This window comes from Hordeum vulgare, chromosome 7H (assembly GCF_904849725.1).
Source record: "Hordeum vulgare subsp. vulgare chromosome 7H, MorexV3_pseudomolecules_assembly, whole genome shotgun sequence".
NCBI lineage: Eukaryota > Viridiplantae > Streptophyta > Magnoliopsida > Poales > Poaceae > Hordeum > Hordeum vulgare.
Window position 1 is genome coordinate 626,837,130 of NC_058524.1, and position 72,089 is coordinate 626,909,218.

Consider the following 72,089-nt stretch of genomic DNA (forward strand, 5'->3'; position numbering starts at 1 on the left):
AAGGTGCCACGTGGCGCCCAGCTGTGCAACCTGGGCAGTAGCAGATGGCCATATAGTATCTTTGCCGTCTGCTTCCAGGGGGGCAAACGGCAAAGAAGATGGCACAGAGGAGGGGGGAGGGGGAGGCAGATGGCAAAGAGTGGAGGGGGGAGGAGGAGTACGTAGACGACAAAGAAGAGGGGGGGAGGAGGAGTACGCAGACGACAAAGAAGAGGGGGAAGGCAGACGACAAAGAAGAGGGGGGAGGCAGACGACAAAGAAGAGGGGAGGAGGCAGACAGCAAAGCCTCCGTTAGCACCTAACAGAGGCAACGCTTGTCGGCTGCCGTCTCGACCACTTTCCCGACTGCTCCTATGAAAAGTTGGCGACAAAGATCTTTGCCGTCCGCTTTGGGGAGACAGACGGCAAAGAAGCTACAATGTCGTCGTAGGCTGACGCATAAATTTTGCCGGCCGTGAGATTCTTTGCCGTCTGTGGTATTCTCTTTGCCGTCCGGGATTGACTCTTTGCCGTCTGTGATGGCAGACGACAAAGAAGCTAATTCATGTAGTGATGGTGCCCGTTTGACATGATAGCTCGCGTAGAATTTATCCTATTGGGTTATTTTGGACTTATATTTAGCCTCTTGGATAGTATAGAAGGACAAGCGAGAGGAGGTCGCGGCCGCGTGCGACGGGAGAGGGAGAGGGAGACCCGTCGCTGGCGTCGGACGGCGACGAGGCGCCAGAGATGGAGTCGGGGCTGCTGGCCTTCGCCTTGCGCTTGGGCTTGGCCCTGGCCCTAGGCTTGGGCTTGGGCTTGGTGGCGGCGGTCGCGGGCGCCTTCCTCATGGTTCCGAGTCCGCGTGGGTGGAGGAAGGTGGAGGAAATATGCCCTAGAGGCATTGGTTATTATTATATTTCCTTATACATGATATTTTTTATTATCCATGCTAGAATTGTATTGATTGGAAACTCAAATACATGTGTGGATACATAGACAACACACTGTCCCTAGTGAGTCTCTAGTTGACTAGCTCGTTGATCAAAGATGGTCAAGGTTTCCTGGCCATAAACAAGTGTTGTCACTTGATAACGGGATCACATCATTAGGATAATGATGTGATGGACAAGACCCAAACTATAAACGTAGCATATGATCGTGTCAGTTTATTGCTACTATTTTCTGCATGTCAATGTATATGTTCCTATGGCCATGAGATCATGCAACTCCCGGACACCAGAGGAATACCTTGTGTGTATCAAACGTCGCAACGTAACCGGGTGACTATAAAGGTGCTCTACAGGTATCTCCGAAGGTGTCTGTTGGGTTGGCATGGATCAAGACTAGGATTTGTCACTCCGTGTGACGGAGAGGTATCTCGGGGCCCACTCGGTAATACAACATCACAACAAGCCTTGCAAGCAATGTGACTAAGGAGTTAGTTACTGGATCTTGTATTATGGAACGAGTAAAAGAGGCTTGACGATAACGAGATTGAACTAGGTATGGAGATACCGACGATCGAATCTCGGGCGAGTAACATACCGAAGGACAAAGGGAATAACATATGGGATTAACTGAATCCTTGACATAGAGGTTCAACCGATAGATATCTTCGTAGAATATGTAGGAGCCAATATGGACATCCAAGTCCCGCTATTGGTTATTGACCGGGGAGTGTCTCAGGTCATGTCTGCATAGCTCTCGAACCCGCAGGGTCTGCACACTTAAGGTTCGGTGACATTTCAGTATAGTTGAGTTATAGGTGTTGGTGAACGAAGGTTGTTCGGAGTCCCGGATGAGATCCTGGACGTCGCGAGGAGATATGGAATGGTCCGGAGGTAAAGATTGATATATAAGGAGTCATGTTTTGGTCACCGGGAAAGTTTCGGCTCGTCGGTAGTGTACCGGGAGTGCCGGGAGGGTACCGGGGACCATCGGGAGAGGTGTCACGCCCCAAGGGGCCTTATGGGCTGTGGGAGGATACAAACCAGCCCCTAGTGGACTAACATAAGCTCCCACTAAGGCCCATAAGGTTTGAGAAGGAAAAAACACAAGGCGGAAAGAGTTTCCAAGTGGGCTAACATAAGCTCCCACTAAGGCCTACTAGGATTGAAGGAGGACTCCTCCTCTCCTCCTTGCGCCAAGGAAAGGAGCCAGACCTAGGGCGCAGCCTCCTCCCTCCCTCCTCCTATATATACTAGATGTTTTTGAGGGTTTTGAGACACAGAAAAACAGCCACGTGATGCCCTCTCTCTCTAGATATGTTTCTCCTCTAGTCTAGTTTCAGTGGTGCTTAGGCGAAGCCCTGCTGGAATAGTTTCACCACTACCACCACCACGCCGCCGTGCTGGAGAACTCATCTACCTCTCTGCCCCTCTTGCTAGATCAAGAAGGCGGAGATCGTCATCGAGCTGTACGTGTGTTGAACGCGGAGGTTTCGTTCGTTCGGCACTAGATCGGGATGGATCGTGATGGGATCGCAGGACAGATCGTGATGACATCGCGGGACGGGCTGCTATTTGGATCGCGAAGATGTTCCACTACATCAACCGCGTTATATACGCTTCCGCTTAGCCATCTACAAGGGTACGTAGATGCACTCCCCCCTCTCGTAGATGATCATCACCATGGATAGGTATTGCGTGTGCGTAGAATTTTTTTGTTTCCCATGCGACGTTCCCCAATAGAAGGAAGGAAGGAAGAAGAATAATTAGTCTGTTTCTGCTTGAGATTTGGAAATTTGAACCATGAAGTGGCACCCCTGTGGTAGGGGGTTGGGGGAATGGAGCTTTATAGCGTGACATCGAAGAGGGACTTGTTACATGTGAACATACGTGGCCAAACGGGTCGGGCCGGCCATAAATGGGCCCGACACGATACAGCCTGCCCAGGCTCGACTATTAATCGGGTCGTCTCGTGCCAGCCCATGTGCTCATGGTGACGGCCCAGGCCACGGATCGGGTTTTTCCGCTTCAGTGACCATTCCCTCATCACAGAAGTTGTCTCGGTTTTGGGTTCAACCTTGGGTTTCTTTACTAGAGCGGCAACAGGTTTGCCATTCATGAAGTATCCCTTCTTGCCCTTGCCCTTCTTGAAACTAGTGGTTATACTAACTATCAACAATTGATGCTCCTACTTGATTTCTACTTTCGCGGTGTCAAATATCGCGAATAACTCAGGGATCATCTTGTGTATCCCTGATATGCTATAGTTCATCACGAAGTTCCAGTAGCTTGGTGGCAGTGACTTTGAGGTGTACTTACAGTGTTTTGGCTTATTTTACATAATTTACAACTTTCCGGTGCCGAAACAGCAGACACAGGATTCAGCGGAGAAAATAGCACGAAGAGTTGCAATATCAAAACATCTCCAATTGCGCTGAATTTTTGAGGGAAGAAGTTTCCGAACAGATCCCAAAGACAGGCCAAAGAAGGGTCAGAGGGGGGCCACACGTCACCCATGCGACCTAGTGGTGCGGACCCCCCTAGGCCGCGCCAGGAGGCCGCCTGGGTGCTGGGCCCCGCCTCCGGTTATCTCCTTTGGCCTATATGTTCCACTTGACCTAAAAGTTACGGGGACAGAAGAGTTTTCGCGATTCCGCCGCTGCTCCGCAGCGGAAACCTACAAAGAAGAAAAGACCTTTCCGGCGGGCAGATTCCGCTAGGGAGAATTCCTCCCGGAAGGGGAGATAGTCCTCATCGTCATCACCATCATCACGGGCATCATCGAGATCATCATCTCCATCATCACCAACACCAGCACCATCTCCACCTTCATCCCATCTACTTCACCATTGCAATCGGAGTTGTACCTTGCACTATTCATTCACTCTACTCTACCGATGTTGATTACTCTTTTGTGGTGAATGCTATTGAGTTTTGTTGGAGGATTATTGTTATGACCAGATTTTAAATCATATTTTCATCACCTCTGATCATGATCTCTTTTATGTCTTGCGAGTAGTTCCATTAGTTCTTGAGGACACGGGAAAAGTCTAGATGCTAGTAGTCATATGACGTTGAAGTAATATGTGTTGATTGATATTTAAGTTATGGTGTTATTATTCTAGTGGTGTTATGTGAACGTCGACTACATAACACTTTGCCTTTTTAAGGACCTAGGGGAATGCATCGTGTATAAAGAATGCTTATGGTGGGTTGCCGGAGTGACAGAAACCTGAACCCCAGTTCGCACACTTTTACATGAGGGAGTATTGGATCCTAAAGCTTATTGTTATGGTTAGGCTTTGCCTTAATTTCTCTCTTGTATTTGCGGATGCTTGCAAGAGGTATTAATCATAAGTGTGTACTTTTCTTAGCCTAGACGGTGCACTAGTTAAGATCCACCCACATAACACTTATCAATACAAAACATAGTACTAGACAGAGTATGGCGAAAGCACTTGACTATCTCTCCCGTGTGTCCTCAGGAACGCCTTAGTCTTTATAAGTTTAGTGCCTCGGCTTATCCTTTGTCTTCAAAAGGATTGGGCCACTTGATGCACCTCGGCACCATTTACTTTACTTGCATTTATTTCCTTGTTGCTTATACTAGAAAACCCGTAAAAAGTTACCTTTTAGTACTTGCAGTTATTCCTTGCTCAAGATCACTTGTCAATACCTTTTGTTCCTCGTTGGGTTCGACACTCTTACTTATCAAAAAGGCTACGATAGATCCCATACACTTGTGGGTCATCACATGTCCATATTGGCTCCTACATATTCTACAAAGATCTTTATCGGTCGAACCACGATGTCAAGGATTCAATCAATCCCGTATACTATTCCCTTTGTCTATCGGTATGTTACTTGCCCGAGATTCGATCGTCGGTATCTCTATACCCAGTTTAATCTCGTTACAGGCAAGTCTCTTTACTCTTTCCGTAATACAAGATCTCGTGACTAACCCCTTAGTCACATTGCTTGCAAGGCTTATTGTGATGTTGTATTACCGAGTGGGCCCCGAGGTACCTCTCCGTCACACGGGACAAATCCCAGTCTTGATCCATGCCAACCCAACAGACACCTTCGGAGATACCCGTAGAGCACCTTTATAGTCACCCAGTTACGTTGTGACGTTTGATACACATAAGGTATTCCTCCGGTGTCCGGGAGTTGCATGATCTCATGGTCATAGGAACAGATACATTGACATGCAGAAAACAGTAGCAATAAACTGACACAATCATATACTACATTTATAGTTTGGGTCTTGTCCATCACATCATTCTCCTAATGATGTGATCTCGTTATCAAGTGACAACACTTGTCTATGGTCAGGAAACCTTGACCATCTTTGATCAACGAGCTAGTCAACTAGAGGCTCACTAGGGACAATGTGTTGTCAACTAGAGGCTCATAGTTTGGGTCTTCTCCATCACATCATTCTCCTAATGATGTGACCCCGTTATCAAATGACATCTCATGTCTATGGCCAGGAAACCTTGACCATCTTGGATCAATGAGTTAGTCCTTCAGAGGCTCACTAGGGACAATGTGTTGTCTATGTATCCACACATGTATTTAAGTTTTCAATCAATACAATTCTAGCATGGATAATAAACGATTATCATGAATAAGGAAATATAATAATAACCAATTTATTATTGCCTCTAGGGCATATTTCTAACATCTTTCGCATATGAGCTCCGAATTGAGCAAACTCAAGCTTGTTGAATAGCACACGACAAGTACTATCCAAACAACGACGTGAAACCCCTACGAATGAAGAACCAGCAAAAACTCTAACATCGAAAACCTCTATGAATGATATAGAGATGTGAAACCTCTATACATGAAGAACCGGCAAAAACTCCAACAGCGAAAACATCATAGAAGATGCATATGGACTCTGTTTTCGATGAACTCGAGCTTGTCATCAAGATGACCATAAGCTCTAAAACTCACGAAGAGAAACACCAAACAAGAACCAACAAAGATGATGCAAGGATGAAAATGGTTTGAGCTCTCAACAAACGATACGATCAAGCTACTCACTTGAGAGCACCCCCTGATAGTACGACAATCTACCCTATAATCGAGTCTCCCAACTACCACCGTGAGACCGGTAAAATAGAAAACGTATCAAGGGCAAACATATACCTTGCACATAGTCCACTTGATCTAGATGATGACGATCTTGACTTCCTCAAGATGGACCATCTTTCTTGATTGCGTTGGCTCGACGACGACTAGTTGATTGCTCCCCCATACTCCACAATGGGTGAGCCACTCTTCAGTAGATCTTCACAAGTCCATTGCCACCACAATGAACGACAAGCTTCAAGCATGATTTATTCGTGACGCTCCACTTGAACTTGAACAACACAATCTTCCATGGGTTGAATGAGATCTTCCTCTTGACGCAAGCCCATGGAAACACACCTAACCCCACACAGAACTCTCACGAAGACCATGGGTTAGTGCACAAAGCCTAATGGACAATGCTCACCATACCATGGGATCACTTGATCCCTCTCGGTACATCTTGTACGCTTTGTGTGTTGATCAACTTTATTCACTCTTTGACTTAGTCTTGTTCAACCTTGTGCCTTTATGACCAACCTTTGGATAAAACCTTGAATTGAATACCACCTTGGTCATCATATAAACTCCTTGAAACCAACAGATGGAGTTCAAGAAGTGCCTACGGACAAATCTTTCACATATAACTCAAGGAAATCATTAGTCCATAGGGATTGTCATCAATTACCAAAACCACATATGGAGAAATTGTTGGGGAACTTCGCATCGGAAACAAAAAAATTCCTACGCGCACGAAGACCTATCATGGTGATGTCCATCTACGAGAGGGGATGTGTGATCTACGTACCCTTGTAGACCGTACAGCAGAAGCGTTAGTGAACGTGGTTGATGTAGTGGAACGTCCTCACGTCCCTCGATCCGCCCCGCGAACCGTCCCGCGATCAGTCCCACGATCTAGTGCCGAACGGAAGGCACCTCCGCGTTCAGCACACGTACAGCTCGACGATGATCTCGGCCTTCTTGATCCAGCAAGAGAGATGGAGAGGTAGATGAGTTCTCCGGCAGCGTGACGGCGCTCCGGAGGTTGGTGATGATCTTGTCTCAGCAGGGCTCTGCCCGAGCTCCGCACAAACGCGGTCTAGAGGAAAAACCGTGGAGGTATGTGGTCGGGCTGTCGTGGAAAAGTCGTCTCAAATCATCCCTAAAACCTCTGTATATATAGGGGGAAGAGGGTGAGCCTTGCCTTGGGGTCCAAGGACCCCTAAGGGCTTCGGCCGAGCCAAGGGGGAAGGTCTCCCCTTCCAAACCGAATCCAACTTGGTTTGGAAGGTGGAGTCCTTCTCCCTTTTCCCACCTCCTCTTTTTTTTCTTTTCTCTTTGATTTTTCTTCCTATGGCGCATAGGGCTCTTTTGGGCTGTCCCACCAGCCCACTAAGGGCTGGTGTGCCACCCCAAGGCCTATGGGCTTCCCCCGGGTGGGTTGCCCCCCCCGGTGAACTCCCGGAACCCATTCGTCATTCCCGGTAACTCCGAAAACCTTCCGGTAATCAAATGAGGTCATCCTATATATCAATCTTCGTTTCTGGACCATTCCGGAAACCCTCATGACGTCTGTGATCTCATCCGGGACTCCGAACAACATTCGGTAACCAACCATATAACTCAAATACGCATAAAACAGCGTCGAACCTTAAGTGTGCAGACCGTGCGGGTTCGAAAACTATGTAGACATGACCCGAGAGACTCCTCGGTCAACATCAAATAGCGGGACATGGATGCCCATATTGGATCCTACATATTCTACGAAGATCTTATCGTTTGAACCTCAGTGCCAAGGATTCATATAATCCCGTATGTCATTCCCTTTGTCCTTCGGTATGTTACTTGCCCGAGATTCGATCGTCGGTATCCGCATACCTATTTCAATCTCGTTTACCGGCAAGTCTATTTACTCGTTCCGTAATACAAGACCCCACAACTTACACTAAGTCACATTGCTTGCAAGGCTTGTGTGTGATGTTGTATTACCGAGTGGGCCCCGAGATACCTCTCCGTCACACGGAGAAACAAATCCCAGTCTCGATCCATACTAACTCAACGAACACCTTCGGAGATACCTGTAGAGCATCTTTATAGTCACCCAGTTACGTTGCGACGTTTGATACACACAAAGTATTCCTCCGGTGTTAGTGAGTTATATGATCTCATGGTCATAGGAACAAATACTTGACACGCAGAAAAACAGTAGCAACAAAATGACACAATCAACATGCTATGTCTATTAGTTTGGGTCTAGTCCATCACGTGATTCTCCTAATGACGTGATCCAGTTATCAAGCATCAACACCTTGTTCATAATCAGAAGACACTGACTATCTTTGATCAACTGGCTAGCCAACTAGAGGCTTGCTAGGGACAGAGTTTTGTCTATGTATCCACACATGTAAATGAGTCTTCATTCAATACAATTATAGCATGGATAATAAACGATTATCTTGATACAAGAATTATAGTAATAACTATATTTATTATTGCCTCTAGGGCATAATTCCAACAGTCTCCCACTTGCACTAGAGTCAATAATCTAGCCCTCACATCATCATGCGAATTACATTGTAATAAATCTAACACCCATACATTTCTCGTGTTGATCATGCTTTGCCCGTGGAAGAGGTTTAGTCAGCGGGTCTGCTACATTCAGATCCGTGTGCACTTTGCATATATTTACGTCCTCCCCTTCGACGTAGTCGCGGATGAGGTTGAAGCGTCGTTTGATGTGTCTGGACTTCTTGTGAAACCGTGGTTCCTTTGCTAAGGCAATGGCACCCGTGTTGTCACAGAACAAGGTTATTGGATTCAATGCGCTTGGCACCACTCCAAGATCCGTCATGAATTGCTTCATCCAGACACCCTCCTTAGTCGCCTCTGAGGCAGCCATGTACTCCGCTTCACATGTAGAATCTGCTACGACGCTTTGCTTGGAACTGCACCAGCTTACCGCACCCCCATTAAGAATAAATACGTATCCGGTTTGCGACTTAGAGTCGTCCGGATCTATGTCAAAGCTTGCATCGACGTAACCTTTTACGGGGAGCTCTTCGTCACCTCCATACACGAGAAACATCTCCTTAGTCCTTTTCAGGTACTTCAGGATATTCTTGACCGCCGTCCAGTGATCCACTCCTGGATTACTCTGGAACCTACCTGCCATACTTATGGCCAGGCTAACGTCCGGTCTAGTTCACAACATTGCATACATGATAGAACCTATGGCTGAAGCATAGGGGACGGTGCGCATATGCTCTCTATCCTCATCAGTTGCTGGGCACTGAGTCTTACTTAATCTCGTACCTTGTAAAACTGGCAAGAACCCTTTCTTGGACTGTTCCATTTTGAACCTCTTCAAAACTTTATCAAGGTATGTGCTTTGTGAAAGTCCTATGAGGCGTTTTGATCTATCCATGTAGATCTTAATGCCTAGAATGTAAGCAGCTTCTCCTAGGTCCTTCATAGAGAAACTTTTATTCAAGTAATCCTTTATGCTCTCCAAAAACTCTACGTTGTTTCCAATCAGCAATATGTCATCCACATATAATATTAGAAACGCCACAGAGCTCCCACTCACTTTCTTGTAAATACAAGATTCTCCAACCACTTGTATAAACCCAAATGCTTTGATCACCTCATCAAAGCGTTTGTTCCAACTCCGAGATGCTTGCACCAGTCCATAAATGGATCGCTGGAGCTTGCACACCTTGTTAGCATTCTTAGGATCGACAAAACCTTCGGGTTGCATCATATACAACTCTTCCTTAAGGAAACCGTTAAGGAACGCCGTTTTGACATCCATCTGCCAGATTTCATAATCGAAAAATGCAGCTATTGCTAACATGATTCTGACGGACTTAAGCATCGCTACGGGTGAGAATGTCTCATCGTAGTCAACTCCTTGAACCTGTGAAAAACCCTTTGCCACAAGTCGAGCTTTATAAACGGTTACATTGCCGTCAGCGTCCGTCTTCCTCTTAAAGATCCATTTGTTCTGAATAGCCTTACGGCCCTCAGGTAGTACTTCCAAAGTCCACACTTTGTTCTCATACATGGATCCTATCTCGGACTTCATGGCTTCTAGCCATTAGTTGAAATCTGGGCCCACCATTGCTTCTTCATAATTTGCAGGTTCATTGTTGTCTAACAACATGATTGATAAGACGGGATTACCGTACCACTCTGGAGCAGCACGTGGTCTCGTCGACCTGCGTGGTTCGACAGAAACTTGAACCGGAGTTTCATGATCATCATCATTAACTTCCTCCTCAACCGGCGTCGCAACGACAGAGGTTTCCCCTTGCCCTGCGCCACCATCCAGAGGGATGAGAGGTTCGACAACCTCGTCAAGTTCTATCTTCCTCCCACTCAATTCTCTCGAGAGAAACTCCTTCTCGAGAAAAGCTCTGTTTTTAGAAACAAACACTTTGCCCTCGGATTTGAGATAGAAGGTGTACCCAACTGTCTCTTTTGGGTAACCTATGAAGATGCACGTTTCCGCTTTGGGTTCCAGCTTTTCAGGCTGAAGCTTTTTGACATAAGCATCACATCCCCAAACTTTAAGAAACGACAACTTTGGCCTTTTGCCATACCACAGTTCGTATGGTGTCGTCTCAACGGATTTTGATGGTGCCCTATTTAAAGTGAATGCAGCTGTTTCTAATGCATAACCCCAAAATGATAACGGCAAATCGGTAAGAGACATCATAGATCGCACCATCTCTAATAAAGTACGATTACGACGTTCGGACACACCATTACGCTGTGGTGTTCCAGGCGGTGTCAACTGTGAAACAATTCCACATTGTCTTAAGTGAGCACCAAACTCGAAACTCAGATATTCACCCCCACGATCAGACCGTAGGAACTTGATCTTCTTGTTACGATGATTTTCAACTTCACTCTGAAATTGCTTGAACTTTTCAAATGTTTCAGACTTGTGCTTCATTAAGTAGACATAACCATATCTACTCAAATCGTCAGTGAAGGTGAGAAAATAACGATATCCGCCGCGTGCCTCTACGCTCATCGGACCACACACATCGGTATGTATGATTTCCAACAAGTCACTTGCACGCTCCATTGTTCCGGAGAATGGAGTTTTAGTCATCTTGCCCATGAGGCATGGTTCGCACGTGTCAAGTGAATCAAAGTCAAGTGACTCCAAAAGTCCATCGGCATGGAGTTTCTTCATGCGCTTTACACCAATATGACCTAAGCGGCGGTGCCACAAAAATATGGCGCTATCATTGTTAACTCTAACTCTTTTGGTCTCAATGTTATGTATGTGTGTATCGCTATCAAGATTCAATATGAACAATCCTCTCACATTGGGTGCATGACCATAAAAGATGTCACTCATAGAAATAGAACAACCATTATTCTCTGACTTAAAAGAGTAACCGTCTCGCAATAAACAAGATCCAGATATAATGTTCATGCTCAACGCAGGCACTAAATAACAATGATTCAAGTTCATAACTAATCCTGATGGTAACTGAAGTGAAACTGTGCCGACGATGATTGCATCAACCTTGGAACCATTTCCTACGCGCATCGTCACTTCATCTTTCGCCAGCCTTCGTCTATTCCGCAGTTCCTGTTTCGAGTTGCAAATATGAGCAACAGAACCGGTATCGAATACCCAGGCACTACTACGAGAGCCGGTTAAGTACACATCAATAACATGTATATCGAATATACCTGATTTTTCTTTGGCCGCCTTCTTATCAGCCAGATACTTGGGGCAATTGCGCTTCCAGTGACCCATACCCTTGCAATAGTAACACTCTGTTTCAGGCTTAGGTCCAGCTTTGGGTTTCTTCATTGGATTGGCAACAGGCTTGCCGCTCTTATTTGATTTACCCTTCTTGCCTTTGCCGTTTCTCTTGAAACTAGTGGTCTTATTCACCATCAACACTTGATGTTCTTTACGGAGTTCAGACTCTATGACTTTCAGCATCGCAAACAACTCGCCGGGTGACTTGTTCATCCCTTGCATGTTGTAGTTCAACACAAAGCCTTTATAGCTTGGCGGCAGTGATTGAAGGATTCTGTCAGTGATAGCCTCTTGCGGGAGTTCAATCCCCAGCTCAGCTAGACGGTTTGAGTACCCAGACATTTTGAGCACATGTTCACTGACAGACGAGTTCTCCTCCATCTTGCAAGCATAGAATTTATCGGAGGTCTCATACCTCTCGATCCGGGCGTTCTTCTGAAAGATAAACTTCAACTCCTGGAACATCTCAAATGCTCCATGACGCTCAAAGCGACGTTGAAGTCCCGGTTCTAAGCCATACAAGACTGCACATTGAACTACTGAGTAGTCCTCCTTACGTGCTAACCAAACGTTCTTAACATCCTGATCAGCCGTAGCGTGTGGTTCATCTCCTAGCGCAGCATTAAGGACATAATCCTTCTTCCCAGCTTGTAAGATTAGCTTAAGATTACGAGCCTAGTCTACAAAGTTGCTTCCATCATCTTTCAACTTAGCTTTCTCTAGGAACGTATTAAAATTTAGGGTGACTGTCGCGTGAGCCATGATCTACAACACAAATATTTTCAAAGTGGACATAGACTATGTTCAAGATAATTAGAGTTTAACTTAATCAAATTATTCGCTAAACTCCCACTCAAAAAGTACATCTCTCTAGTCATTTGAGTGGTTCATGATCCACTTACACTAGCTCAAGTCCGATCATCACGTGAGTTGAGTATAGTTTCAGTGGTAAGCATCCCTATGCTAATCATATCATCTATATGATTCATGATCGACCTTTCGGTCTCATGTGTTCCGAGGCCATGTCTGCACATGCTAGGCTCGTCAAGCTTAACCCGAGTGTTCCGCGTGCGCAACTGTTTTGCACCCGTTGTATGTGAACGTTGAGTCTATCACACCCGATCATCACGTGGTGTCTCGAAACGACGGACTGTAGCAACGGTGCACAGTCGGGGAGAACACAATTTCGTCTTGAAATTTTAGTGAGAGATCACCTCATAATGCTACCGTCGTTCTAGGCAAAATAAGGTGCATAAAAGGATTAACATCACATGCAATTCATAAGTGACATGATATGGCCATCATCACGTGCTCCTTGATCTCCATCACCAAGCACCGGCACGATCTTCTTGTCACCGGCACCACACCATGATCTCCATCAACGTGTCGACATCGGGGTTGTCGTGCTACTCATGTATTACTACTAAAGCTACATCCTAGAAAAATAGTAAACGCATATGCAAGCACAAACGTTAGTATAAAGACAACCCTATGGCTCCTGCCGGTTGCCGTACCTGTTGGGGAACGTCGCATGGGAAACAAAAAATTTCCTACACGCACGAAGACCTATCATGGTGATGTCCATCTACGAGAGGGGATGTGTGATCTACGTACCCTTGTAGACCGTACAGCAGAAGCGTTAGTGAACGCGGTTGATGTAGTGGAACGTCCTCACGTCCCTCGATCCGCCCCGCGAACTATCCCGCGATCAGTCCCACGATCTAGTGCCGAACGGACGGCACCTCCGCGTTCAGCACACGTACAGCTCGACGATGATCTCGGCCTTCTTGATCCAGCAAGAGAGACGGAGAGGTAGAAGAGTTCTCCGGCAGCGTGACGGCACTCCGGAGGTTGGTGATGATCTCGTCTCAGCAGGGCTCCGCCTGAGCTCCGCAAAAACGCGATCTAGAGGTAAAACCGTGGAGATATGTGGTCGGGCTGCCGTGGCAAAAGTTGTCTCAAATCAGCCCTAAAACCCCACTATATAGAGGAGAGAGGGGGGAGCCTTGCCTTGGGGTCCAAGAACCCCCAAGGGGTCGGCCGAGCCAAGGGGGAAGGATTCCCCTCCCAAAACGAGTCCTACTTGGTTTGGAAGGTGGAGTCCTTCTTCCCTTTCCCACCTCCTCATTTTTTTTCCTTTTCTCTTTGATTTTCTTCCCAATGCGCATAGGCCTCTTTTGGGCTGCCCCACCAGCCCACTAAGGGCTGGTGCGGCACCCCCAACACCTATGTGCTTCCCCGCGATGGGTGGCCCCCCCGGTGAACTCCCGGAACCCATTCGTCATTCCCGGTACATTCCCAATAACTCCGAAAACCTTCCGGTAATCAAATGAGGTCATCCTATATATCAATCTTCGTTTCCGGACCATTCTGGAAACCCTTGTGACGTCCGTGATCTCATCCGGGACTCCGAACAACATTCAGTAACCAACCATATAACTCAAATACGCATAAAACAACGTCGAACCTTAAGTGTGCAGACCCTGCGGGTTCGAGAACTATGCAGACATGACCCGAGAGACTCCTCGGTCAATATCCAATAGCGGGACATGGATGCCCATATTGGATCCTACATATTCTACGAAGATCTTATCGTTTGAACCTTAATGCCAAGGATTCATATAATCTCGTATGTCATTCCCTTTGTCTTTCGGTATGTTACTTGCCCGAGATTCGATCGTCAGTATCTGTATACCTATTTCAATCTCGTTTACCGGCAAGTCTCTTTACTCGTTCCATAATACAAGATCCCGCAACTTACACTAAGTCACATTGCTTGCAAGGCTTGTGTGTGATGTTGTATTACCGAGTGGGCCCCGAGATACCTCTCCGTCACACGGAGTGACAAATCCAAGTCTCGATCCATACTAACTTAACGAACACCTTCGGAGATACCTGTAGAGCATCTTTATAGTCACCCAGTTACGTTGTGACGTTTGATACACACAAAGTATTCCTCCGGTGTTAGTAAGTTATATGATCTCATGGTCATAGGAATAAATACTTGACACGCAGAAAACAGTAGCAATAAAATGACACGATCAACATGCTACGTCTATTAGTTTGGGTCTAGTCCATCACGTGATTCTCCTAATGACGTGATCCAGTTATCAAGCAACAACACCTTGTTCATAATCAGAAGACACTGACTATCGTTGATCAATTGGCTAGCCAACTAGAGGCTTGCTAGGGACAGTGTTTTGTCTATGTATCCACACATGTAAATGAGTCTTCATTCAATACAATTATAGCATGGATAATAAACGATTATCTTGATACAGGAATTATAGTAATAACTATATTTATTATTGCCTCTAGGGCATAATTCCAACAGTACCATCGACGTGCAAGTCGATATTATCTATTACAACATGATCATCTCATACATCCAATATATGACATCACATCGTTGGCCATATCACATCACAAGTATACCCTGCAAAAACAAGTTAGACGTCCTCTAATTTTGTTGTTGCATGTTTTACGTGGTGACCATGGGTATCTAGTAGGATCGCATCTTACTTACGCAAACACCACAACGGAGATATATGAGTTGCTATTTAACCTCATCCAAGGACCTCCTCGGTCAAATCCGATTCAATTAAAGTTGGAGAAACTGACACTCGCCAGTCATCTTTGAGCAACGGAGTTACTCATAGCGATGAAATCAGTCTCTCGTAAGCGTACGGGTAATGTCGGTCCGAGCCGCTTCGGTCCAACAATACCGCGGAATCAAGAAAAGACTAAGGAGGGCAGCAAAACGCACATCACCGCCCACAAAAACTTTTGTGTTCTACTCGAGAAGACATCTACGCATGAACCTAGCTCATGATGGCACTGTTGGGGAACTTCGCATGGGAAACAAAAAATTTCCTACGCGCACGAAGACCTATCATGGTGATGTCCATCTACGACAGGGGATGTGTGATCTACGTACCCTTGTAGACCGTACAGCAGAAGCGTTAGTGAACGTGATTGATGTAGTGGAACGTCCTCACATCCCTCGATCCGCCCCGCGAACCGTCCCGCGATAAGTCCCACGATCTAGTGCCGAACGGACGGCACCTCCGCGTTCAGCACACGTACAACTCGACGATGATCTCGGCCTTCTTGATCCAGCAAGAGAGACGAAGAGGTAGAAGAGTTCTCCGGCAGCGTGACGACGCTCCGGAGGTTGGTGATGATCTTGTCTCAGCAGGGCTCCGCCCGAGCTCCGCAGAAACGCGATCTAGAGGAAAAACCGTGGAGGTATGTGGTCGGGCTGCCGTGGAAAAGTCGTCTCAAATCAGCCCTAAAACCTCCGTATATATAGGGGGAAGAGGGGGAGCCTTGCCTTGGGGTCCAAGGACCCCTAAGGGCTTCGGCCGAGCCAAGGGGGGAAGGTCTCCCCTTTCAAACCGAATCCAACTTGGTTTGGAAGGTGGAGTCCTTCTCCCTTTTCCCACCTCCTCTTTTTTTTTCTCTTTGATTTTTCTTCCTATGGCGCATAGGGCTCTTTTGGGCTGTCCCACCAGCCCACTAAGGGCTGGTATGCCACCCCAAGGCCTATGGGCTTCCCCGGGGTGGGTTGCCCCCCCGGTGAACTCTCGGAACCCATTCGTCATTCCCGGTACATTGCCGGTAACTCCGAAAACCTTCCGGTAATCAAATGAGGTCATCCTATATATCAATCTTCGTTTCCGGACCATTCCGGAAACCCTCGTGACATCCGTGATATCATCCGGGACTCCGAACAACATTCGGTAACCAACCATATAACTCAAATACGCATAAAACAACGTCGAACCTTAAGTGTGCAGACCCTGCGGGTTCGAGAACTATGTAGACATGACCCGAGAGACTCCTCGGTCAATATCCAATAGCGGGACCTGGATGCCCATATTGGATCCTACATATTCTACGAAGATCTTATCGTTTGAACCTCAGTGCCAATGATTCATATAATCCCGTATGTCATTCCCTTTGTCCTTCGGTATGTTACTTGCCCGAGATTCGATCGTCAGTATCCGCATACCTATTTCAATCTCGTTTACCGGCAAGTCTCTTTACTCGTTCCGTAATACAAGATCGCGCAACTTACACTAAGTCACATTGCTTGCAAGGCTTGTGTGTGATGTTGTATTACCGAGTGGGCCCCGAGATACCTCTCCGTCACACGGAGTGACAAATCCCAGTCTCGATCCATACTAACTCAACGAACACCTTCGGAGATACCTGTAGAGCATCTTTATAGTCACCCAGTTACGTTGCGACGTTTGATACACACAAAGTATTCCTCCGGTGTTAGTGAGTTATATGATCTCATGGTCATAGGAACAAATACTTGACACGCAGAAAAACAGTAGCAACAAAATGACACGATCAACATGCTACGTCTATTAGTTTGGGTCTAGTCCATCACGTGATTCTCTTAATGACGTGATCCAGTTATCAAGCAACAACACCTTGTTCATAATCAGAAGACACTGACTATCTTTGATCAACTGGCTAGCCAACTAGAGGCTTGCTAGGGACAGTGTTTTGTCTATGTATCCACACATGTAAATGAGTCTTCATTCAATACAATTATAGCATGGATAATAAACGATTATCTTGATACAGGAATTATAATAATAACTATATTTATTATTGCCTCTAGGGCATAATTCCAATAGAAATATGCTCTAACACCTTCGAATATAACTCAAGGAAACCATTAGTCCATAGGGATTATGATCAATTACAAAAACCAAACACGGGGACACAATGTTCTAACACCTAGCCCGTCCCATTCTTATCCCTCCCATATGCACTACCACTTCCTCTATTCTTCCTATTCCGCTTTGAATCTGAGGCCCGCCAACACTGATGCCGCCATGTTCCACAACAAGATCACCTACTACATATTTCTGATACCGGAGCACCGAGAGGAGATCCATGCGAAGATGTGTGTCACAGAGGACGCACACACTGTGGCCGCGTCGCATCATTGTATTTGTCCTGGCTCCAAATAGTCTGGACAAGGAGGCGTCGGGCTAGGAGGAGGTGCGGGTGGAGATGGTGTCACCTCTTCTTGCCCATGTCAAAAATTGCTATGTTTATGCAAAAAATGCCACTTGAAACTCTATTAGCATGATAAAAAAATTGCCAAAGAATACACACTTCTTGCCATGTCCATAAAAGGGCTAACATTGCCATCTATATACTAAAAAACACATACATAGTCAGTCAGTCACATTCCCCCCACGAGTCACTCAAATTGTTGGTTCAAAACACCGCAAAACATGCTCGAAAACAACAAAATGAAGGGGATTTGCGGGTTCTAAGCGCCACAATCCCTCCCACTCTCCTAGAAAACAACTAAAATGGAAGCGTGAGTTCCTCATTGCAATATAGATGTAGATATACGCAACATAACGACGCTGACCTCTCACCCTCCCCCCTATCTCAATCTCGTCATGCTAAGGGGATATATGGAAGACGACAAGGAGACGACTCGTACCTTACTAGTATGGATGACAGCGAGAAGCCACAACGGCGACACCGATGCAACTATGAATCTTAGTGGTAGGAGCCTTCTCAATGTCGCATCGGGAGGAGGGGCATCCTACATGGAGCAACCACAATGACGACGCAGATGATACTGATGCAGGTATGAATCTTAGCAGCGGGAGCCTTCTAGATGCCACATCGGGAGGAGGGTCATCCGGCGACAGGAGGGAGCCCTACAACGGCATCGAGCGCATCACACATATCGCCAATGGGGAGATACGTCGCCGACTGGATCTCAAGCTCATGAAAGAGACCTGAAATCGAAGCCCGTCCGTGCGAAATGGAGAGCGGCATGGCCTAGTCGCTGCCTCACCGCTTGATTTGGGAGACAAACGAATAGATGGTGATGTAACCAAGCTGCCCGAGGACGAAAAAACCTCGTTCACATGATCAAATGCTAGTGGCCAAACAATTGAGGCCGCGTGATTGCCACGCCGTCCCCGTCGAGATCCGTACCCGGCATCCGACGGTCGTCGTCGCGTCGTGCCGACAACGAGCCGGGCAAATCGTTTAAATTTTACCCAATTATATATTATGACCAAACAAGGGTTAAAATTTTGAGAAGCAGAGTTAATTTTGGAGAAGGGCCCCCAAATTCCAGCGAAATCCAACGGCGCCCCACCAACCCCGCTCCCAACTGATAATCTGTCTTTGCATCTGACATTCCCCCGTCACCACACCGCTCGGGCCTCGGCGACATACACCACCCTCCCTCCACACACACACAGCGCCCGGGCGCGCGCCGCCCACCCGATCTCGCCGCCGCCGCCGCCCGCCGGGCCCGGCGCGTTTCCCGCGGGCCGCCGGCCTCCTCCTCCTCCTCCGCCGGGGCGGGGATGGAGGCGGCGTTCGACGCCTACTTCCGCGCGGCGGATCTGGACCGCGACGGCCGGATCAGCGGCCAGGAGGCCGTCGCCTTCTTCAAGGGCTCCGGCCTCCCGCAGCCCGTCCTAGCTCAGGTGCCCCCAGATCTCCCCCCCCTACCCTCCGCCACCCACCTCCCCAATTCCATGCTGCTCGTTTCGGTTGGTCCCCAGCGATCTCGGCCCCTTGACCCGCCCCGCGGTTCGAATTGCCAGCTCTCTGGCTCGTAGGCGGTGTCGGCGGGTCGAATCCGCCGCACTTCGCAGCTCCCATTGGGCTGTCGGCGCCGAGATTTGGCCAGGCGTCCCGTGCTCGTGCTTTGATCTGTCTGCGCGATCTGCTTGCTCCACAGCTTGGCGGCTACCGACCGAGGGAGGAGAGTAGCTTAGCTAACTGGAAGCACACTAGTTTTACACGCTAGGAATTGGGAGCAACTGGGGTTTGGGATGCAGATTTTGAGCTACGAATTGGGTCAGCCCGCTGTGCTGTTGTGATCCTAACCGAGATTTAGCACACTGCTCAGCTTAGTTACTTTTTTGCACTTCTCACATTTGGATTCTAGATGAGAGGAGCTGCGGTTTTAAGCTCAAAGCTAGGTGTGGTGGATAGTGCTGCTTCGTGGTACCAAATCTTTGGGGAAGTTTGAGCCGTGATTCGGTCAATATCTGGTGCTCAAGTGCTAGCTGAAAGAATTGGATGTGGGTCAATGATTTTAGATGTGCAATGAGTAGTATACCCTACTGAATACAAAACCTAGTCACTCACAAGTACCTATGGCAGGAAACATCATGGCTTGATTATTAGATCCACACGTTGCAAAGTGCATCTACTCCATCATGGTTCTTGTTAGCATTTCAAATACTGTACTTGCAGAACTTACATCTCAATATTGGGTGAATAGACTGATCTAAAAGGATGAATTCAGTTGGAACAGATGATATGTGAAATGATGCTAAAGCTACTTACCTTTTTACCTTGAGAGATCCTTGTCACTGCCTCATTGTGCATACTTGGCCTTTTGCCTACTGGTACTAACTGCCGTTTGTTTCTTTTGCTGGTGCAGATCTGGACATATGCTGATAAAAATCGGACTGGGTTTCTTGGGCGTGAAGATTTTTTCAATTCGCTTAAACTAGTGACAGTCGCACAGAGTGGCCGGCAGCTAACACCGGACATTGTTAAGTCAGCATTGTTTGGTCCTGCTGCTGCAAAAATTCCTGCTCCCCGTATAAATATCCCCACTGGAGCTCCTCAGACGAATAGTGTTGCTAGCCCCCAACAGCCCACTCAGGCATTAGGTCCTCGTCAACAGAGTCCAGTTGTAAATGGATCACAGGGCCCTCCTGGATCATCATTGAACCCACAAATACCCCAACAGGGTCATCCTGTTAGGCCGCCACAACCTCCAAGCGCAAACACCCCACAAGTACCCCAACCGGGTCATCCAGTTAGGCCGCCACAACCTCCAAGTGCAAACACCCCACAAGTACCCCAACCGGGTCATCCTGTTAGGCCGCCACAACCTCCAAATGCAAACACCCCCCCTGCTCAGGGAATTGCGCCAAGGCCACCCGTAGGAGGTGGTCTAAGTGGGCTAAATCAGGCTGGTTCAACGACGGCAAATCTATCCACCGATTGGTTCAGTGGCAAGAAAAGTGCAAGTCCATTGGGCGTAACTTTGCAAGCTCCAGTTAGAGGTGCTTCTCAACAGGTGAACCTTGGCACTGTGGGAATACCAACACAGAGTTCAACTCCTGCAGCTCAGACACCGGTTATTACGACATCTGTAAAGCCAATTCCAACAGATCTAAACATTCTGTCTTCGCAACCAGCTGTTAATGACTCCAAGGCATTGGTCCCCTTAGGAAATGGATCGCCGTCCAACTCAAGTTTTGGGGTTGATCCTTTCTCTGCAACTCCACGACCAACGCAAAATTCATCTTTCCCCCATGTTTCAAATGGCTTGCCCGGTTCTACAGCCCTTGGTCAAGCTGCTGGACCTCATCACCCCCCTAAGCCAATGCAGCCTGGTCCTGTGCAGGGTATATCATCCTTGCCTTCTCATACTGGTCAGGTGCCACCAAACCAGCCAGCTCCTAAGCAAAACCAGTTTAATAGCATACCAAGCACTCCAGGACCGTTGAGTGCTAACATCCCTGGTGGACAAATTCCTACAAATCAAAAACAGTTTCAGGCCCCATGGCCCAAGATCACTCAAGCAGATGTCAGGAAGTACATGATTGTGTTTATTAAGGTAGACAGGGATCGAGATGGGAAGATCACTGGTGAAGAGGCAAGGAATCTGTTTCTAAGTTGGCGGTTGCCAAGAGGTAGTGGTTCTCTATTCCATGTCTACTTACCATATTTCCCTCCAGATACTATGAATGATGGCCTGCATTGTCTTTTTTGTGTGCCTGTGAACCTGGTACATTACGGTAATTTAAGCAGATAACTAGGTGGTAATTATATGCAGGGTGCAGCGTGCAAAAAAGTAAATCTGTTTATGTAAGTTCAAATTCAAATTTTAGTTTGGGAAAGCATCCTGCTGTTGCAGTTCTTCCTCTTAACTTTTTTTGGCCATGAAAATTGCCTTTTAGGTGACTAGTTATAGTTATTTTGTTACATTTCCATTTGTTTTTCAGCATTCCAAATTCAGTGGCTGCTGGTGCCATGCTACTGAGGGTCATGTTACTGCTCGTTGTCATTAGACCTCTTTTTGCATGTACCTATACCTACAAATACACATTTATTTTATTAAATTACTCAGCTGTTTCCTTTTGCTAGATGCAATTTGAATTGACATATTTGATCATGTTTTATCCTGTCACCAGTATCCTACTGTTTTCTCGATAGTCAAATATGCGTTCTTATATTTGCCTGAGACTGTATTATTGGAGTTTAGTGCCTCAGAGGGCTACCACAATCTTATATATTGTCACTTATTTCTATTTGCTACGTTTGGTATGGTTGATGAACAAACTGCATCAGATAAATACTGTCTGTGTTTGTTAGCTTGGTTTCCCACTGAAAGTTACCTCTGATGCTCAAATTCTCTCTGGACAGTGGTTCTTTTTATTCTCTGCCAATAAGTTCCTAAAATTCTGCTCCTCTCCACTTTATAGAGATCTTAAGGAAGGTGTGGGATTTGTCCGACCAGGATAAGGATGGGATGCTGTCCTTCAAGGAATTTTGTTTTGCTGTGTACTTAATGGAGAGGTTCCGAGAGCAGCGACCACTTCCTGATGTATTACCAGATGGTATTTGGGCGGAGGGAATTTCACTACCCTCTACTGGCCAGTTTGCAGAAAACCCTAGTGGCCCGGCTCCCCATCCAAATGCTGGTATGTATCTAAGAAAACTGTTCTGTTCATTCTTTTGAGCACTAACTAATGAGAAAACTCCTTGTTACTGATCTGGTTTTTGTTGAATAATTGTTGTAGGGTTTGCAAGCAGAGCAATGCAAGGACCACATCCTGGAATGCCTCCTTCATCTGTGAAGCAACAACATCGAAGGCCTCTTCATTTTGATGATGATACTACGCAGGCTGAACCACAAAAACCTAAGGTCCCAGCATTGGAGAAACATTTGGTTGGCCAGCTTAGCAAAGAGGAACAAAATGCACTTGAAGCAAAGTTCAAGGAAGCTTCAGATGCCGATAAAAAGGTATTTACTCATCATGCTTAATTAATGATTTTTTTGGAGTTCTCACATCCAGAATACTAGAAAAACAAAAGTAAATCCATATTTATTTTGATTTGGCTCTCCGCAATTGAATTCTTGTTCAATATTTTCCTTTCCATTGTTCATGAGAAATTAAACTTGAAAAATTATATTTCTGTAGCATAGGGAGCATCTTTTTTCTTGGACAGCTCAGGCATCGCATACTTTTTGAATCTTATCATGGTACTGCAGGTAATAACTAAGATGTTTAAACCAGAATATATATATGAACAATATAGTAATTAAATCATGTTCCGGTAAATGTTTCACAGGTTTGAATTCATATTCTCATATAATCATGGAAATGGTGATGCCATTAGACTTCTAGCTAAATTATCTTGGGGGCAAAAGTGCAATGTGGATTTGCAACATCATACACACATTTAGGCTGTCCTGATGTGTAACATGAACATGTTTTAAATCTTTATGAAGGTTCAAGAGTTGGAAAAGGAAATACTGGATTCCAGGGAGAAGACTGATTACTATCGCACCAAGATGCAGGAGCTGGTAAGTACTCTATAGGAATATGCCAATATGCATTACTATGTAAATGCAAACATATATTCTGAGTGCAAGAATTAGGTCCATGTATATTGAGAAGAATAATTATTTGTATCTTTACGAATCTTTAGCGAGGTCTTTGTTGATTCAATTCCACTTGCATTTCCCATTCTACTCGTTTAGCTGTTGGTATAGCATTTCCATTAAATGATGTGATGTTTTACAACTATAAGCTGCAGCGCACTGTCCTATACCAATTGGACATATTCATCCCTATCATTTAGTTATAATTACTTGACAACTAATATCAGCTATTCATATTTGCAAGTTGTATGTCTTCATGTGATCATGTCTGACTTGATTTCTTTATTTTGTCCTAGATTCTCTACAAGAGTAGGTGTGATAACAGGTTTAATGAAGTCTCAGAAAGTATGTCTGCTGATAAGCGCGAGGTAACGTTTTCTGTAATCTTGATTAAGAAAATGAGCTATGCAATTCATTTTTCTGCCCTTTCGGTGTAATTTCTGAAAGTGCGTACTGAAGCAAAAAGATAACTACAATGTTGAACTGTACCTCTGTACTGTTGTATATTGTGATGCACAATGTAGTACATGTGCAAGCCTCCAGTTATTGCATGCTCTTGGAACAACTCACAGTATCCAGTATATTGTTTTGGGGGAATTATAAGTTACTATAGTAAAAGGCAGAAGGATAGTTTGGTGCATTCATGTATTATGAATTGTCTTTTAACTGTCATATAATGTCTCTTGTTGTATTATTATGGGCTTATGACATTTAATTAAATAATGGCAACCCTTTGTAGTTCTTATATCGATTTGTATAAATCTCACATTTCTTGATCTATACTGTATTCAGGTTCAATCCCTTGCAGCCAAATATGATGAGAGATGCAAGAAGGTTGGAGATGTGGCATCAAAGCTATCAATGGATGAGGCTACTTTCCGTGAGATCCAGGTATACTTGTGATTTTATCCCAGTAAATGATAAAAAATAGTCTTGAGATCCAGACATACCTCATTATTTCTCCTTTTGCTCACAGGCGAAGAAATTGGAAATTTATAATTCTATAGTTAAGCTGCAGAAAGGGGATGGAGATGACGAGAAGCTCCAGGTTGGCCTTTTAATATTCAGTAGCTTTCATGCATGTGACGTCATAATGTTCTGAAACTATTGTCTGACGATCTTCTTGTTTACAGGAGCGGGCTAATCAGATACAATCTGAACTTGAGGAGCTCGTGAAATCTTTAAATGAACAGTGCAAGAGATATGGATTGAGAGCTAAGCCAACTACTTTAGTGGAGCTTCCTTTTGGTATGTGCAGTTATCGTGTTTAAATTTTTTAACTGTTTTTTCACCTATTGGTTTCGTTATCTTGTTTAAGTTAATCTTGTACCTTGATTTTCAATTTGTCTGGTATCAATTGAGCTAGAATGAATTCTAGTAGTTAATTGTGCCCACTGCCCAGTATCATAATATTTATGTTAACCAGAGCAATCTTTATTGCATCAGCAGTAATGCTACACATACATAGCTTTACAGGGGTTTTACAGGCAGGTGAATTTTGATTGGAGATTAAGGGGGATGAGGGCCCCACCCCCATTGAAAATCAGGGGGGGAGTGGTTAGTTAGAGAGAAAGAATCCTAGTAAGCATGTAACCTTGTGTAACTCTTTGTACGTATAGCATTTTTGATTGCATCAGGTAGAATGTGCTATGCATTGCAAACCAGTCTTGCTGCTTACTTGACTTGCTCTTCGTTTTGAACTGGCATCCTACTATTTGTGTTCCTTGGTTGCCTTGCAGAATAATGAACGGTTTACTTTCGCATCTCGTTTTTAGGTTGGCAACCTGGAATACAAGAGACAGCTGCTGTTTGGGATGAAGAATGGGACAGATTTGCAGAAGATGGTTTGTTAGCTTTATTATGTTATCATCTCCTTTATTGGATTGTGTTACTTTAGAACATTTGTAGATTTGAACCATCATACTCTGTTTATCTTTCTCCAGGGTTCTCTATAATCAAGGAACTCACAGTCGAAGTGGAGCCTCCTGCTGTAAAAGAAAGCCATCCTACTGTTGAAGATGGCAAAGTTTCTAGCAACGGGGTATCAACAGCTACATCAACAGAGAAAGAAGACAGCAAGAGTGATAAAACTGCTGCTGCTGAGCAGACTGTAGAACCTGAAGCAACTGGTTCCAACGGCAAATCAGAATTAGCAAAAAATCCTCCAGTTAGTCCTGCAAAGAAGGCAAAGGATGGGCATACTAATGAACCTGATAAAAAGCCATTGGGAACAAATGCTGACTCACCACGTGCTACTGATAATGTCAGGTATAAAATCTATCTCTCTTTCCATTTTACATGAAATACACACATGGCTCTTGCTAAAAGCAAATGTAGTCATTCATTTCTGCAAATCATTTATTTGATCTAAACAAGCGTAAGCTCTCAGTGCTAAGCTCCTGTGTCAATTTTGTTGGTGCCTAATGGTCACAAGTTTGAGACTGTTTATGAAGACCAGTTGCATCTGCTATAAATTTAACCTTGCATGTGCTCCCCTTTATCTAGTATTGTTAATTCAACTGAAGTAAGGCAATTCAAACCTTGAAAACATGTGCTGCTTGATGTATATAAAACATTATCAACATGCATGAGACTCCTTTGTGCTCAGACATGCATCCTCTCAATGTAAGAGTACTTTGATAAAATGCCTTTGTTGTTTGTTTTTACAAAAAAAAAAAAAATCTTCTTATTTCATGGTAAATTTGACAGCAACGATGGAGCATCTGATTCCCCTGTTCGTGGAGATAAAGCCAATAGCAGACATTCTTGGGGCCCATCTTTTGATCATGGTGATGATAATGACTCCCTATGGAACTTCGGTGATAAGGTCAAGCTCTCTTCATGCTTCCAGTGGCATGCTTTGTGCCATTGTTCATGTTGTATAAATATTTTCTATGTAGCACTGAACTCTGCATTCTGTTTTGCAGGATGGCGAGAATGGTGATTCAGATCTATTCTTTGGGCCAGGAGGTCTTCCCCCCATAAGGACAGGGGGTTCTACGTCTGCTAGTGCTTTTGGCAAGGAACAGAAACCGATGTTTGATTCTGTCCCAGGCACCCCAATGGAGAAGTCGTTATTTGATTCTGTCCCAGGCACCCCAATGGAGAAGTCGTTATTTGATTCTGTCCCAGGCACTCCACTACAGAAATCAGTCTTCGATTATTCCGTCCCTAGCACACCGATGCAGAATTCATCCTTTGACTACTCTGTTCCGAGCACACCGATGCAGAAGTCACTCTTCGACTCTTCTGTTCCAAGTACACCGATGCAAAGATCACTCTTTGATTCTTCTGTGCCCAGCACGCCGATGCAGAAATCACTGTTTGATTCCTCTGTTCCAAGCACACCAATGCAGAATTCATTCTATGACTCTTTTCCGAGCACGCCAATGCAGGGTTCACTCTTTGATTCTGGTCCAGGCAGAGTGGAATCTCCTACGGCCGGGAGCACCTATGGTGGCGGTCAGCAGAAGGGATTCTTTGACTCTTCCGTTCCAAGCACGCCGATGTATAACTCCAGCTTCTCGCCAAGGTACAGCGAAGCCGGGGACGACAGCTCGTTCGACACTTTCTCCCAGATGGACTCCTTTGGTGCGAAAGACAGCAGTTCGTTCGGGCAGCCGCGTGACAGCTTCTCACGGTTCGATTCCTTCGGGAGCAGCGCCGAGCTCGGTGGCAGCAACGACACATTTGGGAGGTTCGATTCTTTCCGCAGCAACGCAGACCAGGGTGGTGGCAGCAGCTTCATGAGGTACGATTCCATGAGCAGCAACGCCGATCAAGGTGGTGGCAACAACAACAGCTTCATGAGGTACGACTCGATGAGCAGCAACGCCGACCAAGGCGGCAGCAACAACAGCAGCAGCTTCATGAGGTATGACTCCATGAGCAGCAACGCCGACCATGACAGAAGCAACACGTTTGCGAGGTTCGACTCGATGAAGAGCACCGACTCCCACGACCGGGGCTACTCCTTCGACGACGACGACCCTTTCGGCACCGGGCCCTTCAAGCCGTCCAAGCCGTCGACGGAGACCTCCAGCCCTACGAGACATGGGACCGACAAGTGGAGCGCCTTTTGACAGGCACCTGTATTATATAGAGGTCATGTTGTGTGTGTTTGTGCACCTTACTGCATATATATATACACGTACAAGGAAGGGCAAGACATTTTTGCTTGGGAGGAGAGGGAGCTTGCTTGTGTGTTTGCTTTGCGTTTGTTCTGTTTATACCTAGGGTCGGGTCGGATCGGTCGGATGTTCGTTCAATTGCACATGTTTGGCTGGATGAATGGTGCTTATAAACATTCTTTATACCTTGTATTGTACAAGTTGTCGTCGATCAGTTGATCGATTAGGTGGATATTGGAAATTTGCTGAGCTTTTTTCTGTCCATGCCTTGGCATTTCCTTTCTGTTTTCTTTCTTTCTTTCTTTCTTCCTGGTTTACATGTGCTCTTCACTCAGAACTTGCTTGCTGTGGACTGAAGTATTTGGCCAGTGACTAATGATCATGTAATCTGTCAATATAGAAATTTGTGGGTTCACTTCTGATGTTTTTGGAAACTTTTGCAAGGATTCTTTTGTACTATTTTGCAATCTTGGCTCATGTTTTGCTTGCTCGTTGGGTCCATCCTCAGTTGGTTACAAGAATCAACCGATGGTTTACTGCCTTTTATTCTGCGGGCTATGTGATATGTTCATATACCTTCAGGTTCTGTGATATGATCCTGGCACACTGGATCCTGGTAAAACCGTCAACTATGCTTTAAGTTGATGGTGTGCTTACTTTGCTGTTGATCTTTTTTAGATCGATGTCAAATTGAGACGGCACAATCGTATCACCATCAAAATTCGCCGGATTCTCCAAATGAAGGGAGATGTGGCCAAACTGACACACAATGTAATCAAGTTACAAACTTCCCATCCAGAGAACGATGAAAAGAGAACCAGCATATCATCTTGCCCAGGAGAGCAGCTCTTCAACAAGTCTCTTTCTACACAAAAGAACACGAAACAAAAGGCTCTTGCAAGTTACGGCCAAATCGCAAACCCGGTAAAATTTGCAAGCTGCAACCAAATTGCACACCGGACAGTAGAAATCAATAAGGCAAACAAACATCCTATGGAACAGATCAACAGATACATAATAACATCCAAGCAGCGAGAAATTGCTTTCGCTCAAAGAGCAAGACCAAGAGCGAATCGCTCATCTGAATGATGCCGTCTGTGCATCCTAACCATGCCAAAACCGAAGTAAATTTGGCAGGCAGGGAGGAACAGTTATAAATAATCAGTTCTAATACCATGGATCGATGCTCAATAGTTCGGAACATTAACAAGATGATCAAGACATCATAGCAAGCACCAAATAATGACAGGGTAGGCGCTACTGCGACCATCCAAGATGACATGTTGGACTGCCGGTACAGGTAAGAAGAGCCAAGAACAAACGTCATGCTCTCAGTCCAGGGGAAAGGCAGACCAGGAGTCATGATCATTCAGGAGAATGGAGGCTCCTCATCCTTTCCTTGCATCATACCATGGCCTGGAATAGGAACAATGCTCTCTTGGAGGCGGTGGTGAGTAAGCAACATGCAGTATTGACTTGTTCCAATGTTCACAACACCTAAGAACTTGCCATTAGTATCGCAGCGCAACACATGTTTTCTGTTGAACATGATCAGCAGCTCATGGTTGTTTAGCACGGCCACATCGTTCAACAAACGCACCGTGGAATCAGATGATATCCTCGGTTTCTTTTTGGAAGAAGCTGAATGAAGCTTTCTTGACACCTCCACCGTCGACAGGTCAATCTGGTACTTAAAAGCCCATGTTTCAGCTTCATAATCCTGCATCACCCAGACATCCATAGAAGTGGACCTGGGAGTCGAGCCGCCCCAGAAAGCAAGTGTCCCCTCCATGTCGAACAACTTCCTACAATGGCACGGCTGAGCAGGGCCGCGCATCCATCGGAATGACTCTGATTCTGTGTCGAACACAATAATGTCTCCGCGGCCTCCCGTAAGATCACTGGCACTATAAGGACGCCAGTGCAGGCTGCCACGGTGGTGGACTGGTGGTGAACAGTCAGATGAAAAGCGCAGCTTGTTCAGTAACTTGTGTTCCTCGGAAGGCGATGAGTCCGTTAGCATGCTGACTCTCACTTGCCTCGGCTTGTCAGAGGATCCCACGGTGACAATGTATAAGCTGGAATTAGACAAATCAAGTGACTGTGAGACCCAGAGCACCCTATATTCTCTGGTCGAATGGTGGCAGTAGAAACCGGCTATGGTGTTGTATTGCCTCTCAGGCTGCGGAAGGAGAACGCGCGTCCGGATGACCGGGTTGCAGATGTAGAACTGGTGTCCCCGAGAGACGATGAGGAAGCCATCACACGCGCCTCTGAGGCAATGTTGGGAGCGGTGTTCGGAGCCCGGGAGGAAAGGCCAGAGCTGCTGATGATGAGAGCCTTGAGCATCGGTTTCAGGGGAAACAACGACGAGGCTGGCGGGCCGCCCGTGGCCGTCGACGGTGGGGAGCGACGGCTGGCGGCGGCGGTGCTCGAGCATGAACGCGGGCGTGGATGTGACGCTGCGCCACGACGCACTGACAAGGCGGCTGCGGCCGACATCCTTGGGCGGCAACCTGATGAGTATCTTGTCGATGATCTCTTCCGGCAGGTCCTCGAGCAGGGTCGCGCCTCTCCTGCCCGGCATCGTAGTGCTCCGTCGAGTCGAGCATGCAGTTCTGATCAGCTGAAATCAAGAAGACAAGCAAGTACAAATTGTTAGCTCACGACTGGGTGTAGTTACACAACTGTTAGTGCAATGTTCTTGTTTTTTAACCGGGCTTTGCCCCTTTACATTAATAACAACTTAACGGAAGTACTCTCTCGGTAAAGAAATATAAGAGCGAGCGTTTAGATGACTACTTGAGAGTTTAGATGACTACATGAGTCCTCCAATAAGATCCAGGAAGGGAAGAGGGAAACGTGAAATGTGAAATTATGAATGTACTTGTGTGATTGTGCTGAGAAGGTGTTTGAGTAAAAATGCTGAGAAGCTTGTACTACTACTCTCTTCGTTCCTAAATACTCCCTCTGTTCCTAAATATAAGTCTTTAAAGAGATTTCATTAGTGAACTACATACAGATGTATATAGACATACTTTAGAGTATAGATTCACTCATTTTGCTTCGTATGTAGACTTATAGTAAAATATCTTAAAAGATTTATATTTAGGAACGGAGGGAGTATAAGTCTTTCTAGCGATTTTACTAGGTGAGTACATACGAAACAAAATGAATGAATCTACACTCTAAAATATGTCTATATATATCTGTATGTAGTCTTCTAGTGTAATCTCTAAAAAAACATATTTAGGAACGGAGGGAGTACAAGATTGGTTGCTCAGCTACAGTTGATAACAAGAAATGGAAACCTGAGAACCACTCTGTCTTCCTCTGTGTTGTGTGTGTGCGCCGGAGAGAAGCGCTGCACACGACAAAGGCGAGACGGGATTACCCTCGGGCGGCGGCGAGCAAGGTGCGCACCACGAGTGTGTGTGGAGAGAAACAAGAAGCGGGCGGACAGGAGAATATAGAGACGGCGGCGGGCAGCTTGGGCGGCGAAGGCGCTCACCTGCGTCGGGGAAGAAGCCGGCGGCGTGCTGAGAAGGTCAAGCCGGAGCCGGGGCAGTGAGCTGGATCCCCTTCCCGTCCCTTTACCGGGGGAGAGAGAGAGTGGGTGAGGACGGACTGCTTTGGTCTCAGCCCCCTCCCAACTGGGCCGGGCCCAAGCTCCTCAAGGTCCAAGCTATTTTGCGGTGCGCCGCCTTATTTAGTCGCTAGCATTAGGCCGGCCTAACTTTTCAGTTAGTTCCTTCTCTTTTCTGTTTCCTCATTCATTCTTTTTTTTTTTAATTTGTTTATCCTCCGTCCCAAGATTCTTTTCTTACATTTGTCTACATATGCATATGAACGTAACACTAAAATATGATCAGATACATGCGTATCTACACAAATTTCAGACAAGAATTTTAAGACAGATGAAGTATATTCCAAAACTTAATTTACTCATCGTCTTTTCGAAAAACCACGAATTTGATTTTTTCGTGCAGTGTATGTTTTTTGGTTTAAGTTCAAAATAATAGTACTCATCCTGTAAAGTAATATACTCCCTTCTGCTCACTTTGAGTCCAATTAAGTTAAAGTACTTTGAGTCTCACGTTACATTTAATTCATAAGATCAAAAGAGATGAAATTAGTGGTCACGCATACATCCTATTCTATATGTACCATGCAAGTCCAGTGAGATGGAGAGTGCTACACTTATTGCTTCGCAAATCGAACATGTGGAAAATATTTGATTGAGCAGTTTTATATCCATGAAACTCTGTGCCATCCACTTACAGTCCACCTTGATTAATGAGATTTTAAAGTTGAGCCCTCTAAACCGGAAAGGAGAGAGTAAGACATTTTTGATCACTGAAATAGTGATCTAAAACATCTTATATTACTTTACAAAGGTACAGTACTACATTGATAACTTCCAAAAGGATAACATTTGTACATTTAAAGCAGGTTCGCATTTAAGAAAATGTACATCGCATTCTTAGGAAATGTTTACACAACATAAAAAAATGACCATGTAACTAAAACAAATATGAACCATTCAACAAAATGTTCATGTGTTTCAAGAAATATGTTCGTGGCAAAGGTTTTTAACCATGTTAGCCTCCCTATCCCAGCCTTGCGAACGGCAAAGTGCCCATTCGTAGTTGTAGGGTAGACAAAATCTTCATTTGCGTTTTTATGTCTGATATTCATTCGTTTATGCCGCATTATTTTGTCCGATATTAGTTTATGTGTGCCCATTTCAGGTAGGGGACGGCGAAGGCCTGCGGGGCCGGTAGCGCCGTGGCCCAGGGTGGTCGAGGCTGTGACGGCAAGGGCAACGGGCCGGGGCCGGAGTGAGGGATGACGGTGGACGAGGCTGTGACGGCAAGGGCAACGGGCCGACGCCGGGGATGAAGTGGACGGTGCCTACGAGGACGAGGCCATGGCCGACGAGGGCGACATGCCGGGGCCGGGGCCGGTGAGGACGAGGCCGAGGTCGTGGTTGACGAGGGCGATGGGCCAGGGCCGTGGCACGGGGGTGCGAGGCTAGGGTCGCCGGGGCGTGGGGCTGAGGCCGCCTGGACGAGGAGGCCCGCGGGGGCACCGGGGCTGGGGCCGCTGGGTGAGGAGGCCAGCGGGGGCGCCGGGGCGCGGGGCTAGGGCTGCCGGGGCGAGAAGGCCCGTGGGGGCACCGGGGCGCGGGGTTGGGGCCGAAGGCGCCGACGCCACGAGGAGGCCGACTGCCCCGTGCGAGAGACAGAGAGAGTTGAGGATAAGGGAGAGAACATGGGAGAGAGAGAACGTGGGGGGGGGGGGGGGAGGGGGGGAGACAATGTGGCGGGGTATGTGGTGAGAGAGATCAGGGAGAGAGCATGTGGTGTGGATCGTGCCACCTCATCGATCTAGGTGATCGATTCGCGTGGAGTGTTTCCTCTTTGCCATCCGCTAAAAAACAGAAGGCAAAGACTTCAGATCAGCTCACGGCAAAAACTTCTTTGCCGTCCGTATTTTTCCGGCAGACCACAAAGTGAGCTCTTCGCCGCAAGTCTTTTTTAGCGGACGACAAAGTCTATTTTGCCGTCATGCTTTCTTTGTCGTCTGCAGCTGACGACAAAAGTGGTCTTTGCTGTCCGCCATGATGAAAAGCAGACGGCAAAGCACAAAGTTGATGACAAATCTCCTGTTTCCCGAAGTGTATCCAGGGAGGTGCGCCCTTGGTATTTAACACGTACCACGTCCCTCTAACGAGGTAAGACGCTTACCGCAATCCCACATGGTAACAGAGCCTCCTCTTCCAATCTCTAGCTTTCCAAAACCCTAAACCAAGCGCTAGCCATGTCTTCCTTTGGTGCTTCTGAGCCGAACCTTAACGCGCATGTCACGGAGAAGCTCCCCCACACGGACTAAGTGCTATGGCGCTCCCAAATCACACAACAACTAAGGGGTGCCGGTGTCTTCGGCTACGTCGACGGTACCTTGTCGGAGACGACCAAGTTTCTCATCGCCAAGGACAAGGATGACAAGTAAACCGTTGATCCCAACCCTCTCCACCCAATCTGGGTTAGGGAGGACCAGCAGGTGCTCGGTTACCTGCTCTACAACCTCATCAAAGAGGTGCTCATCACGGTGACAATGGTCACCACAGCGCACACGCTCTGGGTGTTGGAAATATGCCCTAGAGGCAATAATAAATTAGTTATTATTATATTTCTTAGTTCATGATAATCGTTTATTATCCATGCTATAATTGTATTGATTGGAAACACAATACTTGTGTGGATACATAGACAAAACACTGTCCCTAGTAAGCCTCTAGTTGACTAGCTCGTTGATCAAAGATGGTCAAGGTTTCCTGGCCATAGGCAAGTGTTGTTACTTGATAACGGGATCACATCATTAGGAGAATCATGTGATGGACTAGACCCAAACTAATAGACGTAGCATGTTGATCGTGTCATTTTGTTGCTACTATTTTCTGCGTGTCAAGTATTTGTTCCTATGACCATGAGATCATATAACTCACTGACACCGGAGGAATGCTTTGTGTGTATCAAACGTCGCAACGTAACTGGGTGACTATAAAGATGCTCTACACGTATCTCCGAAGGTGTTCGTTGAGTTAGTATGGATCAAGACTGGGATTTGTCACTCCGTATGACGGAGAGATATCTCGGGGCCCACTCGGTAATACAACATCACACACAAGCCTTGCAAGCAATGTGACTTAGTGTAAGTTGCGGGATCTTGTATTACGAAACGAGTAAAGAGACTTGCCGGTAAACGAGATTGAAATAGGTATGCGGATACTGACGATCGAATCTCGGGCAAGTAACATACCGAAGGACAAAGGGAATGACATACGGGATTATATGAATCCTTGGCACTGAGGTTCAAACGATAAGATCTTCGTAGAATATGTAGGATCCAATATGGGCATCCAGGTCCCGCTATTGGATATTGACCGAGGAGTCACTCGGGTCATGTCTACATAGTTCTCGAACCCGCAGGGTCTGCACACTTAAGGTTCGACGTTGTTTTATGTGTATTTGAGTTATATGGTTGGTTACCGAATGTTGTTCGGAGTCCTGGATGAGATCACGGACGTCACGAGGGTTTCCGGAATGGTCCGGAAACGAAGATTGATATATAGGATGACCTCATTTGATTACCGGAAGGTTTTCGGAGTTACCGGGAATGACGAATGGGTTCCGGGTGTTCACCGGGGGGGGGGGGGGGGGGGGGGCAACCCACCCCGGGGAAGCCCATAGGCCTTGGGGGTGGCGCAACAGCCCTTAGTGGGCTGGTGAGACAGCCCAAGAAGGCCCTATGCGCCATAGGAAGAAAATCAAAGAGAAAAGGAAAAAAAAGAGGAGGTGGGAAAAAGGGGAAGGACTCCTCCTTCCAAACCTAGTTGGATTCGGTTTGGAAGGGGAGGACTCCCCCCCCCTTGGCTCGGCCGAACCCCTTGGGGGTCCTTGGACCCCAAGGCAAGGCTCCCCCTCTTCCCCCTATATATACAGAGGTTTTAGGGCTGATTTGAGACAACTTTGCCACGGCAGCCCGACCACATATCTCCACGGTTTTACCTCTAGATCGCGTTTCTGCGGAGCTCGGGCGGAGCCCTGCTGAGATAAGATCACCACCAACCTCCGGAGCGCCGTCACGCTGCCGGAGAACTCATCTACCTCTCCGTCTCTCTTGCTGGATCAAGAAGAACGAGATCATCGTCGAGCTGTACGTGTGCTGAACGCGGAGGTGCCGTCCGTTCGGCACTAGATCGTGGGACTGATCGCGGGACGGTTCGCGGGGCGGATCGAGGGACGTGAGGACGTTCCACTACATCAACCGCGTTTTCTTAACGCTTCTGCTGTGCGATCTACAAGGGTACGTAGATCGAATATCCCCTCTCGTAGATGGACATCACCATGATAAGTCTTCGTGCGCGTAGGAAATTTTTTGTTTCCCATGCGACGTTCCCCAACAGTGGCATCAGAGCTAGGTTCATGTGTAGATGTCTTCTCGAGTAGAACATAAAAGTTTTTGTGGGCGGTGATGTGCGTTTTTCTTCCCTCCTTAGTCTTTTCTTGATTCCGCGGTATTGTTGGATTGAAGCGGCTTGGACCGACATTACTCGTACGCTTACGAGAGACTGGTTTCTTCGCTACGAGTAACCCCGTTGCTCAAAGATGACTGGCAAGTGTCGGTTTCTCCAACTTTAGTTGAATCGGATTTGACCGAGGAGGTCCTTGTATAAGGTTAAATAGCAATTCATATATCTCCGTTGTGGTGTTTGCGTAAGTAAGATGCGATCCTACTAGATACCCATGGTCACCACGTAAAACATGCAACAGCAATTAGAGGATGTCTAACTTGTTTTTGCAGGGTATGCTTGTGATGTGATATGGACAACGATGTGATGTGATATATTGGATGTATGAGATGATCATGTTGTAATAGTTAATATCGACTTGCACGTCGATGGTACGGCAACCGGCAGGAGCCATAGGGTTGTCTTTAAACTAACGTTTGTGCTTGCAGATACATTTACTATATTGCTAGGACGTAGCTTTAGTAGTAATAGCATGAGTAGAACGACAACCCGATGGCGACACGTTGATGGAGATCATGATGATGGAGATCATGGTGTGACGCCGGTGACAAGAATATCGTGCCGGTGCTTTGGTGATGGAGATCAAGAAGCACATGATGATGGCCATATCATGTCACTTATGAATTGCATGTGATGTTAATCCTTTATGCACCTTATCTTGCTTAGAATGACGGTAGCATTATGAGGTGATCTCTCACTAAAATTTCAAGATGAAATTGTGTTCTCCCCGACTGTGCACCGTTGCGACAGTTCTTCGTTTCGAGACACCACATGATGATCGGGTGTGATAGACTCAGCGTTCACATACAACGAGTGCAAAACAGTTGCACACGTGGAACACTCGGGTTAAGCTTGACGAGCCTAGCATGTGCAGACATGGCCTCGGAACACATGAGACCGAAAGGTCGAGCATGAATCATATAGTTGATATGATTAGCATAGAGATGCTTACCACTAAAACTATTCTCGACTCACGTGATGATCAGACTTGAGATAGTGGTTTTGGATCATGTACCACTCAAATGACTAGAGAGATGTACTTTTTGAGTGGGAGTTCTTAAGTAATATGATTAATTAAACTAATTGTCATGAACATAGTCTAATGGTCTTTACGAATTACGATGTAGCTTGCGCTATAGCTCTACTGTTTTTATATGTTCCTAGAGAAAATTTAGTTGAAAGTTGATAGTAGCAAACTTTGAAGAGGACTGTCCTCGTTGCTGCGCAGAAGGCTTATGTCCTTAATGCACCACTCGGTGTGCTGCACCTCGAGCGTCGTCTGTGGATGCTGTGAACATCCGACATACACGTTTCTGATGACTACACGATAGTTCAGTGCAAAATACTTAATGGCTTAGAAGCAAGGCGCCGAAGACGTTTTGAAACGTCACGGAACATAAGTGATGTTTTAAAGAGATGAAATTGTGATTTCATGCTTGTGCCCTTGTTAAGAGGTACGAGACCTCCGACAAAATTCTTTGTCCACAAAGTAAAGGAGAAAAGCTCAATCGTTGAGCGTGTGCTTAGATTGTCTGAGTACAACAATCGCTTGAATCAAGTGGGAGTTAATCTTCCAGATGAGATAGTGATAGTTCTCCAAAGTCACTGCCACCAAGCTGTGAGAGCTTCGTGATGAACTATAACATATCAAGGATAAATACAATGATCTTTGAGTGATTCGCGATGTTTGACATTGTGAAAGTAGAAATCAAGAAGGAGCATCAATAGTTGATGGTTAGTAAAACCACTAAGTTTCAAGAAAGGCAAGGGCTAGAAGGGATACTTCGTGAAACGGCAAAACAGTTGTGCACTAATGAAGAGACCCATGATTAAACCCAAACCCGAGACTAAGTGCTTCTGTAATGAGGAGAACAGTCACTGAGGCGGAGCAACTCTAGATACTTGGTAGATAAGAAGGCTGGCAAAAGTCGAAAGAAGTATATTTGATATACATGATGTTGATGTGTACCTTACTAGTACTCCTAGTAGCATGAGGGTATTGGATACCGGTTCGGTTGCTAAGTGATTAGTAACACGAAATGATAGCTACGGTGTAAACGGAGACTAGCTAAAGGCGAGGTGAAGATACGTGTTGGAAGTGTTTCCAAGATTGATATGATCAAAACGTCGCACGCTCCCTCTACCATCGGGATTGTTGTTAAACCTAAATAATTGTTATTTGGTGCTTGCGTTAGGCATGAACATGATTGGATCGTGTTTATTGCAATACGATTATTCATTTAAAGAGAATAATGGTTACTCTATTTGCTTGAATAATCACCTTCAATGGTTTACTGAATCTCGACCGTAGTGATACACATGTTCATGATATTGGTGCCAAAAGACACGAGGTAATGATGATAGTACCACTTACTTGTAGCACTGCCGCTTGAGTCATGTTGGTATAAATTGCATGAAGAGGCTCCATGCTGATGGATCTTTATACTCACTTGATTTTGAATCACTAGTGACATGCAAATCATACCACATGAGCAAGGCCTTGTTTTCATTGAGATGAAACAAGATAGTAACTTGTTGGAAGTGATACATTTTGATGTATGCAGTCCAATGGGTGCTGAGGCACGCAGTGGATATCATTATGTTCTTACTTCAATGACGATTTGAGCAGATACAAGAGTATTTACTTAATGAATCACAAGTCTGAAATATTGAAAAGTTCAATTCGGTTTCGGAGTGAAGTTCGTCGTAACAAGAGGATAAACTGTCTACGATATGATCATAGAAATGAATATCTGAGTTACGAGTTTTGGTACGCAGTTAAGACAATGTGGAAATTGTTTCGCAGTTCATGCCACCTGGAACATCATAGTGTGATGATGTGTCTGAATGTCATAGCCATGCACTATTTGGTAAGGTGCATGCTATGATGTCTCTTATCGAATTACCACTATCGTTTATGGGTTATGCATTAGAGACAACCGCATTCACTTTAAATAGGGCATCGCGTATTTCCGTTGAGATGACACAGTATAGATTGAGGTTTAGAGAAATCTAAACTGTTGTTTCTTGAAAGTTTGGGGCTTCGACACTTATGTGAAAAGTTTCAGTCTGATAAGCTCGAAGCCAAAGCGGATACATGCATCTTCATAGGATATCCAAAATAGTTGGGTACATCTCCTATCTTAGATCCGAAAGCAAAGTGTTTGTTTCTAGAAACGGATCCTTTCTCGAGGAAAGGTTTCTCTCGAAAGAATTGAGTGGGAGGGTGGTAGAACTTGACGAGGTTATTGAACCATCACTTCAACCAGTGTGTAGCAGGGCACAGGAAGTTGTTCCTGTGGCGCCTACACCAATTGAAGTGGAAGCTGATGATGGTGATCATCGAGCATCGGATCAAGTTACTACAAGCCTCATAGGTTGACAAGGTCGCGTACTACTGCAGAGTGGTACGGTAACCCTGTCTTGGAGGTCATGTTGTTGAGCAACAATGAACCTACGAGTTATGAAGAAGGCAATGGTGGGCCCGGATTCCGACAAATGGCTGGAGGCCATGAAATCCGAGAGAGGATCCATGTATGAAAACAAAGTGTAGACTTTGGAAGAACTACTTGATGGTCATAGGACTATTGAGTAAAGATGGATCTTTAAAAGGAAGACAAATGATGATGGTGATAAATCACTATTAAGAAAAGCTCGATTTGTCGCAAAGATGTTTCCGACTAGATCAAACAGTTGACTATGATGAGACTTTCTCACTTATAGCGATGCTAAAAGTCTGTTAGAATTATGTTAGTAGTTGCTGCATTATTTATGAAATATTGCACGTAGGATGTCAAAACATTGTTTCCTCGACGATTTCCTTGAGCAAACATTTTATGTGATACAACCAGGAGGTTTTGTCGATCCTAAAGATACTAGCAAGTATGCAAGCTCTAGTGATCCTTCAATGGACTGGTGCAAGCATCTCGGAGTTGGAATATACACTTTGATGAGATGATCAAAGATTTTGGGTTTGTACAAGGTTTATGAGAAACTTGTATTTCCAAAGAAGTGAGTGGGAGCACTATAGAATTTTTGATAAGTATATGTGGTTGACATATTGTGGATCAGAAGTAATGTAGAATTTCTGTAAAGCATACAAGGTTGTTTGAAAGGAGTTTTCAAAGGAATACCTGGATTGAGCTACTTGAACGTTGAGCATCAAAGATCTATGGAGATAGATCGAAAGCGCTTAATGGAAGTTTCAACAAGATGCATGCCTTGACAAGTTTTTGAAGGAGTTCAAAATAGATCAGCAAAGAAGGAGTTCGTGGTTGCGTTGTAAGGTGTGAATTTGAGTAAGACTCAAAACCCGACCACGGTAGAATAAAGAGAATAGATGAAGGTCGTCTTCTATGCCTTAGCCGTAGACTCTAAAGTATGCCATGCTGAGTACCGCACCTGATGTGTGCCTTGCAGCAAGTCTGTTAAGAGGTACACAGAGTGATCCAGGATTGAATCACTGATCAGCGGTCAAAGTTATCCTTAGTAACTAAATAGACTAAGGAATTTTTCTCGATTATGGAGGTGGTTAAAGAGTTCATCGTAAAAGGTTACGTCGATGCAAGCTTTAACACTAATCCGAATAACTATGAGTAGTGAAACAGATTCGTATAGTAGAGTAGATATTTGGGGCATTTCCGAATAGCACGTAGTAGGAGCATCTATAAGATGACATAAAGATTTGTAAAGAACGCACGGATCTGAAAGTTTCAGAACCGTTGACTAAAACCTCTCTCACGAGCAAGACGTGATCAGACCCCAGAACTATATGGGTGTTGGATTCGTTGAAATCACATGGTGATGTGAACTAGATTATTGACTCTAGTGCAAGTGGGAGATTGTTGGAAATATGCCCTAGAGGCAATAATAAATTAGTTATTATTATTTTCTTAGTTCATGATAATCGTTTATTATCCATGCTATAATTGTATTGATTGGAAACACAATACTTGTGTGGATACATAGACAAAACACTGTCCCTAGTAAGCCTCTAGTTGACTAGCTCGTTGATCAAAGATGGTCAAGGTTTCCTGGCCATAGGCAAGTGTTGTTACTTGATAACGGGATCACATCATTAGGAGAATCATGTGATGGACTAGACCCAAACTAATAGACGTAGCATGTTGATCGTGTCATTTTGTTGCTACTGTTTTCTGCGTGTCAAGTATTTGTTCCTATGACCATGAGATCATATAACTCACTGACACCGGAGGAATGCTTTGTGTGTATCAAACGTTGCAACGTAACTGGGTGACTATAAATATGCTCTACAGGTATCTCCGAAGGTGTTCATTGAGTTAGTATGGATCAAGACTGGGATTTGTCACTCCGTATGACGGAGAGGTATCTCGGGGCCTACTCGGTAATACAACATCACACACAAGCCTTGCAAGCAATGTGACTTAGTGTAAGTTGCGGGATCTTGTATTACGGAACGAGTAAAGAGACTTGCTGGTAAACGAGATTGAAATAGGTATGCGGATAGTGACGATCAAATCTCGGGCAAGTAACATACCGAAGGACAAAGGGAATGACATACGGGATTATATGAATCCTTGGCACTGAGGTTCAAACGATAAGATCTTCGTAGAATATGTAGGATCCAATATGGGCATCCAGGTCCCGCTATTGGATATTGACCGACGAGTCACTCGGGTCATGTCTACATAGTTCTCGAACCCGCATGATCTGCACACTTAAGGTTCGACGTTGTTTTATGCGTATTTGAGTTATATGGTTGGTTACCGAATGTTGTTCGGAGTCCTGGATGAGATCACGGACGTCACGAGGGTTCCCGGAATGGTCCAGAAACGAAGATTGATATAAAGGATGACCTCATTTGATTACCAGAAGGTTTTCGGAGTTACCGGGAATGTACCGGGAATGACGAATGGGTTCCGGGTGTTCATCGGGGGGGGGGGGGCAACCCACCCCGGGGAAGCCCATAGGCCTTGGGGGTGGCGCACCAGCCCTTAGTGGGCTGGTGGGACAGCCCAAGAAGGCCCTATGCACCATAGGAAGAAAATCAAAGAGAAAAGGAAAAAAAAGAGGAGGTGGGAAAAAGGGGAAGGACTCCTCCTTCCAAACCTAATTGGATTCGGTTTGGAAGGGGAGGGCTCCCCCCCTTGGCTCGGCCGAACCCCTTGGGGGTCCTTGGACCCCAAGGCAAGGCCCCCTCTTCCCCCTATATATACGGAGGTTTTAGGGCTGATTTGAGACAACTTTGCCACGGCAGCCCGACCACATATCTCCACGGTTTTACCTCTAGATCGCGTTTCTGCGGAGCTCGGGCGGAGCCCTGCTGAGATAAGATCACCACCAACCTCCGGAGTGCCGTCACGCTGCCGGAGAACTCATCTACCTCTCCGTCTCTCTTGCTGGATCAAGAAGGCCGAGATCATCATCGAGCTGTACGTGTGCTGAACGCGGAGGTGCCGTCCGTTCGGCACTAGATCGTGGGACTGATCGCGGGACGGTTCGCGGGGCGGATCGAGGGACGTGAGGACGTTCCACTACATCAACCGTGTTTTCTTAACGCTTCTGCTGTGCGATCTACAAGGGTACGTAGATCGAATATCCCCTCTCGTAGATGGACATCACCATGATAGGTCTTCGTGCGCGTAGGAAATTTTTTGTTTCCCATGCGACGTTCCCCAACACTGGGCGGTGCAGGTAGGCATGTTCTCATCGCAGTCCCTCACACACGTCAACAACATCTACACTGCTTTGATCAATGCGTAGAAGGGAAACCAATCGATGGCCACGTACTTCACCTTCATGAGCTACCTTGCCGATGAACTTGCCGTCGTCGGCAAGCCGATCTAGGATGATGAGCTGATCTCCTACCTCCTCCACGGACTGGACTGTTGGGTAACGTAGCATAAATTCAAAATTTTCCTACGCATGTTCAGATCTTCCTATGGAGAGACCAGCAACGAGAGAGGGGTAGGAGCATCTTCGTACCTTTGAAGATCGCTAAGCGGAAGCGTTGCTAGAACGCGGTTGATGGAGTCGTACTCGCGGCGATTCTGATCTAGTGCCGAACAACGGCACCTCCGCGTTCAACACACGTGCAGCCCGGTGACTTCTCCCGCACCTTGATCCAGCAAGGAGGAGGGAGAGGTTGGGGAAGAAGTCCAGCAACACGACGGCGTGGTGTCGGTGGAGAGACGAGGTCTCCTGGCAGGGCTTCGCCAAGCGCCGGCAGAGAGGAGGAGGGAGAGGAGCAGGGCTGCGCCGAGAGAGAGATGAAACCGTGTGTCAAACAGCCCCGAACCCTCATCTATATATAGGGGGAGAGGGAGGGGGCACAGCCCTTAGGGTTCCCACCCTCAAGGGGTGCAGCAGCCCCAGATGGGAGAGGGGGCGGCGGCCAGGGCAGGGAGGAGGGGTGGCGCACCCCTCTGGTGGGCCTTAGGCCCACCTATGCTAGGGTTCCCCCCTTCCCCCTTTCTCTGGTGCGCATGGGCTGGGTGGGGGGGTGCACCAGCTCACTTAGGGGCTGGTTCCCTTCCCCACTTAGCCCATCTAGCCTCCCGGGGTCGTTGCCCCCCTTCGGTGGTCCCCCGGGACCACCTCCGGTGTCCAAAACACTTCCGGTGTCCAAAACCATCCGTCCTATATATCAATCTTTACCTCCGGACCATTCCGGAGCTCCTCGTGACGTCCGGGATCTCATCCGGGACTCCGAACAACTTTCGGTAACCTCATACAACAATTCCCTATAACCCTAGTGTCATCGAACCTTAAGTGTGTAGACCCTACGGGTTCGGGAGACAGGCAGACATGACTGAGACACCTCTCTGGCCAATAACCATCAGCGGGGTCTGGATACCCATGGTGGCTCCCACTAGCTCCACGATGATCTCATCGGATGAACCACGATGTCAAGGATTCAATCAATCCCGTATACGATTCCCTTTGTCTGTCGGTATAGAACTTGCCCGAGATTCGATCATCGGTATACCTATACCTTGTTCAATCTCGTTACCGGTAAGTCTCTTTACTCGTTCCATAGCACGTCATCGTGTGACTAACTCCTTAGACACATTGAGCTCATGATGATGTTCTATCGAGTGGGCCCAGAGATACCTCTCCGTCACACGGAGTGACAAATCCCGATCTCGATTCGTACCAACCCAACAGACACTTTCGGAGGTACCCGTAGTGCACCTTTATAGTCACCCAGTTACGTTGTGACGTTTGATACACCCAAAGCACTCCTACGGTATCCGGGAGTTGCACAATCTCACGGTCGAAGGAAAAGATACTTGACATTAGAAAAGCTTTAGCATACGAACAATACGATCTAGTGCTAGGCTTAGGATTGGGTCTTGTCCATCACATCATTCTCCCAATGATGTGATCCCGTTATCAATGACATCTAATGCCCATGATCAGGAAACCATGATCATCTATTGACTAACGAGCTAGCCAACTAGAGGCGTGCTAGGGACACATTGTGATCTATTTATTCACACATGTATTACTGTTTCCTGTTAATACAATTATAGCATGAACAATAGACGATTATCATGAACAAGGAAATATGATAATAACCATTTTATTATTGCCTCTAGGGCATATTTCCAACAGTCTCCCACTTGCACTAGAGTCAATAATCTAGTTACATTGTGATGTATCAAACACCCATAGCATTATGGTGTTGATCATGTTTTGCTCGTGGAAGAGGTTTAGTCAACGGGTCTGCAATATTCAGATCCGTGTGTACTTTACAAATATCTATCACTCCACTCTGGACATGGTCCTGGATGGAGTTGTAGCGGCGCTTGATGTGCTTCGTCTTCCGGTGAAACCTGGGCTCCTTGGCTATGGCAATGGCTCCAGTGTTATCACAGAAGAGTGTCATAGGACCCGACGCGCTTGGAACCACTCCAAGGTCGGTGATGAGCTCCTTCATCCAAATTCCTTCATGAGCCGCTTCTGAAGCAGCTATGTACTCCGCTTCACATGTAGATGCTGCCACGACTTCTTGCTTGCTGCTGCACCAACTCACTGCCCCACCATTCAACACATATACGTATCCGGTCTGAGACTTAGAGTCATCCGGATCTGTGTCGAAGCTAGCGTCGACGTAACCCTTTACGACGAGCTCTTCGTCACCTCCATAAACGAGAAACATTTCCTTAGTCCTTTACAGGTACTTAAGGATATTCTTGACCGCTGTCCAGTGTTCCGTACCGGGATCACTTTGGTACCTCCCTACCAAACTTATGGCAAGGTTTATATCAGGTCTGGTACACAGCATGTCATACATTAGAGAGCCCACGGCTGAAGCGTAGGGGACAGAACTCATCTTCTCTCTATCTGCTGCCGTGGTCGGCGACTGAGTCTTACTCAATCTCATACCTTGCAAAACTGGCAAGAACCCTTTCTTTGAGTTTTCCATATTGAACTTCTTCAATATCTTGTCAAGGTATGTACTTTGCGAAAGACCTATGAGGCGTCTCGATCTATCTCTATAGATCTTGATGCCTAATATGTATGCAGCTTCTCCAAGGTCCTTCATTGAAAAACTCTTGTTCAAATAGGCCTTTATGCTCTCCAACATCTCTATATTATTCCCCATCAATAATATGTCATCTACATATAGTACGAGGAAAGCTACAGAGCTCCCACTCACTTTCTTGTACAGACAGGCTTCTCCGTAAACCTGTATGAACCCAAACGCTTTAATCACCTCATTAAAGCGAATGTTCGAACTCCGAGATGCTTGCACCAGCCCATAGATGGAGCGCTGGAGCTTGCACACTTTGTTAGCACCCTTAGGGTCGACAAAACCTTCTGGTTGCATCATATACAACTCTTCCTTAAGGTTCCCGTTAAGGAACGCTGTTTTGACGTCCATTTGCCAAATTTCATAATCATAAAAGGCGGCAATTGCTAACATGATTCGGACTGATTTCAGCTTTGCTACGGGAGAGAAAGTCTCTTCGTAGTCAACTCCTTGAATTTGTCGAAAACCCTTTGCGACAAGTCGAGCTTTGTAAACGGTTACATTACCGTTTGCATCAGTCTTGTTCTTGAAGATCCATTTATTTTCTATGGCTCGCCGGTCATCGGGCAAGTCCACCAAAGTCCATACTTTGTTCCCATACATGGATCCTATCTCGGATTTCATGGCCTCAAGCCATTTGTTGGAATCCGGGCCCGCCATCGCTTCTTCATAGTTCGAAGGTTCACCGTTGTCTAACAACATGATTTCCATCACAGGGTTGCCGTACCACTCTGGTGCGGAGTGTACCCTTGTGGACCTTCGAGGTTCAGTAGTAACTTGATCCGAAGCTTCATGATCATCATCATTAACTTCCTCTTCAGTCGGTGTAGGCGCCACAGGAACAACTTCCTGCGCTGCGCTACTTTCCTGTTCGAGAGGGGGTGTAATTACCTCATCAAGTTCTACCTTCCTCCCACTTACTTCTTTCGAGAGAAACTCTTTCTCTAGAAAGGATCCGTTCTTGGCAACAAAGGTTTTACCTTCGGATCTAAGATAGAAGGTATACCCAATAGTTTCCTTAGGGTATCCTATGAATACGCATTTCTCCGCTTTGGGTTCGAGCTTTTCTGGTTGAAGTTTCTTCACATAAGCATCGCAACCCCAAACTTTAAGAAACGACAACTTAGGTTTCTTGCCAAACCATAGTTCATACGGTGTCGTCTCAACGGATTTAGACGGTGCCCTATTTAAAGTGAATGCTGCAGTTTCTAATGCGTATCCCCAAAATGATAGCGGTAAGTCGGTGAGAGACATCATAGATCGCACCATATCTAATAAAGTGCGATTACGACGTTCAGACACTCCGTTGCGCTGCGGTGTGCCAGGCGGCGTCAGTTGTGAAACGATTCCACACTTTCTTAGGTGTGTGCCAAACTCGTGACTCAAATATTCTCCTCCACGATCAGATCGTAGACATTTAATTTTTCTGTCACGTTGATTCTCAACCTCACTCTGAAATTCCTTGAACTTTTCAAACGTCTCAGATCTGTGCTTCATCAAGTAGATATATCCATACCTACTCAAATCATCGGTGAGAGTGAGAACATAACGATAACCACCGCGAGCTTCAACATTCATTGGACCACACACATCAGTATGTATTATTTCCAGTAAGTCGGTTGCTCTCTCCATTATTCCTGAGAATGGAGTCTGAGTCATCTTGCCCATGAGGCACGGTTCGCATGTGTCAAATGATTCAAAGTCAAGAGACTCTAACAGTCCATCAGTATGGAGCTTCTTCACGCGCTTAACGCCGATATGACCAAGGCGGCAGTGCCACAAGTATGTGGGACTATCATTATCAACTTTGCATCTTTTGGTACTCACACTATGAATATGTGTAACATCACGATCGAGATCATCAAGAATAAACCATTCACCAGCGGAGCATGACCATAAAACATATCACTCATATAAATAGAACAACCATTATTCTCTGACTTAAATGAGTAGCCGTCTCGCATTAAGCAAGACCCTGATACAATGTTCATGCTTAAAGCTGGTACTAAATAACAATTATTAAGGTTTAAAACTAATCCCGGCGGTAGATGTAGAGACAGCGTGCCGACGGCGATCACATCGACCTTTGAACCATTCCCGACGCGCATCGTCACCTCGTCCTTGGCCAGTCTCCGCTTATTCCGCAGTTCCTGCTGTGAGTTGCAAATGTGAGCAACAGCACCGGTATCAAATACCCAGGAGCTACTATGAGCGCTGGTAAGGTACACATCAATAACATGTATATCACATATACCTTTAACGTTGCCGGCCTTCTTGTCCGCTAAGTATTTGGGGCAGTTCCGCTTCCAGTGACCTTTTCCCTTGCAATAGAAGCACTCAGTCTCAGGCTTGGGTCCGTTCTTTTTCTTCTTCCCGGCATCTGGCTTACCGGGCGCGGCAACAGCTTTGCCGTCTTTCTTGAAGTTCTTCTTACCCCTGCCTTTCTTGAAACTAGTGGTCTTGTTGACCATCAACACTTGATGCTCCTTCTTGATTTCTACTTCTGCAGACTTGAGCATCGAGTACAACTCGGGAATGGTTTTCTCCATCCCTTGCATGTTGTAGTTAAGCACAAAGCCTTTGTAGCTTGGTGGGAGAGACTGGAGGATTCTGTCAATGATAGCATCATCCGGAAGTTCGACTCCAAGTGAAGTCAGACGACCGTGTAACCCAGACATTTTGAGTATGTGCTCACTGACAGAACTGTTCTCCTCCATCTTACAGCTGAAGAACTTGTCGGAGACTTCATATCTCTCGACACGTGCATGAGCTTGAAAGACTAGCTTCAGCTCCTGGAACATCTCATATGCCCCGTGTTGCTCAAAACGCCTTTGGAGCCCCGTTTCTAAACTGTATAACATGCCACACCTGACCAGAGAGTAGTCATCACTCCGCGCTTGCCAGACGTTCAGAATGTCCTGGGCTGCTGCGGGAGCGGGAGGGTCACCTAGCGGCGCATTAAGGACATAAGCCTTTTTAGCTGCTTCAAGGATGAGCTTCAAGTTGCGAACCCAGTCCGCATAGTTGCTACCATCATCTTTCAGCTTGTTTTTCTCTAGGAATGCGTTGAAGTTGAGGTTGACGTTGGACATCTACAATATTTATAAAGACAACTTTTAGACTAAGTTCATGACAATTAAGTTCATTTAATCAAATTAAGTATGAACTCCCACTTAAATCGACATCCCTCTAGTCATCTAAGTGATACATGATCCATGTTGACTAACTCGTGTCCGATCATCACGTGAGACGGACTAGTCACCATGGTGAGCAACTTCATGCTGATCGTATTCAACCATACGACTCATGTTCGACCTTTCGGTCTCTTGTATTCGAGGTCATGTCTGTACATGCTAAGCTCGTCGAGTCAACCTAGGTGTTTTGCGTGTGTAAATCTGGCTTACACCCGTTGTATGCGAACGTTAGAATCTATCACACCCGATCATCACGTGGTGCTTCGAAACAACGAACCTTCGCAACGGTGCACACTTAGGGGAATACGTTCTGGAAATTTTAAGAGGGATCATCTTATTATGCTACCGTCGTTTTAAGCAATAAGATGTAAAACATGATAAACATCACAATGCAATCATATAGTGACATGATATGGCCATTATCATCTTTGCTCTTTCGATCTCCATCTTCAGGCATCGCATGATCATCATCGTCACCGGCGTAACACCATGATCTCCATCATCGTGTCTTAGTGAAGTCGTCACGCCAACTACTACTATGGCTAACCGTTAGCAATGAAGTAAAAGTAGTAAGCACATGGCGTTGCATCTCATACAATAAATTAAGACAACTCCTATGGCTCCTGCCGGTTGTCATACTCATCGACATGCAAGTCGTGAAACCTATTACAATAACATGATCATCTCATACATCATACATGCAACATCACAACTTTGGCCATATCACATCACATGTCAAACCCTGCAAAAACAAGTTAGACGTCCTCTAATTGTTGTTGCAAGTTTTACGTGGCTGATTTGGGTTTCTAGCAAGAACGCCTTCTTACCTACGTGACAGCCACAAAGATGATATGCCAAAGCTATTTACCCTTCATAAGGACCCTTTTCATCAAATCCAATCCGACTAGAGTAGGAGAGACAGACACCCGCTAGCCACCTTTATGCACGACGTGCATGTCTGTCGGTGGAACCAGTCTCACGTAAGCGTACGTGTAAGGTCGGTCCGGGCCGCTTCATCCCACAATACCGCCGGAAAAGAATAATAATAGTAACGGCAAGCAAATTGACAAACCATTGCCCACAACTTTTGTGTTCTACTCGTGCATAGAATCTACGCATAGAAAACCTGGCTCGGATGCCACTGTTGGGTAACGTAGCATAAATTCAAAATTTTCCTACGCATGTTCAGATCTTCCTATGGAGAGACCAGCAACGAGAGAGGGGTAAGAGCATCTTCGTACCTTTGAAGATCGCTAAGCGGAAGCGTTGCTAGAACGCGGTTGATGGAGTCGTACGCGCGGCGATTCCGATCTAGTGCCGAACAACGGCACCTCCGCGTTCAACACACGTGCAGCCCGGTGACGTCTCCCGCACCTTGATCCAGCAAGGAGGAGGGAGAGGTTGGGGAAGAAGTCCAGCAACACGACGACGTGGTGTCGGTGGAGAGACGAGGTCTCCCGGCAGGGCTTCGCCAAGCGCCGGCAGAGAGGAGGAGGGAGAGGAGCAGGGCTGCGCCGAGAGAGAGATGAAACCGTGTGTCAAACAGCCCCGAACCCTCATCTATATATAGGGGGAGAGGGAGGGGGCGCAGCCCTTAGGGTTCCCACCCCCAAGGGGTGCGGCAGCCCCAGATGGGAGAGGGGCCGGCGGCCAGGGCAGGGAGGAGGGGTGGCGCACCCCTCTGGTGGGCCTTAGGCCCACCTATGCTAGGGTTCCCCCCTTCCCCCCTTTCTCTGGTGCGCATGGGCTGGGTGGGGGGCGCAGCAGCCCACTTAGGGGCTGGTTCCCTTCCCCACTTAGCCCATCTAGCCTCCCGGGGTCGTTGCCCCCCTTCAGTGGTCCCCCGGGACCACCTCCGGTGGTCCCGGTGGTCCCGGTACGTTATCGGTGACGCCCGAAACACTTCCGGTGTCCAAAACTATCCGTCCTATATATCAATCTATACCTCCGGACCATTCCGGAGCTCCTCGTGACGTCCGGGATCTCATCCGGGACTCCGAACAACTTTCGGTAACCTCGTACAACAATTCCCTATAACCCTAGCGTCATCGAACCTTAAGTGTGTAGACCCTACGGGTTCGGGAGACAGGCATGCATGACCGAGACACCTCTCTGGCCAATAACCATCAGCGGGGTCTGGATACCCATGGTGGCTCCCACTAGCTTGTAACGACCAAGATGCGGTCCTTTCCGATCTTGGGGTCGAGGCCCCGAATAGGAAAGAAGCGCATCTAAGTGTTTCGCAAGCAAGTAAACATAGCACATAATAATAATTACAATAGACAATCTGGGGTTCAACTGTCTTCTTATTAATAATACAGAGTACAACGCAGATCCAAACAAGGTAGTTCCGGTACGGACTACAAAACAAGGGAAATGCTATGCTACCCGCTGCAGGCCCACGATCACGACGACGGCTCAGTCCTCTGGATAGTTCACGTAAAGGCGATCTGTCTCCTCGTCGTACTGCCACGCCAGCTGGGTGCCGTCGGGATCATCTGTCTCTGGGGTACCTGTACCTGCTGGGAGTTTCGGAGGAATCCGTGAGCCACGGGGACTCAGCAATCTAAGACCTTGGTGCCAAAACTAGTCACGTTATTTGGGTAAGGAAGGGGTGAAGTGTTTTAGGCTGCTGCAACCTATGATTGAATAAGTGGCTAACTTACGCGAGAAGGAAGTGAAAGTGGTCTACGCTAACGATCGGGAATACTTGATCAGAAAGTGATCCTGAACACCTACCTACGGCAATCATAACTCCACCGTGTTCCCGGTCGAAGAGAGATCTTCGAAGGGACAGTCACGGTTACGCACACAGTTGGCATATTTTATTAGTTTATGTTTAAGTTCCCTAATACCGGATGTTAACAAAATATTCCAAGTTGCCACATAACCGCGGGCACGGCTTTCCGAAAGATTAAACCCTGCAGGGGTGCTCCAACTAGTCCATCACAAACGAACACAGGCTGCAAAGGCATCCTCTATCACGAATCTCGTGATCTCGTCGGATTCCTTAGAGGAAAACCTCAACTCCGGGGAAAACCAAAGCTTCACCGGGATTCCTATACGCAAGATATACCGCTAAGGTAAGACACGACCAACAGGACCTCCCGTCGTGTCGACGACCCTGATAAGAGCCGCGTATCTCAGTCTCAGGACACGACAGATGAGCTAGACGTCGGGATGGCTAAACCTCTAGGTGACCAGTGGGGCCCCGGACATCGCTCAGGTGGGGCCAACACTCATGAGGAGCACTGGCCCGGGTTGTTGATTAAATTCCTCGGGGTAGCTATTCCCTATGCAGATTATTATGTGATTAGCAGATTAAAACCAAAGTTGGGTCCTGCCGGACAAGCCTTAGCACTACACGGTTTATCAAGGGGGTCCCCATAACAACCCCGAACGTGTTAGGAGCGGTCATTATGGAATGAAACACCGGTAACCGGTAACTAAGGCGGCAATAACGGAACAAGACACCCGGCAAAAGGCTAGGCCTCCCGTCATTTGCCAAGTATATAGATACATTAATTAAATAACAGAAATTAATATAATGATATCAAGCTCATGTCATCACATGAGTTTAAAACACCTGCAACTAACAATGCTAACATTAGTAGCTGAGCAAGCCTACCTAGCCATGCAAGTTTGCTAGGAAAGAGTAAGGTGTTTAGGCTCATGGCACATGAAGAGGCAATATTTTCAGTGGTAGGCAGCGAGCAATTTGACATGGAATCGAAACTAACATAACAAGTCTAGAGATGGGATCAAGGTCATATCATCTTGCCTGTGATATCCTCAGCTTGGAATGGTTCTGGATCGTCCTGCACGTACTCTCCTGACTCCACGTATTCGTTCTCCGCTCCCGGTGCTACCCAACATAAGAATAACAGCCAATGAACAGCAGCACCACAAAATGCAACAATCACATGATGCATGAGATGAAAGTTGAGCATGCACCACTATTTCTAACACTAGCACAAGCAAAATAAACTACAACAAGTTCTGGACAGAACTTTGCACTAAACTACTTGTACATGCATGGGAATGATATGAGCAGATGCAGCTTGTAAAAACGGTGCAAAACCATATAAGGAACTTTGCAAACGGAGCTACGGATCAACGGGAATCAACGAAACACGATATGAGGCTCTACGTGAAAGATTCAACACCACACACACAATTGACACAAATCTGGTGTTCCCAGGTTGCCAAGACATATATTAACCCAACATGAATGAAATGGAGCAAGGTAGAACACCACAACAACAATTAAACACAAACTTTGAACAAAATGGCAAAACTACATAATCTGCCAGTTTCTGCATCTTAGCTGTTTGTGAGCAACATGCAACATAGCTACAGGTCTTCAAATATGACAATTAATATATGTGGCTGTTGCCAACCAAGAACACTACAAGTCACAGCAAGAATCACAGAAAAAGGAATTAAACTCTAGAAGATACAGGGCCACAAACTTTCCCAAAACCATCAGATCTCAGGGACTTGGTGAAAATTCCTGCACCTGAGTTTCTGTTTCTGCTCTGAAGCTTTTTGACAGCAATCAAAACGCAAGCTACTGGACTCGAAATGACTTCAAAATTGAAAGGAAGCTTCACAAACATACCAGGTTCAAAATACTAGCACTGAACTAAGTCCAGTTCTTAACAGAATGACCATCACATCCTCATCTACAGGGGAAGAAAATGTTTCCAGCACTCCAGACTTAGTGAAATTTTCAGAGTTCAAAAATCTGGAATTTTCCAGCCACATACCCACTTTGTCTAGGCCTAGTTTGCACACACATGTCACCAAGAGGTGTTTGACACCACTATGGTGTTGAGCACCAATCCCTACTACTAACACACAAAAAACCATGCCCTTGGGCTCCATCTATACCATGGAAACAAAGCCCAAACTTTCAACAAAATGTAAATGCAACTCCATAAGGTATGCTTTTAAGATGACAAATACATAGGTGAATCTTATGTGCACAAATGACAAAGTGACATGGGGGTTTGAACCCCATGTTTGTGTCATGCACATCAACAACACCAACACACACAATACCTCACAAGCACTAGCGTCAAGCTCAACGCAAAATAACTCTAAGTTATTAAGAGAGTATGCACACCCCCACATATGGGCATGTGATGGTGCACACTCTCACATATATTCCACTTCATTCACAACAACATCATGCTATTAAACCTAAGAACAACAATATGGGGAAAAAAACTAAGCAAGTAACTTGGTAGCATTACCTCTCAAACACTTTTAGTAGGTACCACAAGTGGTGTGCACTCACAACATCATCTCCATACCTACACCATCAACTCCACTTACCACCTCTATGCACAAATGCCTATTTGCAAACACACCAACAACATGAACTACAAGACCACATACACATTCATGCCCTACATAGTAGCAAACAAAGCAAGGGAAAAACAAAACAAAAAAAATCAGCAAGAAATAAAAGAAAAAAAAAATGGGGTTTCTCTGGGATTTGAACCCCAGATCCCCTGATACAACACCCCACAACACATCCACTGCGCTGCTGCTACTATTGTTAACAGGAGAAGAGAAAATGGCAAGGTAAGTTGCCTGCAGGCCACTGATACGAATAAATCACAACAAAAGCAACAAAAGGCGCCGAGGGGGGGACTCGAACCCACGCCCTCCTACAGGCGCATGCATATGATAGTGCAATTCTACCATCAGGCTACGGATCGATGATTGGCTAGAACGGGAAGGGAAAACAGGTAAACCAACTCCACTGCAGAGGAGAGCTCCGCCGGCGGCCGGACCAGAGAGAGCTGGCGGTGCCACTCCCGGCTACCACCGGCAGGGGGAGCTATCGGCGGGGGACGCGGGAACCTCAGGGGTTCCATTCCCGCCCTGAGCACGGGAAAAGGCTCCCCCTTGGCTGCCCGGAACTGCACCGGTGTTCTCTGCTGCTGCTGCTGCTAAGACTGCACCGGCGTGCTGCTGCTGCTACTGCTAACGCATGCTACCGGCTGCTGCTGCTACTACTACGCAGGGGAGGTACCTGCTACGAACACACACGCACACCATCTCGCCCAGCTACTGCACCGCACGCAGCTGTTGCCGATCTACTGACAGGGAAAAAAACACGAAGCACCACGGCGAATCCGACCGACCTAAGGAGGAAGAAGCACAGGGGAGACGTGCAGCCTCACCTTGGGACGCAAGGGCCGAACTACGGAGGGAGAGCGCCGGAGGGAAGCAAGCCGTCGACGAAGAAGGCCCCGACTGCAGAACCGAAGGAGAGCTGGAAGACACCGCGGGCGAGCCCTAGACGAGCTCGGTTCCGACGATGTGGTCGGCCCCCGGGGTCCCTAGCGCCGGGAATGGATCGCGGGGATCCACCCCGAGCTTCCGGGCATGACGACGGCGGCGAACGGCGATGGAGACGCAGCGGACGCCAGCGAGAAGCTGCTGTCCTCCCTGCCGGACCCTCCTACAGAAGTTGCCTAGGGAGGAAGGGAGAGATGGAGATGGGGTTGGGAGAGGTGGCGGCGGCGGCTGAGGGGGAAAGAGGAACCCTAGGCTACTGGCACGGACGCCAACGCGTTTAATAGGGGTCCTCGACGTTGCTGCACACGGCGCCGTCAGTTCTCCCTCTCTCTCACGTGCTGACGGAAAGAAGAAAGCGGGGGAAGGAGAAGAAACGCCGTCAGGGAAAGAAAGGAAAGGAGGGGGCTCTCGCTGTTGGAATTATGCCCTAGAGGCAATAATAAATATATTTATTATTATAATTCCTGTATCAAGATAATAGTTTATTATCCATGCTATAATTGTATTGAATGAAGACTCTTTTACATGTGTGGATACATAGACAAAACACCGTCCCTAGCATGCCTCTAGTTGGCTAGCCAGTTGATCAAAGATAGTCAGTGTCTTCTGATTATGAACAAGGTGTTGTTGCTTGATAACTGGATCACGTCATTAGGAGAATCACGTGATGGACTAGACCCAAACTAATAGACGTAGCATGTTGATCGTGTCATTTTGTTGCTACTGTTTTCTGCGTGTCAAGTATTTGTTCCTATGACCATGAGATCATATAACTCACTGACACCGGAGGAATGCTTTGTGTGTATCAAACGTCGCAACGTAACTGGGTGACTATAAAGGTGCTCTACAGGTATCTCCGAAGGTGTTAGTTGAGTTAGTATGGATCAAGACTGAGATTTGTCACTCCGTGTGACGGAGAGGTATCTCGAGGCCCACTCGGTAATACAACATCACACACAAGCCTTGCAAGCAGTGTAACTTAGTGTAAGTTGCGGGATCTTGTATTACGGAACGAGTAAAGAGACTTGCTGGTAAACGAGATTGAAATAGGTATGCGGATACTGACGATCGAATCTCGGGCAAGTAACATACCGAAGGACAAAGGGAATGACATACACGATTATATGAATCCTTGGCACTGAGGTTCAAACGATAAGATCTTCGTAGAATATGTAGGATCCAATATGGGCATCCAGGTCCCGCTATTGGATATTGACCGAGGAGTCTCTCGGGTCATGTCTACATAGTTCTCGAACCCGCAGGGTCTGCACACTTAAGGTTCGACGTTGTTTTATGCGTATTTGAGTTATATGGTTGGTTACCGAATGTTGTTCGGAGTCCCGGATGAGATCACGAACGTCACGAGGGTTTCCGGAATGGTCCGGAAACGATGATTGATATATAGGATGACCTCATTTGATTACCGGAAGGTTTTCGGAGTTACCGGGAATGTACCGGGAATGACGAATGGGTTCCGGGAGTTCACCGGGGGGGGGGGGGGCAACCCACCCCGCGGAAGCCCATAGGCCTTGGGGGAGACACACCAGCCCTTAGTGGGCTGGTGGGACAGCCCACAAGTGCCCTATGCGCCAAGGAGAAGAAAATCAAGAGAGAAAAAAAAAGGAGGAGGTGGGAAGGAAGGGGGACTCCCTCCCACCAAACCTAGTCCAACTCGGTTTGGGGGGGGGGGAGTCCTCCCCCTTGGACTCGGACGACCCCCTTGGGGCTCCTTGAGCCCCAAGGCAAGGCCCCCTCCCTCCCACCTATATATACGGAGGTTTTAGGGCTGATTTGAGACGACTTTTCCACGGCAGCCCGACCACATACCTCCACGGTTTTTCCTCTAGATCGCGTTTCTGCGGAGCTCGGGCGGAGCCCTGCTGAGACAAGGTCATCACCAACCTCCGGAGCGCCGTCACGCTGCCGGAGAACTCTTCTACCTCTCCGTCTCTCTTGCTGGATCAAGAAGGCCGAGATCATCGTCGAGGTGTACGTGTGCTGAACGCGGAGGTGCCGTCCGTTCGGTACTAGATCGTGGGACTGATCGCGGGATTGTTCGCGGGGCGGATCGAGCGACGTGAGGATGTTCCACTACATCAACCGCGTTCTCTAACGCTTCTGCTGTACGGCCTACAAGGGTACGTAGATCACTCATCCCCTCTCGTAGATGGACATCACCATGATAGGTCTTCGTGTGCGTAGGAAAATTTTTGTTTCCCATGCGACGTTCCCCAACAGTGGCATCATGAGCTAGGTTCATGCGTAGATGTCTTCTCGAGTAGAACACAAAAGTTTTTTGTGGGCGGTGATGTGCGTTTTGCTGCCCTCCTTAGTCTTTTCTTGATTCCGTGGTATTGTTGGATTGAAGCGGCTTGGACCGACATTACTCGTACGCTTACGTGAGACTGGTTTCATCGTTACGAGTAACCCCCTTTGCTCAAAGATGACTGGCAAGTGACGGTTTCTCCAACTTTAGTTGAATCGGATTTGACCGAGGAGGTCCTTGGATGAGGTTAAATAGCAACTCATATATCTCCGTTGTGGTGTTTGCGTAAGTAAGATGCGATCCTACTAGATACCCTTGGTCACCACGTAAAACATGCAACAACAAAATTAGAGGACGTCTAACTTCTTTTTGCAGGGTATGCTTGTGATATGATATGGCCAACGATGTGATGTGATATATATTGGATGTATGAGATGATGATGTTGTAATAGAAATATCGACTTGCACGTCGATGGTACGGCAACCGGCAGGAGCCATAGGGTTGTCTTTATACTAACATTTGTGCTTGCAGATGCGTTTACTATTTTGCTAGGATGTAGCTTTAGTAGTAATAGCATGAGTAGCACGACAACCCCGATGGCAACACGTTGATGGATGATCATGGTGTGGCGCCGGTGACAAGAAGATCGTGCCGGTGCTTTGGTGATGGAGATCAAGAAGCACGTGATGATGGCCATATCATGTCACTTATGAATTGCATGTGATGTTAATCCTTTTATGCACCTTATTTTGCTTAGAACGACGGTAGCATTATGAGGTGATCTCTCACTAAAATTTCAAGACGAAATTGTGTTCTCCCCGACTGTGCACCGTTGCTACAGTTCGTCGTTTCGAGACACCACGTGATGATCGGGTGTGATAGACTCAACATTCACATACAACGGGTGCAAAACAGTTGCGCACGCGGAACACTCGGGTTAAGCTTGACGAGCCTAGCATGTGCAGACATGGCCTCGGAACACATGAGACCGAAAGGTCGATCATGAATCATATAGTTGATATGATTAGCATAGGGATGCTTACCACTAAAACTATGCCCAACTCACGTGATGATCGGACTTGGGATAGTGTAAGTGGATCATGAACCACTCAAATGACTAGACAGATGTACTTTTTGAGTGGGAGTTTAGCATATAATTTGATTAAGTTGAACTCTAATTATCTTGAACATAGTCTAAGTCCACTTTGAATATATTTGTGTTGTAGATCATGGCTCACGCGACAGTCATCCTGAATTTTAATACGTTCCTAGAGAAAGCTAAGTTGAAAGATGATGGAAGCAACTTTGTAGACTGGGCTCGTAATCTTAAGCTAATCTTACAAGCTCGGAAGAAGGATTATGTCCTTAATGCTGCGCTAGGAGATGAACCACCCGCTACGGCTGATCAGGATGTTAAGAACGCTTGGTTAGCACGTAAGGAGGACTACTCAATAGTTCAATGTGCAGTCTTGTATGGCTTAGAACCGGGACTTCAACGTCGCTTTGAGCGTCATGGAGCATTTGAGATGTTCCAGGAGTTGGAGTTTATCTTTCAGAAGAACGCCCGGATCGAGAGGTATGAGACCTCCGATAAATTCTATGATTGCAAGATGGAGGAAAACTCGTCTGTCAGTGAACATGTGCTCAAAATGTCTGGGTACTCAAACCGTCTAGTTGAGGTGGGGATTGAACTCCCGCAAGAAGCTATCACTGACAGAATCCTTCAATCACTGCCGCCAAGCTACAAAGGCTTTGTGTTGAACTACAACATGCAAGGGATGAACAAGTCTCCCGGCGAGTTGTTTGCGATGTTGAAAGTCACAGAGTCTGAACTCCGTAAAGAGCATCAAGTGTTGATGGTGAATAAGACCACTAGTTTCAAGAGAAACGGCAAAGGCAAGAAGGGCAATTCGAAGAAGAGCGGCAAGCCTATTGCCAATCCGCCGAAGAAACCCAAGGCTGGACCTAAGCCTGAAACAGAGTGCTACTATTGCAAGGTTATGGGTCACTGGAAGCGCAATTGCCCCAAGTATCTGGCAGATAAGAAGGCGGGCAAAGAAAAATCAGGTATATTTGATATACATGTTATTGATGTGTACTTAACCGGCTCTCGTAGTAGTGCCTGGGTATTCGATACCGGTTCTGTTGCTCATATTTGCAACTCGAAACAGGAACTACGGAATAGACGAAGGCTGGCGAAAGATGAAGTGACGATGCGCGTAGGAAATGGTTCCAAGGTTGATGCAATCACCGTCGGCACAGTGTCACTTCAGCTACCGTCGGGATTAGTGATGAACTTAAATCATTGTTATTTAGTGCCTGCGTTGAGCATGAACATTATATCTGGATCTTGTTTATTGCGAGACGGTTACTCTTTTAAGTCAGAGAATAAAGGTTGTTCTATTTCTATGAGTAACATCTTTTATGGTCATGCACCGTATGTGAGAGGATTGCTCATATTGAATCTTGATAGCGATACGCATATACATAACATTGAGACCAAAAGAGTTAGAGTTAACAATGACAGCGCCATATTTTTGTGGCACTGCCGCTTAGGTCATATTGGTGTAAAGCGCATGAAGAAACTCCATGCTGATGGACTTTTGGAGTCACTTGACTTTGATTCACTCGACATGTGCGAACCATGCCTCATGGGCAAGATGACTAAAACTCCGTTCTCCGGAACAATGGAGCGTGCAAGTGACTTGTTGGAAATCATACATACCGATGTGTGTGGTCCGATGAGCGTGGATGCACGCGGCGGATATCGTTCTTTTCTCACCTTCACTGACGATTTAAGTAGATATGGTTATGTCTACTTGATGAAGCACAAGTCTGAAACATTTGAAAAGTTCAAGCAATTTCAGAGTGAAGTGGAAAATCATCGTAACAAGAAGATCAAGTTCCTACGGTCTGATCGTGGGGGTGAATATCTGAGTTTCGAGTTTGGTTCTCACTTAAGACAATGTGGAATTGTTTCACAGTTAACACCGCCTGGAACACCACAGCGTAATGGTGTGTCCGAACGTCGTAATCGTACTTTGTTAGAGATGGTGCGATCTATGATGTCTCTTACTGATTTGCCGTTATCATTTTGGGGTTATGCATTAGAAACAGCTGCATTCACTTTAAATAGGGCACCATCAAAATCCGTTGAGACGACACCATACGAACTGTGGTATGGCAAAAGGCCAAAGTTGTCGTTTCTTAAAGTTTGGGGATGTGATGCTTATGTCAAAAAGCTTCAGCCTGAAAAGCTGGAACCCAAAGCGGAAAAGTGCGTCTTCATAGGTTACCCAAAAGAGACAGTTGGGTACACCTTCTATCTCAAATCCGAAGGCAAAGTGTTTGTTGCTAAAAACGGAGCTTTTCTCGAGAAGGAGTTTCTCTCGAGAGAATTGAGTGGGAGGAAGATAGAACTTGACGAGGTTGTCGAACCTCTCATCCCTCTGGATGGTGGCGCAGGGCAAGGGGAAACCTCTGTCATTGCGATGCCGGTTGAGGAGGAAGTTAATGATGATGATCATGAAACTCCAGTTCAAGTTTCTGTTGAACCACGCAGGTCGACGAGATCACGCGCTGCTCCCGAGTGGTACGGTAATCCCGTCTTATCAATCATGTTGTTAGACAACAATGAACCTGCAAATTATGAAGAAGCAATGGTGGGCCCAGATTCCAACAAATGGCTAGAAGCCATGAAGTCCGAGATAGGATCCATGTATGAGAACAAAGTGTGGACTTTGGAGATACTACCTGAGGGCCGCAAGGCTATTCAGAACAAATGGATCTTTAAGAAGAAGACGGACGCTGACGGTAATGTGACCGTTTATAAAGCTCGACTTGTGGCAAAGGGTTTTTCACAAGTTCCAGGAGTTGACTACGATGAGACTTTCTCACCCGTAGCGATGCTTAAGTCCGTCAGAATCATGTTAGCAATAGCTGCATTTTTCGATTATGAAATCTGGCAGATGGATGTCAAAACGGCGTTCCTTAACGGTTTCCTTAAGGAAGAGTTGTATATGATGCAACCCGAAGGTTTTGTCGATCCTAAGAATGCTAACAAGGTGTGCAAGCTCCAGCGATCCATTTATGGGCTGGTGCAAGCATCTCGGAGTTGGAACAAATGCTTTGATGAGGTGATCAAAGCATTTGGGTTTATACAAGTGGTTGGAGAATCTTGTATTTACAAGAAAGTGAGTGGGAGCTCTGTGGCATTTCTAATATTATATGTGGATGACATATTACTGATTGGAAACAACGTAGAGCTTTTGGAGAGCATAAAAGGTTACTTGAATAAAAGTTTCTCTATGAAGGACCTAGGAGAAGCTGCTTACATTCTAGGCATTAAGATCTATAGGGATAGATCAAAATGCCTGATAGGACTTTCACAAAGCACATACCTTGATAAAGTTTTGAAAAGGTTCAAAATGGAACAGTCCAAGAAAGGGTTCTTGCCAGTTTTACAAGGTACGAGATTGAGTAAGACTCAGTGCCCAGCAACTTATGAAGATAGAGAGCATATGCGCTCCGTCCCCTATGCTTCAGCCATAGGTTCTATCATGTATGCGATGCTGTGCACTAGACCGGATGTTAGCCTGGCCATAAGTATGGCAGGTAGGTTCCAGAGTAATCCAGGAGTGGATCACTGGACAGCGGTCAAGAATATCCTGAAGTACCTGAAAAGGACTAAGGAGATGTTTCTCGTGTATGGAGGTGACGAAGAGCTCGCCGTAAAAGGTTACGTCGATGCAAGCTTTGACACAGATCCGGACGACTCTAAGTCGCAAACCGGATACGTATTTATTCTTAATGGGGGTGCAGTAAGCTGGTGCAGTTCCAAGCAAAGCGTCGTAGAAGATTCTACATGTGAAGCGGAGTACATGGCTGCCTCGGAGGCGGCTAAGGAGGGTGTCTGGATGAAGCAGTTCATGACGGATCTTGGAGTGGTGCCAAGCGCACTGAATCCAATAACCTTGTTCTGTGACAACACTGGTGCCATTGCCTTAGCAAAGGAACCACGGTTTCACAAGATGACCAGACACATCAAACGGCGCTTCAACCTCATCTGCGACTACGTCGAGGAAGAGGACGTAAATATATGCAAAGTGCACACGGATCTGAATGTAGCAGACCCGCTGACTAAACCTCTTCCACGGCCAAAACATGATCGACACCAGAACTGTATGGGTGTTAGATTTATTACAATGTAATTCACATGGTGATGTGAGGGCTATATTATTGACTCTAGTGCAAGTGGGAGACTGTTGGAATGATGCCCTAGAGGCAATAATAAATATAGTTATTATTATAATTCCTGTATCAAGATAATAGTTTATTATCCATGCTATAATTGTATTGAATGAAGACTCTTTTACATGTGTGGATACATAGACAAAACACCGTCCCTAGCATGCCTCTAGTTGGCTAGCCAGTTGATCAAAGATAGTCAGTGTCTTCTGATTATGAACATGGTGTTGTTGCTTGATAACTGGATCACGTCATTAGGAGAACCACGTGATGGACTAGACCCAAACTAATAGACGTAGCATGTTGATCGTGTCATTTTGTTGCTACTGTTTTCTGCGTGTCAAGTATTTGTTCCTATGACCATGAGATCATATAACTCACTGACACCGGAGGAATGCTTTGTGTGTATCAAACGTCGCAACGTAACTGGGTGACTATAAAGGTGCTCTACAGGTATCTCCGAAGGTGTTAGTTGAGTTAGTATGGATCAAGACTGGGATTTGTCACTCCGTGTGACGGAGAGGTATCTCGGGGCCCACTCGGTAATACAACATCACACACAAGCCTTGCAAGCAATGTAACTTAGTGTAAGTTGCGGGATCTTGTATTACGGAACGAGTAAAGAGACTTGCCGGTAAACGAGATTGAAATAGGTATGCGGATACTGACGATCGAATCTCGGGCAAGTAACATACCGAAGGACAAAGGGAATGACATACGGGATTATATGAATCCTTGGCACTGAGGTTCAAATGATAAGATCTTCGTAGAATATGTAGGATCCAATATGGGCATCCAGGTCCCGCTATTGGATATTGACCGAGGAGTCTCTCGGGTCATGTCTACATAGTTCTCGAACCCGTAGGGTCTGCACACTTAAGGTTCGACGTTGTTTTATGCGTATTTGAGTTATATGGTTGGTTACCGAATGTTGTTCGGAGTCCCGCGTGAGATCACGGACGTCACGAGGGTTTCCGGAATGGTCCGGAAACGATGATTGATATATAGGATGACCTCATTTGATTACCGGAAGGTTTTCGGAGTTACCGGGAATGTACCGGGAATGACGAATGGGTTCCGGGAGTTCACCGGGGGGGGGGGGGGCAACCCACCCCGGGGAAGCCCATAGGCCTTGGGGGAGACACACCAGCCCTTAGTGGGCTGGTGGGACTGCCCACAAGTGCCCTATGCGCCAAGGAGAAGAAAATCAAGAGAGAAAGAAAAAAAAAGGAGGAGGTGGGAAGGAAGGGGGACTCCCTCCCACCAAACCTAGTCCAACTCGGTTTGGGGGGGGGGAGTCCTCCCCCTTGGACTCGGTCGACCCCCTTGGGGCTCCTTGAGCCCCAAGGCAAGGCCCCCTCCCTCCCACCTATATATACGGAGGTTTTAGGGCTGATTTGAGACGACTTTTCCACGGCAGCCCGACCACATACCTCCACGGTTTTTCCTCTAGATCGCGTTTCTGCGGAGCTCGGGCGGAGCCCTGCTGAGACAAGGTCATCACCAACCTCCGGAGCGCCGTCACGCTGCCGGAGAACTCTTCTACCTCTCCGTCTCTCTTGCTGGATCAAGAAGGCCGAGATCATCGTCGAGCTGTACGTGTGCTGAACGCGGAGGTGCCGTCCGTTCGGTACTAGATCGTGGGACTGATCGCGGGATTGTTCGCGGGGCGGATCGAGGGACGTGAGGACGTTCCACTACATCAACCGCGTTCTCTAACGCTTCTGCTGTACGATCTACAAGGGTACGTAGATCACTCATCCCCTCTTGGATATGGACATCACCATGATAGGTCTTCGTGTGCGTAGGAAATTTTTTGTTTCCCATGTGACGTTCCCCAACACTCGCGTGGGCTCTTGCTGGAGGGAGCTGCTGGGCCACCGAAGGGAAGGAAGCCCACGGCGAGCATTAAGGCCCAAGTGGTTTTTTTCAAAATAGAAGAAATACCAAGAGGAAAGTAATGAAACAAATAAACTCGTGGGGATAATTTTAAAAGGAAAAAAAAATCCCCTGGTCATAAGGAATTATGGCCCATTAGAAAAAAATAGGAAAGCATTATTCGGAGCCATTTGAAATAAATGCAAAACAGTAATTAATTTACTGTTTTGGGTTTATTTGCACCTTTTAAAAATCAAAGAACAAATCAGAAGAAATACACCTCCTCATAACCACAATTTACTCTAACCACCAGACATTTTAGAATCATTTTTGGGAAGAAGGAATTTTGACATGGAATAAAAGGAGGGAAAAGAATTTAAATTAGCTAAGAGCTTTGTAATGGCTAGCACTCACTCCTACCCATCACCACCAACACACATGCACCACAAGATAGTGCAAGGTCACATGCAATCATAACACCACAAGCACTAACTCCTAGTAAGCACATATGCCCACATGATCATGACAAGCAATCATAACATGACATAGAATCAAAGGTATGGCAAAGATGGTATGGCATGGATGCATGCATGCAAATGCAAAATAGAAGGTGACACATGAAATCATACGTGCATAGCAACCCTCATGGCAACGTCAAGGTGGTCCCACATGGAAGGTTACAAAAAGGGAAAATCCTACACTTGGGGCATTACATAGCTCCACGATGATCTCATCGGATGAACCACGATGTCAAGGATTCAATCAATCCCGTATACGATTCCCTTTGTCTGTCAGTATAGAACTTGCCCGAGATTCGATCGTCGGTATACCTATACCTTGTTCAATCTCGTTACCGGTAAGTCTCTTTACTCGTTCCGTAGCACGTCATCGTGTGACTAACTCCTTAGACACATTGAGCTCATGATGATGTTCTACCGAGTGGGCCCAGAGATACCTCTCCGTCACACGGAGTGACAAATCCCGATCTCGATTCGTACCAACCCAACATACACTTTCGGAGGTACCCGTAGTGCACCTTTATAGTCACCCAGTTACGTTGTGACGTTTGATACACCTAAAGCACTCCTACGGTATCCGGGAGTTGCAAAATCTCACGGTCGAAGGAAAAGATACTTGACATTAGAAAAGCTTTAGCATACGAACAATACGATCTAGTGCTAGGCTTAGGATTGGGTCTTGTCCATCACATCATTCTCCCAATGATGTGATCCCGTTATCAATGACATCTAATGCCCATGATCAGGAAACCATGATCATCTATTGACTAACGAGCTAGCCAACTAGAGGCTTGCTAGGGACACATTGTGATCTATTTATTCACACATGTATTACTGTTTCCTGTTAATACAATTATAGCATGAACAATAGACGATTATCATGAACAAGGAAATATGATCATAACCATTTTATTATTGCCTCTAGGGCATATTTCCAACATGGACATGGATTACCAACCCCTCGTCTCTCCCCTCGATGCCCGCATTACACCGATCACCCTCAACGAGCTGTACACCATGCTTAGCAACTTTGACTAGCGCGTCGCCTAGTTCCACAACTCGGGTGGCGGCTTCAAGTCATCTGCAAATGTGGAACTCGCGGACGTGGTGGTTTTCCTCCCGTTCCCGTAGTTCTCCTCGCTCCAAGGACAAGCCTGACAACTCCAACAACACCAACTACCGCAGTGGTCGCCCCCTCCACCAACAACAAGGGCTACCGTGGTGGTTGTAGCAAGTCTTGCCAGGATGTTGTGCCCTGCCAGATCTGTGGCAATCCTGGGCATATTGCCAAGTAATGCTGGTATTGCTTTGACGAAGATGAAGCTTCCTCTAAAGATGACCAGAAGGTTGTTGCTGCCGCCGATGGATCCTATGGCGTTGGCACTAACTCGTACCTTGATAGTGGTGCAACACACCATCTTACTGGTGAACTTGAGAAGGTAACTCTCTGGGAGAAATACCACGGGAAGGACCAGATTCACACGGCCAGTGGTGCAGGTACGCAAATTCGTCACATTGGTCATTCAGTTATTCGTACCCCTTCTCATAAATCCATATTTAGAAAATTTTGCATGTTCCTAGTGCACACGAAAATCTTCTCTTCATTGACCGCATCACCATTGATAACCATGTTTTCATTGAGTTTCATCCTTTTCTCTTTTTGATAATGGATCAGGCCACGAAGAAAGTACTCTATCGAGGTAGATGTGTTTGAGGTCTTTACCCGTTGATTCCGGAGCTTAGAATATCAAATAAACAAGATTGTGGTGCAATCAAGCTTTCGTCCACTCAATGGTACAATCGTTTAGGACATGCTTGTTTTTCCCTAGTTGAGCGTCTGTTTAGAAAGAACAAGATCCCGTTTTTTATGAGCGCAATATTGAAAGTATTTGTGATTCGTGCCAAAGAGCAAAATGTCATCAATTACCTTATGCTATTTCCACTAGTGTCTCTACTTGTCCAGTGCACTTAATATTTTTTGATGTATGAGGTCCTGCTCCTAACTTAGCCGATAGACACACATATTATGTCAGTTTTATTCATGACTATAGTAAATTCTCTTGGATCTACCTTCTCAAGAAGATATCCGAAGTTTTTCAAGTCTTTCAAAATTTCCAAGGACTTGTTGAATGCAAGTTTGACATTAATATTATTGTTGTTCAATCTGACTGGGAGGGGAATATGGAAAACTAAATTCCTTCTCCCAAACACTTGGCATCTCACATCATGTGTCATGTACTCATGCTCACCAACAAAACGGTTTAGCTGAACACAAACATAGGCATATAGTTGAAGTTGGGCTAGCTATCTTAGCAGGAGCCTTCATGCCCCTTAAATTTCGGGATGAAGCTTTTCTTACAGCTGTTGACATCATCAATATGCTTCCTATTTGTGTCATTAATGGTGATACTCCTATTGAACGACTCCTACATGTCCAACTAGACTACACTTCTCTACGTGTTTTTGGTTGTGCTTGTTGGCTGAATCTTCGTCCCTACAACAATTGCAAACTTATGTTCCGTTTAAAACGTTGTTTCTTCCTTGGGTACAATGCTCAACATAAAGGGGTCAAGTGTCTTGATGTCTCCACTGGACGTGTTTACATATCATGTCATGTTGTTTTTGATGAGACGAAATTTCCCTTCTCTGATTTACACCCTAATGCCTGTGCTTTGCTTCGCAAAGAAATTCTCTTATTGTCACCACACCTCACCAATTTTGCACCGGGGGAGAATACGTGTAATGATCTTATGTTGACTAATCCTCTCACCAAGTTGCATGAGCCTTCTGATGTTATAGGAGACACCACAGACACAACCAGCTGCGAAAAGACTTCAGAAACTGCTCCTACCGGGCATTATTTCATGTGTCCCGGTTCAGGGAGCAAATCTCCCTCGGGATCGTCGCCTGCGGGCACGCCAGGTGTGCCAGACGGATCTGCCCCTGGATCCCCGCTCACAGACGCACGAGATGCTGTGTCAGGAGCGCCCTATCGTGCGACAGCGATCACGACTGGTAGTCGCGCCTTCACCGACCCATGCATATCCTACATGGCCACATGTTTTCCCTCGGCCGGCACTTGCTATCCCGCCAAACCGAGTGTGATACAAGCGGCGGTCGACCAACACGGGAGGGGGGCCACGCTGTCCTCCCACGCCAATAATGACTCCCGTTAGCCGGGATCTTCTACGCCTCCTACATGCTCCACAACGATGTCCGCGACCACAGAAGATCCGACCGCGTCAGTTGGCACTCCCGATGCTGATCCTGCTCCCAAATTTGCCTCGGGATCAACGCATGTGCAGCCGACTCCTGTCACTGGCGCATGTTCTTCTGTGGCGCAAAATTCGGCTGTGTCATCTCCTCGTCTCACACGGCTACAAAAAGGGGTAATAAAATCTATCAATTACAAACATATAACAAAATAGGTAATGGTTTGTTCTACAGGTGAACCAGGCAACCTCATACACTTGAGGAAGTACTTGATGATGAAAATTGGAAGAAGGCTATGAAATAAGAATACATGGCTGTTGGAAATATGCCCTAGAGGCAATAATAAATTAGTTATTATTATATTTCTTTGTTCATGATAATCGTTTATTATCCGTGCTATAATTGTATTGATTGGAAACACGGTGCATGTGTGGATACATAGACAAAACGCTGTCCCTAGTAAGCCTCTAGTTGACTAGCTCGATGATCAAAGATGGTCAAGGTTTCCTGACCATAGGCAAGTGTTGTCACTTGATAACGGGATCACATCATTAGGGGAATCATGTGATGGACTAGACCCAAACTAATAGACGTAGCATGTTGATCGTGTCATTTTGTTGATACTGTTTTCTGCGTGTCAAGTATTTGTTCCTATGACCATGAGATCATATAACTCACTGACACCGGAGGAATACTTTGTGTGTATCAAACGTCGCAACGTAACTGGGTGACTATAAAGATGCTCTACAGGTATCTCCGAAGGTGTTCGTTGAGTTAGTATGGATCGAGACTGGGATTTGTCACTCCGTATGACGGAGAGGTATCTCGGGGCCCACTCGGTAATACAACATCACACACAAGCCTTGCAAGCAATATGACTTAGTGTAAGTTGCGGGATCTTGTATTACGGAATGAGTAAAGAGACTTGCCGGTAAACGAGATTGAAATAGCAAGATGACTTTTGCCACGGCAGCCCGACCACATACCTCCACGGTTTTACCTCTAGATCGCGTTTCTGTGGAGCTCGGGCGGAGCCCTGCTGAGATAAGATCACCACCAACCTACGGAGCACCGTCACGCTGCCGGAGAACTCATCTACCCCTCCGTCTCTCTTGCTGGATCAAGAAGGCCGAGATCATCGTCGAGCTGTACGTGTGCTGAACGCGGAGGTGCCGTCCGTTCGGCACTAGATCGTGGGACTGATAGCGGGACGGTTCGCGGGACAGATCGAGGGACGTGAGGACGTTCCACTACATCAACCGCATTCACTAACGCTTCTGCTGTGTGATCTACAAGGGTACGTAGATCGAATATCTCCTCTCATAGATGGACATCACCATGATAGGTCTTTGTGTGCGTAGGAAATTTTTTGTTTCCCATGCGACGTTCCCCAACAGTGGCATCAGAGCTAGGTTCATGCGTAGATGTCTTCTCGAGTAGAACGCAAAAGTTTTTGTGGGCGGTGATGTGTGTTTTGCTGCCCTCCTTAGTGTTTTCTTGATTCCACGGTATTGTTGGATTGAAGCGGCTTGGACCGACATTACTCGTACGCTTACGAGAGACTGGTTTCATCGCTACGAGTAACCCCGTTGCTCAAAGATGACTGGCAAGTGTCGGTTTCTCCAACTTTAGTTGAATTGGATTTGACCGAGGAGGTCCTTGTATAAGGTTAAATAGCAATTCATATATCTCCGTTGTGGTGTTTGCGTAAGTAAGATGCGATCCTACTAGATACCCATGGTCACCACGTAAAACATGCAACAACAAAATTAGAGGACGTCTAACTTGTTTTTGCAGGGTATGCTTGTGATGTGATATGACCAAAATTTGATGTCATATATTGGTTGTATGAGATGATCATGTTGTAATAGATAATATCGACTTGCACGTCGATGGTACGGCAACCGGCAAGAGCCATAGGGTTGTCTTTAAACTAACGTTTGTGCTTGCAGATGCGTTTACTATTTTGCTAGGATGTAGCTTTAGTAGTAATAGCATGAGTAGCACGACAACCTCGATGGAGACGCGTTGATGGAGATCATGATGTGGCGCCGGTGACAAGAAGATCGTGCTGGTGCTTTGGTGATGGAGATCAAGAAGCACGTGATGATGGCCATATCATGTCACTTATGAATTGCATGTGATGTTAATACTTTTTGCACCTTATCTTGCTTAGAACGACGGTAGCATTATGAGGTGATCTCTCACTAAAATTTCAAGACGAAATTGTGTTCTCCCCGACTGTGCACCGTTGCGACAGTTCTTCGTTTCGAGACACCACGTGATGATCGGGTGTGATAGAATCAACGTTCACATACAACGGGTGCAAAACAGTTGCACACGCGGAACACTCGGGTTAAGCTTGACGAGCCTAGCATGTGCAGACATGGCCTCGGAACACATGAGACCAAAAGGTCGGGCATGAATCGTATAGTTGATATGATTAGCATAGAGATGCTTACCACTGAAACTATTCTCGACTCACGTGATGATCGGACTTGAGATAGTGGATTTGGATCATGTACCACTCAAATGACTAGAGAGATGTACTTTTTGAGTGGGAGTTCTTAAGTAATATGATTAATTGAACTAATTGTCATGAACATAGTCTAATGGTCTTTGCGAATTACGATGTAGCTTGCGCTATAGCTCTACTGTTTTTATATGTTCCTAGAGAAAATTTAGTTGAAAGTTGATAGTAGCAAACTTTGCAGACTGAGTTTGTAAAACCGAGGATTGTCCTCGTTGCTGCGCAGAAGGCTTATGTCCTTAATGCACCACTCGGTGTGCTGCACCTCGAGCGTCGTCTGTAGATGTTGTGAACATCCGACATACACGTTTCTGATGACTACACGATAGTTCAGTACAAAATACTTAATGGCTTAGAAGCAAGGCGCCGAAGACGTTTTCAAACGTCACGGAACATAAGAGATGTTCTAAAGAGATGAAATTGTGATTTCATGCTTGTGCCCTTGTTAAGAGGTACGAGACCTCCGACAAGATTCTTTGTCCACAAAGTAAAGGAGAAAAGCTCAATCGTTGAGCGTGTGCTCAGATTGTCTGAGTACGACAATCGCTTGAATCAAGTGGGAGTTAATATTCCAGATGAGATAGTGATGGTTCTCCAAAGTCACTTCCACCAAGTTGTGAGAGCTTCGTGATGAACTATAACATATCATGGATAGATACAATGATCCTTGAGCGATTCGTGATGTTTGACACTGCGAAAGTAGAAATCAAGAACGAGCATCAATAGTTGATGGTTTGTAAAACCACTAAGTTTCAAGAAAGGCAAGGGCTAGAAGGGATACTTCGTGAAACGGCAAAACAGTTGCCGCACTAATGAAGAGACCCCAGATTAAACCCAAGCCCGGGACTGAGTGCTTCTTTTATGAGGGAAATGGTCACTGAGGCGGAGCAACTCTAGATACTTGGTAGGTAAGAAGGCTGGCAAAAGTCGAAAGAAGTATATTTGATATACATGATGTTGATGTGTACTTTACTAGTATTCCTAGTAGCACGAGGGTATTGGATACCGGTTCGGTTGCTAAGTGATTAGTAACACGAAATGAAAGCTATGGCATAAATGGAGACTAGCTAAAGGCGAGGTGACGATACGTGTTGGAAGTGTTTCCAAGGTTGATATGATCGAACATCGCACGCTCCCTCTACCATCAGGATTGGTGTTAAACCTAAATAATTGTTATTTGGTGCTTGCGTTAAGCATGAACATGATTAGATCGTGTTTATTGCAATACGATTACTCATTTAAAGAGAATAATGGTTACTCTATTTGCTTGAATAATCACCTTCAATGGTTTATTGAATCTCGATCGTAGTGTTACACATGTTCATGATATTGGTGCCAAAAGATACGAGGTAATGATGATAGTACCACTTACTTGTGGCACTGCCGCTTAAGTCATGTTGGTATAAATTGCATGAAGAGGGTCCATGCTGATGGATCTTTATACTCACTTGATTCTGAATCACTAGTGACATGCAAATCGTACCACATGAGCAAGGCCTTGTTTTTCATTGAGATGAAACAAGATAGTAACTTATTGGAAGTGATACCTTTTGATGTATGCAGTCCAATGGGTACTGAGGCACGCAGTGGATATCATTATGTTCTTACTTCAATGACGATTTGAGCTGATACAAGAGTATTTACTTAATGAATCACAAGTCTGAAATATTGAAAAGTTCAAT

The 72,089-nt window shown here is 46.1% G+C and overlaps 2 protein-coding genes across 3 annotated transcripts; one reads left to right on the forward strand and one right to left on the reverse strand.

The window, feature by feature from the left end:
* The first annotated feature begins 19,105 nt into the window (after positions 1 to 19,105).
* LOC123407415 (epidermal growth factor receptor substrate 15-like 1) lies at positions 19,106 to 27,824 on the forward strand. Of its 2 annotated transcripts, XM_045100547.1 has the most exons (14): positions 19,128 to 19,286; positions 20,255 to 21,521; positions 22,314 to 22,532; positions 22,632 to 22,855; positions 23,345 to 23,419; positions 23,794 to 23,865; positions 24,290 to 24,388; positions 24,474 to 24,545; positions 24,631 to 24,745; positions 25,273 to 25,341; positions 25,441 to 25,765; positions 26,207 to 26,324; positions 26,425 to 27,308; positions 27,372 to 27,824. In XM_045100547.1, exons 1-14 carry the CDS (start codon positions 19,164 to 19,166, stop codon positions 27,577 to 27,579), a joined length of 3,870 nt encoding a protein of 1,289 aa, XP_044956482.1. In that variant the 5' UTR covers positions 19,128 to 19,163; the 3' UTR covers positions 27,580 to 27,824. The 2 variants fall into 2 exon arrangements, with proteins under 2 accessions (XP_044956481.1, XP_044956482.1); XM_045100546.1 differs by having other exon boundaries at positions 19,106 to 19,286; positions 26,425 to 27,824.
* A 777-nt stretch (positions 27,825 to 28,601) lies between these two features.
* On the reverse strand, positions 28,602 to 31,179 carry LOC123407416 (F-box/LRR-repeat/kelch-repeat protein At1g09650-like). Its single transcript, XM_045100548.1, has 2 exons — positions 31,139 to 31,179; positions 28,602 to 30,253 (listed from the first exon to the last, which is right to left on the reverse strand). The coding sequence occupies exon 2, from the start codon at positions 30,212 to 30,214 to the stop codon at positions 28,997 to 28,999; it is 1,218 nt and encodes a 405-aa protein (XP_044956483.1). The 5' UTR covers positions 30,215 to 30,253; positions 31,139 to 31,179; the 3' UTR covers positions 28,602 to 28,996.
* Positions 31,180 to 72,089: the final 40,910 nt, after the last annotated feature.

Coding starts and splice junctions, on each gene's coding strand:
- LOC123407416 (XM_045100548.1), bottom strand. CDS start 30,214: ATGCCGGGCAGGAGAGGCGCGACCCTGCTCGAGGACCTGCCGGAAGAG.
- LOC123407415 (XM_045100546.1), top strand. CDS start 19,164: ATGGAGGCGGCGTTCGACGCCTACTTCCGCGCGGCGGATCTGGACCGC. Junction 23,420..23,793: donor GCACCAAGATGCAGGAGCTG/GTAAGTACTCTA, acceptor ATTTTGTCCTAG/ATTCTCTACAAGAGTAGGTG. Junction 23,866..24,289: donor TGTCTGCTGATAAGCGCGAG/GTAACGTTTTCT, acceptor TACTGTATTCAG/GTTCAATCCCTTGCAGCCAA.